Here is a 72,089-nt window from a genome sequence, read left to right on the forward strand (position 1 = left end):
CATTTGGGCAGTAGAACTGGACCCGTATGCAGAATATCATTTAGACTTAAACCACTTGACGAAGGAGAGGAGGCATTGAAAACCACTCGAACCTTTGTGGATGTGCGATCTTGCTTGACAACCGCGTGGTGAGGTAGATAATAAGTAGGACGGGAGGAAGTATTTAAAGAAGATACCAAGTGCATATGACCCAACTCACTGTATTCCCGAACAACTCGATCATACTCTCCCTTCAACTCGGGAGTTCGCATGAGTCGAGCTTCGTTTCTAAGGAGCCATAGCACTGGACCTGGAATGTCCCAAGCCTACACCATCAGAATTTGACTCCTTGAAGGGCAACCGAACAACATATCTACCCTCACCTGTTCTGGTAGTAGTGGACTTGAAAAGATCTTCACACAGTTGATCGGAAGGGGATAAGAAATTCTTCATTGGAAGATTATCCACCTCCCAAACACGTGAAATCTCTTTACGTAAAGAGATTTCACAGAAATTTTAAATAATTTTGACTGCCCCGGAAGAATTACTGGCAACAGGACCGGTCAAGATCCATCCGAAGATGAAGAAGAGAGCCACAAATCCCTGCCTTTGAATTAGGAAGCAGTAAAGAAGGTAGAACGTCGCTACCAAAAAGCAAGTCGATTTATGCACTCTTAAAGAAGTTAGGGTCAGCCAAAGAAATATCTGGAAGATCTTTGAAAAATGATGCCGGAATAGAATGACTTGGAAGATTACCCGAAAGTCTTGGAATTACAAAAGCGTTAACTGTCAACTCGAAATTGCGGTCGACTTTAGAGGAGAAAATGAAAGTGCACTGTTTGCGTACACTGGCAGAATTGGAATTGTTCAGACCGGAAATTTGTGAATTTGCTCGCTTAAACGGTTACTTAATTTGGTTGAACAAGCGCTCCGTAATAAATATGCCCTGTGAACCTGAATCAAATAGAGCACGAGCTGAATAAGTTACACCATTGTGCACAATTTGTACCATAGCTGTACCCAACAAAACTCCCTGAGTATTAGTCGCAAAATAATTTTGCACATTCCCAACCCCGTTGCTAGTGGACTGTATATCTGAACGAGAGAAGGAAGCAGAGTTGGGATTGAGATTTGAACTTGGAGTTGTGTTAGATACAGTTGATGGTACGGAGAAAGCAGAATTCAATGGAACCTTATGAAGCAACGTATTGTGCCGCTTATTGCAAGTGTAACAGTTATGCTTGCATTGACAGTTCTTGACGGAATGAGTTTTGGAAAAACAGTTGAGACATAAACCTTGTCGTTTAATCTCGGAACTGCGAACATCAGGATTCATCCTCAGAAATTTAGGACACTTTCGAATAATGTGTGCCTCATTTGGACATAGGGGACACTTTGGATCAGAGACCTTGGTCTGGAAAAAACTTAACTTTTTGGATGGTTTAGACTTGCCTTCGGACGAACTTTCCTTGCGACTGCAACCAGGAACATCTCTTCGCATTTGGAAGACAGACTCTAACGAAAGGTACCTGTTAGTCAGAAATTTGTCCAATTCCGCCCACCGTGGACTACTGGACTTGTCAGATAGGGTTTGTTCCCACAGCGTGGAATCAGGCAGTCTGTTGGAACATAAGAAGACGAAGAACGGATCCCAGCTTTTCACATCAATATCTTAGGTCTTCAGGACGGAAATACAAGAATTTGTATCGCGCTGAAGGCGTTTTAGACCCTTAGAGGACTCGGAATGAACAGTGGTAAATTGAAGAGGACCTTAAGCTGGCCATTGACGAGAACTCGCTTGTTTTCATAGCGATCGCTAAGATTGGACCAAGCTTGGGAGAAACCCCTATTGGTAAGAGGACTCTTTTGAACGATCTCTTTCGCTTCACCTTTGGTCTTCTGGACTAAGTGAAACAGTTTTTCAACAGAACTGAGACGGGGGTTATCTATGTACATAGCCGTGAACATGTCACGGAATGTGGGCCATGCCATAGAATCCCCTGAAAAAACTTCAAGATCGCAAGGTGGCAAATTGAAAGAATATCCTGAAGGAATGTTGGAGGAATGGGATTGGGGAACTGGACTGACTGGGTTGGAGATTGCTTAGGAGCGGCATCTGCCTGCAGCTCGTCTGAAATTTCGGACAATTTGGCAATACACTTACAATAAGTAAGGTAAATGGTTTTGAACTTAGCGCGAATTGTGTCCAGTTCAGAAGCTTGATCTTCGTCGCCTGATTCTTCTTCCTCGTGGGCTTCTGAAACATAGTCTTCGACGAAAGTGTCATACTCTGATTTAATTTTAGTCCATAAGGACTTTATTTCATCGGTATGAAGCCGAATTAAGTGAACAGAGTTGACTGGAAGAATATTATTAGCTAGATCAGGGTCAAATTCCACGAGGGTGTCGGCTAGACGAATGAATCGAGCGACATCTTCAAAAGGACTTTGAATATAAAAAGGAATGAACAAAAAACCCAGGAATATATGTCGAATGAACAAAATTTAGAAAATCCGATTAAAAGCTGAAAATTCTGGTTAGAATGGAAATTCCTGTATAAATACCAAAAAGTCACTTTTCGCTTCAACAGAATTCGAGAAAAAAACCTCCATTTTGTAGCATATTTATAGTTTGTAAGTTAGTGTAATATTAAATCCATGATCTCTGACGGATAGGCAAAACCACTCGTTTGTAACTACACTCTCTTGAGCGTAGGTAAAGATGAATGCATGTGTGTGTTTGCAGTGTGCGTGGCTAACTACCCTAGAACAAGAAGCGGGAGAACAAAGGCAGTTTTGATTCTAACTACCAACCACGCATATTCATCTTTACGCGCGCTCAGTTGAGAAAGAAAATAATAAATAAAAGAAATAAGCAAATAAATATCAAATTGACTACTAAAGTGTTTATTTTAACTACCTGTCGGTTATCCTATAATCAGAAGTGGTCCTTAACCCATAGTCAAATACATAGTTTGCTAAACTAATTATGGCCGACAAAGTGGAAGATAGTCAACCGGGCGATAGTTTAAACTCCTTAGACGTCATAAACCAAAAAAATTATCGTGCCGTTGATAGTGGACAGTGAGGAAGAACAAACCGTGGCCCTGGACACTGATGGAAAACTACAGCACACAGAAAAGCAAAGTGGAGATTTGAAATTTACCGAACAGGAGGAAGTTAAAAAAATTACAGACTGCGATATTCAAAAAGAAACAGAAGTGCAGACAAAATCAAAAATTATGGATGGCACATTTGGCAACGTGAACTTACAGTCGCCCAACAAACAAATTGCAGAGAAACGTTCAGCAATGGACATCAAGGCTACAGACATAAATTTACAGTTACCTAAACAACAAAATACAGCATCAGATTTGAAAGAAAAAGAAATACAGTTACTGCGTAAGGAGAATGAGTTGCTTAAAAAAGAAAAGGAGATAATTGAACGCGAAAACAATTTTATGAAATTAATGTCTGCCAACAAAAACAACGTGCAGTCGCCAGACAATGGTACTCCGCTGACGCTCATAGGCAATTTCTTGCCTGAGTTTGACGGCAGCGTCGATGCAGCATTTTGGGTCTCTCAGTTGAAAGATGTACAGCAGTCATACAAATTATCAGATGACATGTTGCGTGCGCTGTTCACGACGAAACTAGTGGGCAAACCTTTACAGTGGTTGCATACACGCCGCAACATAGTGACAGAAAATCTTGATCAAATTTTTGGACAATTTTGTTTGGTGTTTGGCTCAAACGAGAGCAAACTTGAAATGCGGAAAAAGTTTGAACGCCGGGTATGGAGAGCGAGGAGAATTTTGCAGATTACTGCAGCGAAAAAGTGAAGTTAGCAGAGAGGTTAAAACTTGAAGACGACGAGCTCTTAGAATACATAATTGAGGGCATTCCTAATATGCAGTTGCGGCGACAGACGGTAATGCAACAGTACAAGAACGTTAACGAGCTATGCAAATCCCTTGCAGCAATAAAGCTGCCAAAAACGACAGTTGTGAATCGTGCTGCGCCAACAACCAAATTAGATGTTCGATGTTACAACTGTAACAGTGTGGGGCATTATGCGGCCGATTGCGGCAAACCAAGGCGGCAGCCAGGTACCTGCTATGCCTGCGGTGGCAGCGACCACACGGTTTCTGCCTGCGAACAGAACAAGAAGAAAAGTGTGACAAAGATGGAGAATCCCTATGTAAGATATTTTAAGTATACTTTTAACTACAGAGATAATTTTAATCTTTATTTAGAAAGCCTCGGGTAGCTCAGTAAATTTGGTTAGAGAAGACGCGTTGCCTGATGGAACTGAAGTTTTTCCCCTATATGATACATCATTTTACGGTCTGAATTTTTCGATGTTGAAAACTATTGGATTTTGTTTTTTGATACTACCAAATAAATATTTTAAACTCAAAATGATTGTGGTTGATAAAGATTCCATGAGATATTCGGTGTTGTTAGGTAGAGATTTTCTGGAAGAAACGGATAGTAAAATATTGTTGTTTGGGTGTGATTCAAATATAGAGCCAACGGAAAATATTATGAACAAAATGCAGTTAAGTAACAAATCAATAGCTACTGAATCAAATCAAGATCTAGAGTGTGCCAAATGTGAGTCTGATATATTAGCGATAGATGTATCCTCAGATTCAACAGATTTCAACTTGAAGGTTGGGGATGTTGTAAATCATCATATTGTGAAAGAGTTAAACGACATGAAACGCCCTGAGTTGCCAGAAATACATTACGAAATGCAGTTAACATTAGACAATTACAAACCTTTTAATTGCCCTACAGAAGACTCTCTTATACCGAAAAACAAGAATTACAGAAAATTTTAGACGATTACTTGAAAAAAGGCACAATAAGACCTAGCGAATCTGAATATGCCTCTCCCATAGTGTTAGTAAAAAAGAAAACTGGAGACTTACGGATGTGTGTAGATTTTAGAAAATTAAACAAAGTTACAGTTAAACATAACTACCCAATTCCGTTGATCGACGATCTGTTAGAAAGCCTGGCAAACAAAAAATATTTTACTAAATTAGACCTCAAAAATGGTTTCCATCACGTATTTATGAGTCAAGATTCCGTAAAATATACAGCGTTTACTACGCCACTAGGACAGTACGAATTTCTGCGTATGCCTTTCGGTCTGAAAAATGCTCCGTCAGTTTTCCAAATGTTTATAAATAGTGTTTTCAAAGACCTAATTAGAACAGGAGACGTTGTGATATATTTAGATGATATTATGGTCGCCACTTGTGACATCAAACAACATTTAGAGACTTTGAGAAAAGTTATGTTAAGACTGGTACAAAACAAATTAGAGTTGCGCTTAGATAAGTGTGAATTTTTCCAAGACAAAGTCAAATAGTTAGGTTACACGATCGATCGCTTAGGTATAAGAGCTGATGATAAGGGTTTAGAAGCCATAAAAAATTTTCCAGTGCCTGATAAAGTACGGTCTGTACAAAGTTTCCTTGGCCTTTGCTCATATTTTAGACGCTTCATTAAAGATTTTTCAATTATCGCCAAACCACTTTATGACCTCACCAGAAAAGACAAAAAGTTTACTTTTGGGAAGCTCGAGCTCGAAACTTTTGAATTACTTAAGGGAACACTTCTGGAATCGCCGGTTTTATCACTGTATGACCCTTCAGCAGATACAGAACTGCATTGCGATGCAAGCGCGTTAGGTTTCGGCGCTATCCTTATGCAGAAACGAGAGGACAAGAAATGGCACCCTGTATTTTATTTTTCCAAGAGAGCTTCCGACGCTGAGTCCAAGTTTCACAGCTACGAGCTGGAAACTTTAGCTATCATTTATGCACTTCGTAGATTTCGAGTCTATTTATTTGGGAAGACGTTTAAAATAATTACCGATTGTAATTCGTTAACTATGACCCTTAATAAGAAGAAATTGAACCCTAGGATTGCAAGGTGGGCCTTAGAACTGCAAAATTGCGATTATGATGTACAGCACAGAGAAGGGAAACGAATGCAACATGTAGATGCGTTAAGTAGATCGTTAGATATAATGATTGTGGATACCAATACTTTTGAAGAAAACTTAATCATCGCTCAAAACAAAGATACTGACATCGTAAAAACTAAAGAAAAGTTACAGACAACTGATCATAAATATTATGAAATGAGAAATGGTGCACTGTACAGAAAACTTAAGACGGGCCGATTGCTCTTTGTTGTCCCTGCTCAAATGGAGTCTCATGTTTTGTTTAGGTACCACGACGAAATGGGACATGTTGGCATTAACAAAGTTACAGAATTAATAAACCAAACTTACTGGTTCCCCCACGTCAACAACAAAGTTAAAGCGCACATTCAAAATTGCTTAAAATGTATAGTTTTTTCCCCTAAAAGCGGTCCTGTTGAGGGATTTTTACACAATATTCCGAAACCAACAAAACCTTTTGAAATGATACACATAGATCATTATGGACCTGTAGATAGAGACAGTTGTTCCAAATTTGTTAAGTTATATCCTACAAAAACTACCGCCACCAAAGAGGTGATAGACGCCTTATGTGAATACTTCAGATATTACAGCCGACTGCGGTACATTGTTTCGGACAGAGGGTCTTGTTTTACTTCGAACGATTTCACAAAATTTATTGAAGACAACGATATCCAACATATTAAAATAGCTACATTCTCACCAGAAGCAAATGGACAGGTAGAGAGGGTGAACAGAAATTTAGGTCCGATGATCGCAAAACTTATTGATACAGATACAAATACCACTTGGGTAAAAACATTAGAAACAGTCGAATTTGCGTTAAACAATACCTGCCACAGAATGATTAATGAACATCCTAGTGTAATGTTGTTTGGTGTAAATCAGCGAGAGAAAATTCCAGATCAGATTAGAGAAAATATGATGAGCGAAGAAGTTAGAAATTTGAATTCAATAAGACAAAATGCAGATGATAGACAACATGCCGCACAACAATAAAATAAAAGTTATACAGACCCCAAAAGAAAACAACCAATACTGTACAAAGAAGGTGATTATGTTGTAATAAAAAATATCGACGCTACTATTGGTACGTCTAAAAAATTTGTGCCAAAATTTAATGGCCCGTTTGTGATAATAAAAGTACTGGAGAATGATCGTTATGTTTTACAAGATGTAGAAGGTTTCCAACAAAGCAGAATACCTTATAAGGGAGTGTGGGCAGCACACAATATGAAGCATTGGCATAGGGGCCCTACTCAGCTAATTCAACATAATTTAGAAGGTTCAAAGCAAACAGAATTAACACCTAACCAAGTTACAGAACAACATTCAGAACCGCCAATTAATGATGATGTTCCATAAGGCAATTGTGTCGAAAAGATTCAGGAGATCTTTATAGTCAGGATTGGCCGAAAATTTAGCATATATATAGTTTGTAAGTTAGTGTAATATTAAATCCATGATCTCTGACGGATAGGCAAAACCACTCGTTTGTAACTACACTCTCTTGAGCGTAGGTAAAGATGAATGCATGTGTGTGTTTGCAGTGTGCGTGGCTAACTACCCTAGAACAAGAAGTGGGAGAACAAAGGCAGTTTTGATTCTAACTACCAACCACGCATATTCATCTTTACGCGCGCTCAGTTGAGAAAGAAAATAATAAATAAAAGAAATAAGCAAATAAATATCAAATTGACTACTAAAGTGTTTATTTTAACTACCTGTAGGTTATCCTATAATTTAAATGTCGAAATTACGACTGTTTTTTTTAAGAAATGGACGAAAAATCGGCAAAAATATATGTAAAATAGATATGTGAAATTGAAAGAAATGTTTGAATCGCCCAATTTAGAAATATTTACGACGTTTTATACAAATATATTTATTCAAAATAAATATACCTGTACCAAAAATCGTATTTGTTGTTATGCGAAATAATATTTCAATATCATTATTTCGCATAACAACAAATACGATTTTTGGTATAAATATATTTTCAAAAACCAAAAAATTACCAAAAATGGATATAAAGTTGGAAAAATTTAAATTTTTTGTATTGGAATATATTTTATAATATCGGAAGAAACAACCAATTATTATTTTTCGAAAGATTTTAGCAGGTTTAATGGAAGAAAAAATCAAATTTGAGAACCCTGCCGAAAGTCGAATATGAAACTACCAAAATCGAATTTAGTCGATTTTGAGAACTCTGCATTTAAAAGGAATTCTAAGAGTCAAAAATCAACGTGTAGAACCCTATCAGCATATGATCGAACGAAATAGAATCGAAAACAAGAACATCAACAATTAATATTGAAATATCACCAGCACACAGCGGGAACAAGTGCAATGACAGAATATTGAATGAATAGTGTAAAGGCGCCGAAATTGCGTTTCGATAAAGGGGGAGAAAAATAGAAATAAAACAATATCGTTTTAGTCTTAATATTAAATATGAAGCAGAAGCTTCCTTTATTAGAATAACAACAAAGGTAACGAAATTTTACCTGTACACACGAACGTGTAATGATTACAATGTTAGAGCACGAACACTCAACCCAGAATGAAGTAAACAAAGCGGCAAGTAAATTAACTTTCGCGCCAATTCGTTAAAATCTGTACTTTGACATATCAATGTTGTGCAATTAAGTACTAAACAGATTTCAACGAATATACATACGATCAGTGGTGCAACAAACTGCACCACTGTTCCATTTCAAATAAATGGAGCCAATTCTTACTTAAACATTAGCCGGCCACCTTACAGCATCCTGGGATGGTGTAACAATATAAAATCGACAATTATCTTTCAAGTAGGCGTTACAGTGCAGTATGTGAGCAGTTTCGGAAAAAAGTACAATTACACAAAGTCACCAAGAACCCACAGTTATGGATTCGGAATTGGTTATAAAATACTATTAAGGTATTAACGACACCCACAGTGATGGGCTGGACCTGAGCATAGTGTTATATCACCGATAAACTAGTGCGACAATGAAATCCGCAGTGACGGATTTGAATGCTACGATATCCGCAGTTACGGATGTTAACTTCGCGTAATCCGCAGATACGGATTTTCACCACTTTCATAACGAGTATTTTGAGTGGCCACTTTACACTGCGACATACTAATTTTTGTACGATAAATCATTTACATTTTTCACACGGAAAGGGTTTACGATTATGAATTTTTCCAGTTACAATCCAACCAAACGTGGTATTTTGAGCAAGCAGAGAACCTGACATAAATCGAAAGCTTTGATCTAAAACAATTCTAGGGTACAAGTCTGCTCCTATCAAAATATCAACTGGACGAGTCTCAAACAAATTAGAATCTGCTAATACGACATTAGATATATGCTTCTCTATATTTGAAGGAAAAGTTCCAGAAGGTAACTTTTCTGAAATCGAACCAAGCACGATCGCTGATGATTTCAGGGACAACGATTTGTCTGTCCTACTACCAATCTCAATATTACAAACTTGGCTCGATGTAGTAGCAAATGAACAATTAACACCTGAAATCGTGGATTTAGTTGAACTCACTGGAAGTTTCAACTGTTTTTGAAGTCGCTCTGTAAGAAAAGAGGACTCAGAGGCCGGATCAATCAACGCCCTAGCAGGATAAGAAACGCCTTGATGAATGACATTTACCATTGCTGTTCCCAAAAGAACCGATTTATTCTGCGCAGCGTGAAATGCCTGTCGAACTACCTCTCCAGCCGATGTGGAGGAGTGAGGCGTGGTTGACGAACGATTTCTGTTAACTATATTCGAATTCGATGGGTAAAATATTGGAGCGGAAATTGACATACGAGAACTAGGAGGTGTTGTTGTTGGACTTGGACTAATTGTTGAACCATCTCTATGCAACAAAGTGTGATGATTCCGATTACAATTCAAACATCGGCGACGACTTCTGCAATGTTTGACCTCATGTCCCTTGCGCAAACAATTAATGCATAAGCGACGACGCTTTACCGTTGAAAACCTTGCCGAAAGGGTCATATTTTTAAAATGAGGGCATTCGAAAAGGAAATGGCTTCTTGATGGACAGAAGAAGCAACAAGATCTAGAAGACTGTCGAGGGGATAGCAAACAAGACCGATCGACCGACTTATGCGATGGTTCAACTTTCCTCATGTCGTGAAGACAGGTGAGAGTACAAGAAAACTATCCAAGTCTTTCCACAAAGAAATCGCGGTTTTACTTTTAACGTTTTGCTCCCATAATGTCAACGTGAGTTTGGGCAAACGTTGAAGACAAACGAAAACGATAATCGGATCCCAATGATCCGTGGGAATATCAAATAAAGACATTGCAGAAAGACATCCATTAATAACGCGTTGAATTTCTTTCAAACCGGAACTAGTTTCGCGGTCAAGGTAAGGGAGCGTGAAAAGAGTTTTTAAATGATTATGAACAAGTAAACGAGGATTATCATATTCATTCTTCAAGGCATTCCAAGCTAGGTCAAAACTGCGGTGGGTCAAGGGAAATTTCGAGACGATTTCTCGAGCTTCCCCGCTGGTTTTTCGCACTAAATAACAAAGGCGCTCAATATCGCTCAACTGCGAACTATTTACATATACCGCGGTAAATAAATCTCTAAACGTGGGCCAAGTTTGAAAATTACCATCGAAAACGTCGACGTCAAGGGGTGGTAAAACTAAGGAGTGAACAGTATCTAAATGAGGCGGATCAATAAAACTCGTAACAACACTAGAATTCCCAATACTAAATATTGGGGAGCTAGCAGCCTGGGTACCCATTTCAAGAGAAGTTTGGGTAGAAGAGCTCGTTTTTGTTAAATTAACATCGCTCGACTGTGTTTTCCGAGGAATATCACAGGGATGTTTCGATAACGAAGCCACCGAACTGCAACGGGAAGAAGCGTTCAAGAAGGGTTTCTTCGACCGACTAACCTCAGACATTTTAGTTTTCAAATTGCTTAAACAATCGATATACTGTTCTCTAACTTCCTCATATCTATCATAGGCGGAATTAATATCCGTATTTGTTATCACATCAGACGTTTCGAAAAAATGCTGACACGATTTGAAACTATTTTCAATTTCCTTCCAACTTTCTTGTATATTAGCGCTACGAGCCTCTAAACTGAAGATATCGAAATCTTCTAGTTTTGCTTTTCGAATTAGCTCCATGACTTTAACTAGACGGTTCGATTTTGCAGCGAAGGTCTTAAGGATTTGCGACATGATTATTACTAAAAATTGAAGAAAATGTGATTTCCCAACTATTCGATAAATACTCTTAGCTACGCCAGGCGAATTCCTAAGCAAATTGAAATATTTTCAATTGTTTCCGCCAAATTGTATGCAGAAACCGATAATTTTTTCCAAAAATTCTACGAAAATTAAAGAAAATATTCGAAATACCACAATATCAGATTATATTTTCCCCACAAATTAACCAAAAAATTAAAAAAAAATCGAAAAAGTTCATAAATTATCTCAAAATTTTAATTAAAACGATATTTAATTAATCTACGCAAATGTCGCATATACCCACTAAGCAACGAAAATCAGTAGGGACGTAAATAAGTGGCTAGCATAAATATGTGCATATAATTATGTATTATTGAACCAACAAGCAACGAAAACGAACAGGGATGTAAATATGTCACTAGCATAAATATGTATGTGAATATAATTATGTATTATTGAACACTGAACAATGCAATTTGCATTGAGAGAATTTGTGCGTATATTTGTTGGTAGATTTTATTTTATTTTTCTCAAACAAACATGAGATCACAACACAAGTGTGAGAATAATAATTAGGATATTATTTTAAATTATTTTTAATAGATTATAAAAGGATATTTTATTAAGTTTTTTAGATTATAATTTTGCAAATTTATCACAATTTAACAATAAAGAATGACACCAAATTCACTCAATGTTTTAGATTTTTTCAAATTTATTCTTTATTGACACTTGCACTTTTCAATGTTGCTGTCTGTCCACGACGGTTGGACTTTGACCACAAACGAAAATAGGGAATTCCTTGACGCATTGTAAAGTGGCCGTTGTTGGTGTAATGTACGAAAATTATTTTGTTTCGCGAGCTCACAACAATAAAACTGCACTGTACGTACCTTTTATTTAATAATAGTTATGTTGATAATGATGTTGATGCTGGTTACTTCTTCTACACGACCGTAGGAGGAAAACAAACCAAAAGACATCAATTGAAGTGGACTGTATATTTGCTTTTGGAATTGGCGCGCGACTATGACAACAACGAAAGCCAAATAGAAAAGGGCATCCAAAATGCAAATTACGGGCAACAACAAATCCAACTGGAACAGATCCGGCTCGAATGGATCAAATGTAAAGGCGCCGAAATTGCGTTTCGATAAAGGGGGAGAAAAATAGAAATAAAACACGATCGTTTTAGTCTTAATATTAAATATGAAGCAGAAGCTTCCTTTATTAGAATAACAACAAAGGTAACGAAATTTTACCTGTACACACGAACGTGTAATGATTACAATGTTAGAGCACGAACACTCAACCCAGAATGAAGTAAACAAAGCGGCAAGTAAATTAACTTTCGCGCCAATTCGTTAAAATCTGTACTTTGACATATCAATGTTGTGCAATTAAGTACTAAACAGATTTCAACGAATATACATACGATCAGTGGTGCAACAAACTGCACCACTGTTCCATTTCAAATAAATGGAGCCAATTCTTACTTAAACAAATAGAATTGTTGTTGTCATTTGTTGGTAAATAACACACACGAATAAATGCAGCGCGAAACTTCGAATTTATGCGGGAATAAAGCACAAACGAAGGAGAAATAATGCAATTATGTTTTTTTGGAATGAAAAAAAGAGTAGAAAAGTCCTCTTATTTTTATTTTTTGTTTGTAAATGCAACAACAAATGCAATGGAATTTAACGAAATAAAGAGAAACTATTAACGTATTGAACGGAATGAAATGACGTTTTGCCGACGGCAAATGCACTTTTGTTTCTAGAAAAATTTGCACTTTTGTGAAAGAACGAAATCACAAATTTGCCTTAGACTAGATGGATGAAATGATGAAATAACCAATTCTGAAGCGTTTGATGCTTTCCTGTAGAAGAGGATAAGCTTAGCACCCGAATCAAAGAAATATTGTTTGAAATACAATATTTCTCCCAGATGGATTGCGTGAAAAGAATAAAAGGAAAATGAAAACACAGGCGGAATCAATTTGTGATTTTGAACAGAATATTGCTCTTTTTATTAAAAGAAGGTAGAAAAGAATCAGTTGAAAAGCGATGCTTACCGAATGTTACAAAGGTTGAATAGCATGTGACTTATAATTGAACAAAAGGAAAGTATGAAAGACCGAGAAAGCACAGACGACACGCATACATATATAAATAGGTGAGAGATATGTGCGAAGGAAAATTAATAAGCAGAGTACGAAAAAAGCCTGTGTTGCCAGAAGTCAACAAGGACCTCTATGACCCAGGATTTTGACGCTAACAGTGGATTTGGATGTTTTTGTGGAAATACCTTATTTCCTTTGAGCTATAGCAATTTGTGCTTCAACTGAATTTCCTTTTTTCAACATTCGTTGCAAATTCAATTTTAGATTTTCGGAGATTTATGCGCACTTAAACTTCAAAATGTCAGTCATCCCACTCACTTGTTTTATTAGAGCTTCAGGCATATTTTTGAAATGTGTAGCATCCTTTGAACGGATTAATGAATCCGCATATAATGTCTACAATCTCGAAATTCGCAGTTCAGAATTTCAAAAATTGTGGCACTAAGTCAATTGCGCTTATGACGAGTGCAAAAACTACCTCACGACATCCGAGGCTGCACAGGATGATGTTATTGATGTTATGGTACATCCTACATAGCCTACATCCGGTGTATGTCCACAATTAACCACCATCTTGAACGCCTTAAATCTTCAGGCACTGTCCCTAATTCATCTGTCCATAATTCATCTGCTTTGAAAACTATCCAGCGTGGAATTAGTAGTTGTCTTGCTGCAATGGCCGTCTATGACGTCAACACGGATCATTGGGATCCAAGAGTTGTTTATATTTGTTTGCAGCGTTTGCCAAAATTGACTTTGACTCTGTGGGAGCAAAGCATCAAAAACAAGTCTTATTTGTCTTCATGGAAGGACTTAGATGCTTTCCTCACAGAGAGAATACAAACGTTAATGTGTATTCAAAATATTTGCAGCAATCAAGCGTCCAAACCCCCTAAAAATCTGATCCAACACACCCAATAATTTGTTCTCGGTACAAATATCTAAAACTATATCACCTCCTTGGTCTACTAATTCATTGTTCAATACTTCATGTGTAATTTGTCCTGATCAGAGTCATGTTCTGCGTCTCTGCCCACGGTTTAATAAATTGTCATTTTAGGACAAATTCTTTATTGTTAAAAAGTATAAATGCTGCCATAATTGCTTATCTCGTGGCCATATAGTTAAATCTTGCCAGAGCAAACATTGTTGCAACTGGTGTAAACAACGGCATCATAGCCTTATCCACCGGCCACAAGTTAGAAGAGATATTGCTCCGGCCACATCAAAACTGTCTCTGTCTTTTACTGATGTCAAAAGTGGAGATCCCAGTTATGGTTTGTCGCAGCCCAGATACCCTCCAGGCAGTTCTACTTTGCCATGCACTTCTCCGACTTTTACAAATGTCAAATGTCGAGAGTCTAAGTGGACTATGTCGACCCGCTCTTCTAACAAACGCCAAAGCAATCAGATACTGATAGATTTAAAAATAGTAAAGTCCTCCTAGGAACCGCTAAAGTGAATATTATTCATAACGGAAAAACAAATTGTGCTCGAGCAATTATAGACCCAACTTCAGAATTTTCAGTTGTCACTGGGAAGTTTAAAAAGAAAATTGACCTTCCTACCCACCCTGCCAGATCTAAATCATTGTGTTCGTGTACAACTAAATCTGGCACACCAACAGAAACTTGTTCTCTTAAGTTGTCCTCTCCTAAAAACTCCTCCAAGCTAGTTGAAACATCGGCATTAGTCCTGTCTAAAGTCAAGCGGAAATTGCTCTCATCTTCACGTATGTCGGAATTGAAGACCCGGATTCCTGATCTCGAGTTAGCAGATTCCCTTGATGACAACTCAATAGACTTACTACTTGGTGCTGATATATACCCCAAAATTCTTGAAGCTGAACCGCCAAAAATCGTTTTGGATTCGTTGCTTGCCCAAAAATCTATTTTCGGGTACCTACTTACAGGTTCGGTTCCTTTAGAAGTCACCACTTAGTGAATAATTGTTAACCTTAATAAGTTTAATCTAAAAAAGGGTGACGGCTTTTGCAGATGCGGCAGGAATAGGATGACGCTGCCTCTCCACGCTGGAACGGATGACGGGCCTCGCACTGGAAGTTGATCTCGGCATATTGTTCTACCAGACGTAGAAAACACGAATATAACGGATTGTTACAGGTTAGACATCGGTACGAATATAACGGATTGTTATAGTTTGAACATCGGAACGAATATAACGGAATTTTATAGATTGGACATCAGAACGAATAATGGTATCTGCAGAAAGTATTAGTTTTGGGCGGTTATTACGACGAGTTTCGTGATGGGCCGGGTTATAGTTCCCCGTTGGGTAACTACATCCGCGACTCGTCCACGTCCGTCTGAACCCATGTATACTTTGGAAATGCGGCCGAGACACAACGCGTTCGGTGGAAGATTGTCTTCGATAAGGGCAACTAAGGAATCGACGGTAACGTTGGGCTCGGAAGTTTGCCACTTATTGCGCTTCTGAAGCTCGCGCAAGTATTCATTCTTCCATCGGGAGCAGAATGTCTGATGGATAGCCTTAAGCTTTTCCCAACGATTTAAAATTGAAATGGAGAAAATATCGGCATGTGGATCAACGGAAATCAGAATAGGAGACCCAATAAGGAAATGACCTGGAGTCAAGGCAATCAAGTCGGAAGGATCTTGGGGCATCGGAGAGAGGGCGCGAATTTAAGCATGCCTCTATGCGACAAAGCAATGTGGAAAATTCCTCGAACGTGAATTTCATAGTACCTGCTTCCCACAAACCACCCATGTGAGGAGCCCCTGGAGGAATAAAGTGCCACGACAACTGCTGAAGACCATAATGGGACGTGACACTGTCCCGAGTGGTTTGTAGGAAGTTCCGAGCTAAGAGTTTTGAAGCACCTACAAATGTTGTGCCATTGTCTGAATATAAATCCAGAGGACAACCTCTTCGTGAAACAAAACGATAAAACGCTGAAAGAAATGTGGATGTCGAAAGATGCGATGTGGCCTCCAAATGAATAGCATTCGTGGAGAAGCACACTAAAACACAAACATATCCTTTGGTGATACGACAAGAACGACCATTGTAGGTTTTAATATCGAATGGCCCAGCGAAATCTAAACCAGTTCGAGTGAACGGACGGGAGAACTCAGCTCTTTCTGGTGGAAGGGCTGCCATTAGCTGTTGCTGACAACGAAGCTTGTACAGAATGCAAGCTTTACACTTATTAATGGTAACCTTGATGAGATTCTTGGCCTTTGGAATCCAATATTGAGATTGAATTATTCTCAGAACTAGTTGGTTACCACCATGAAGAGTTACTGTATGAATGAATGAGACCAGCAACTTTGAATAATGACAATTGTACTTATTGGATGTTTCGCATTGTATGTTAATCCAGGTGCGGACGAAAGACGGCCACTTGAACGAATTAATCCTTCCGGATCAAGGAAGGGATTAAGATTGCGAATAGAGCTCGAAGCAGGAATGGAACGATTAGCGGATAATGCATTGTATTCGTTCGCATAGAATGCTTTCTGACACACTTGAATCCAGCGGTTGCGTGCCAGGTTTAGCTCCTCACTGGTCAAAGGACCAGATTTATGGACGGAATTGGAACGATGCCTCGGATGCGTTCGAAAGATGAATCGATTTACTAGAGCGAGAGAACGAAGGACCCTGCCGAAGCAAGAGAACCTTTCTAGATCGTCTTCGAATTCGGAAAAGTAGGCAAAATTTACATGAATGGACTTCCTCTCAAGAGAGGTGTCCGGAAATGGAACATTATGTGCGCACCATGTTGCCGATAAATCGTGCAACCAGTGAGGGCCCTTCCACCATAAAGCGTTACCGACTAGGTCTGACGGAAAAACGCCTCTGCTTGTCAGATCGGCAGGATTCGTTTCGGAAGAAACATGGCGCCATTTGGAGGAATCGACCACTTGAATAATGTTCGAAACTCTGTTCGCCACAAAAGTTTTCCAGAAACAAGGTGGCTTAGCTAACCACGAAAGAACAATTGTGGAGTCTGTCCAACAGAATATGAATATGACGGAACGTCCAACAATGGAAGAAGGCTATCTATCATATCTGAAAGAAGTGCAGCTCCGCATAACTCAAGACTCGGAATGGACAAGGTTTTTAACGGAGCTACTTTAGTCTTCGAATAGACTAGGTGCGTTGAAATAGAAGCACCGGAAGAAATACAAACATAGCTGGAGCGAAATCTATCCAGCGTGGAATCCGAATTGTATTGATGGAGGGAAAATCCGTCTGGAACCACAACCAATCTGAAACGATGTCGTGGGATAAAGTCTCATCCCAATCGGAGCCAGAAGCCCAAATTCTCTGCATCAGAATTTTGGCCAAAACCACACATGGTGAGAGCCAACCGGCTGGATCGATCAATTTTGCTATTTGCGAAAGAAGCAACCTTTTGGTATACGTGATTGAATCAGAAAATGATTTGGCCATGGAAAAGAAAGAATCTTATTGAGCATCCCATCGTATGCCTAGCATTTTGGCAGTAGAACTGGACCCGTATGTAGAATATCATTTAGACTTAAACCACTCGACGAAGGAGAGTAGGCATTGAAAACCACTCGAACCTTTGTGGATGTGCGATCTGGCTTGACAACCGCGTGGTGAGGTAGATAATAAGTAGGACGGGAGGAAGTATTTAAAGTAGATACCAAGTGCATATGACCCAACTCACTGTAATCCCGAACAACTCGATCATACTCTCCCTTCAACTCGGGAGTTCGCATGAGTCGAGCTTCGTTCCTAAGGAATTGAGCCATAGCACTGGACCTGGAATGTCCCAAGCCTACACCATCAGCATTTGCCTCCTTGAAGGGCAACCGAACAACATATCTACCCTCACCTGTTCTGGTAGTAGTGGACTTGAAAAGATCTTCACACAGTTGATCGGAAGGGGATAAGAAATTCTTCCTTGGAAGATTCCCCACCTCCCAAAAGCGTGAAATCTCTTTACGTAAAGAGATTTCACAGAAATTTTAAATAATTTTGACTGTCGCGGAATAATTACTGGCAACAGGACCGGTCAAGATCCATCCGAAGATGGTCTCTTGACCAAGAAGAGAGCCACAAATCCCTGCCTTTGAATTAGGAAGCAGTAAAGAAGGTAGAAAGTCGCTACCAAAAAGCAAGTCGATTTATGCACTCTTAAAGAAGTTAGGGTCAGCCAACGAAATATCTGGAAGATATTTGAAGAATGATGCCGGAATAGAATGACTTGGAAGATTACCCGAAAGTCTTGGAATTACAAAAGCGTTAACTGTCAACTCGAAATTGCGGTAGACTTTAGAGGAGAAAATGAAAGTGCACTGTTTGCGTACACTGGCAGAATTGGAATTGTTCAGACCGGAAATTTGTGCATTTGCACGCTTAAACGGTAACTTAATTTGGTTGAACAAGCGCTCCGTAATAAATGTGCCCTCTGAACCTGAATCAAATAGAGCACGAGCTGAATAAGTTACACCATTGTGCACAATTTGTACCATAGCTGTACCCAACAAAACTCCCTGAGTATTAGTCGCAAAATAATTTTGCACATTCCCAACCCCGTTGCTAGTGGACTGTATATCTGAACGAGAGAAGGAAGCAGAGTTGGGATTGAGATTTGAACTTGGAGTTGTGTTAGATACAGTTGATGGTACGGAGAAAGCAGAATTCAATGGAACCTTATGAAGCAACGTATTGTGCCGCTTATTGCAAGTGTAACAGTTATGCTTGCTTTGACAGTTCTTGACGGAATGAGTTTTGGAAAAACAGTTGAGAAATAAACCTTGTCCTTTAATCTCGGAACTGCGAACATCAGGATTCATCCTCAGAAATTTAGGACACTTTCGAATAATGTGTGCCTCATTAGGACGTAGGGGACACTTTGGATCAGAGACCTTGCTCTGGAAAGAACTGAACTTTTTGGATGGTTTAGACTTGCCTTCGGACGAACTTTCCTTGCGACTGCAACCAGGAACATCTCTTCGCATTTCGAAAACAGACTCTAACGTAAGGTACCTGTTAGTCAGAAATTTGTCGAATTCCGCCCACTGGAATACTGGACTTGTCAGATAGAGTTTGTTCCCAAAGCGTGAGTGTGGAATCAGGCAGTCTGTTGGAACATAAGAAGACGAAGATCGGATCCCAGCTTTTCACATCAATATCATAGGTCTTCAGGACGGAAATACAAGAATTTGTATCGCGCTGAAGGCGTTTTAGACCCTGAGAGGACTCGGAATGAACAGTGGTAAATTGAAGAGGACCTTAGGCTGGCCATTGACGAGAACTCGCTTGTTTTCATAGCGATCGCTAAGATTAGACCAAGCTTGGGAGAAACCCCTATTGGTAAGAGGAATCTTTTGAACGATCTCTTTCGATTAACCTTTGGTCTTCTGGACTAAGTGAAACAGTTTTTCAACAGAACTGAGACGGGGGTTATCTATGTACATAGCCGTGAACATGTCACGGAATGTGGGCCATGCCATAGAATCCCCTGACAAAACTTCAAGATCGCAAGGTGGCAAATTGAAAGAATATCTTGAAGGAATGTTGGAGGATTAGGATTGGGGATCTGTACTGACTGGGCTGGAGATTGCTTAGGAGCGGCTTCTGCCTGCAGTTCGTCTGAAATTTCGGACAATTTGGCAATACACTTACAATAAGTAAGGTCCATTGTGTCCAGTTCAGAAGCTTGATCTTCGTCGCCTGATTCTTCTTCCTCGTAGGCTTCTGAAATATAGTCTTTGACGAAAGTGTCATACTCTGATTTAATTCTAGTCCATAAGGACTTTATTTCCTCGGTATGAAGCCGAATTAAGTGAACAGAGTTGACTGGAAGAATATTATTAGCGGCTAGACGAATGAATGAATCGCGCGACATCTTCAAAAGGACTTTGAATATAAAATGGAATGAACAAAAAACCAAGGAATATATGTCGAATGAACAAAATTTAGAATTTCCGATTAAAAGCTGAAAATTGTGGTTAGAATGGAAATTCCTGTATAAATACCAAAAAGTCACTTTTCGCTTCAACAGAATTCGAGAAAGAAAACCTCCATTTAAATGTCGAAATTACTACTGTTTTTTTTTTTTTAAGAAATGGACGAAAAATCGGCAAAAATATATGTAAAATAGATATGTGATATTGAAAGAAATGTTTGAATCGCCCAATTTAGAAATATTTACGACGTTTTTTACAAATATATTTATTTCATTATCCACTGTTAAACATTTTGTTTCTTCAAATTTTGAAGCAACAAAATATGGACTATAGCTGAAATAAATACACAAACAAGTATTATTTTGCAGTCCAACAATACAAAGCCAACAACAATAACAGGCAATCAGCACGGCCTTACTTGTTGACTACGCATAAAGCAAAAACAACATTTTGTTGTGATCTCTGCTTACTGCAAACAACACTACTTATGCTTGTCTTCTTTGCGATGCAAAGACAGCATAAAAAACAGTAGTGGGTATATGATTTTGATTATTCTGACTCAATTGTGCGGTCAACAGATTTAGGAGGATACAGAAAATTTCTCGTTCTGTTTAATTTTCTGGTCACTCTTATTGACCTGTTTATCGACACCGAGTCAGCGGTTAAGAGAACTGATGAGGAAGTTTGGCTGCTTCCGAAACTATAGTATTCTCTGCCTCCGCTCGTAGTAATCAATTTCATTATCCACTGTTAAACATTTTGTTTCTTCAAATTTTGAAGCAACAAAATATGGACTATAGCTGAAATAAATACACAAACAAGTATTATTTTGCAGTCCAACAATACAAAGCCAACAACTATATTTATTCAAAATAAATATACCTGTACCAAAAACCGTATTTGTTGTTATGCGAAATAATGATATTGAAAGAAAAATAAATATATTTTCAAAAACCAAAAAATTACCAAAAATGAATATAAAGTTGGATAAATTTAAATTTTTTGTATTGGAATATATTTTATAATATCGGAAGAAACAACCAATTATTATTTTTCGAAAGATTTTTGCAGGTTTAATGGAAGAAAAAATCAAATTTGAGAACCCTGCACGAAAGTCGAATATGAAACTACCAAAATCGAATTTAGTCGATTTGAGAACTCTGCATTTAAAAGGAATTTTAAGAGTCAAAAATCAACGTGTAGAACCCTATCAGCATATGATCGAACGAAATAGAATCGAAAACAAGAACATCAACAATAAATATTGAAATATCACCAGCACACAGCGGGAACAAGTGCAATGACAGAATAATGAAAGAATGGAATTGTTGTTGTCATTTGTTGGTAAATAACACACACGAATTAATGCAGCGCGAAACTTCGAATTTATGCGGGAATAAAGCACAAAAGAAGAAGAAATGATGCAATTATGTTTTTTTTTGGAATGAAAAAAAGCGTAGAAAACTTCTCTTATTTTTATTTTTTGTTTGTAAATGCAACAACAAATGCAATGGAATTTAACGAATTAAAGAGAAATTATTATCTTCTTATTAAAATAACCACACAATTGCACTTTTCTCTTAGAATATAGAATAAAAAACTGACTCTCTTCCACCGAAACCGCGTATTGGACGGAATGAAACGACGTTTTGCCGACGGCAAATGCACTTTTGTTTCTAGAAAAATTTGACTTTTGTAAAAGAACGAAATCATAAATTTGACTTAGACTTGATGGATGGAATAAAATATGTATATAGTAGTAGGTAAATCCAAATTACAACAGAAAACTTCGAGTAGGCTTTATATCCGGATCGTCAGGACCAAATGAAAACACCAATTCTGAAGCGTTTGATGCTTTCCTGTAGAAGAGGATAAGCTTAGCACCCGAATCAAAGAAATATTGTTTGAAATACAATATTTCTTCAGATGGATTGCGTGAAAAGAATAAAAGGAAAAAGAAAACACAGGCGGAATCAATTTGTGATTTTGAACAGAATATTGCTCTTTTTATTAAAAGAAGGTAGAAAAGAATCAGTTGAAAAGCGATGCTTACCGAATGTTACAAAGGTTGAATAGCAAGTGACTTATAATTGAAGAAAAGGAAAGTATGAAAGACCGAGAAAGCACAGACGACACTCATACATATATAAATAGGTGAGGGATATGTGCGAAGGAAAATTAACCCATATCGTACCGAGAAAAATTTTTTATTTATTTTTTTTTAAAACAAAGCATTTTTAGGGTAATTAGGACCCACTGATGTCAAAAATCAACTCAAAAAAATTTTCCTATTTTTCGTTTTCACGGAAAGTGGTGTTCGAAATTTCGAACACTGGCACTTAAGCTATATGTTTAGAAGTAAAATAAAAATGATTTATTTGCCGTTTTATTGATTTATTTCACAATTTTTGTATGAAAATATGGTTGAAGATTGGTATTGAGACTTCTTTGGACCTACAAAACTTTTCCCCGAAATGTGTCAGCACTGGTCCACTTTTTGGATTGCCCCCAATAGAACGGTACCGCCCGATTTTCGGGAGATCTCACGGATTTAGCTGCATTATCCTACAGAAATGACTGTAAATTTATACATATTTAATCTTTTTTGAGGTTACTTAACTTTCCTCCAGAAATTTGTCAGCATAGGTCCACATTTTATATAGCCTCCGTTGAATTGTACCTAACGATTTTAGGGTATTTCAGGCTTTTAGCCGCACTATCCTTTAGAAATGGCTGAAATTTAGTATTTAGTCTTATATGGTACTATAATAACTTTTCCCCGCAATTTGTCAGTAAATTTTCACGTTTTGATATACCCATCGATATGTAGGTTAAGTACCAGCGTTCGAAATTTCGAACAGTCAACTTTGCACATCTGTTAAGTCCGCTTGCGCATGTAAATCAAGTTCACTATATTTTGTGAAACGGCTACATATATTGGCAATAAGTCCCCATGATTACTTTTTTAATTTCATTTTTTTATAATTTTTAAAAATTAATTTAAAAAAGATCCAAAAGCATAGGTTTTAAAAGTCTACCCTTTACATCGAGGGGGAGGTGGGGTTTTCAAGGGAACAATTTTTTTTATTTGCTGACAGATTAGACTTTATACATATACCAAAACTTGTTTAAAATTTAAACTTTTTCATCCATAATTATTTTTTTGAAAAAATGTGATTTTACTGTTCAAAAAATCGAACACCAAGTACGAAATGGGTTAATAAGCAGAGTACCAAAAAAGCCTGTGTTGCCAGAAGTCAACAAGGACCTCTATGACCCAGGATTTTGACGTTAACAGTGGTATTCGTAGAAATTTGGATGTTTTTGTGGAAATACCTTATTTCCTTTGAGCTATAGCAATTTGTGCTTCAATTGAATTTCCTTTTTTCAACATTCGTTGCAAATTCAATTGTAGATTTTCGGAGATTTTTGCGCTTAAACTTCAAAATATTAGTCACGCCACTCACTCGTTTTATTAGAGCTTCAGACATATTTTTGAAATGTGTAGCATCCTTTGAACGGGTTAATGAATCCGCATATAATGTCTATAATCTCGAAATTCGCAGTTCAGAATTTCAAAAATTGTGGCACTAAGTCAATTGCGCTTATGACGAGTGCAAAAACTACCTCACGACATCCGAGGCTGCACAGGATGATGTTATTGATGTTATGGTACATCCTACATAGCCTACATCCGGTGTATGTCCACAATTAACCACCATCTTGAACGCCTTAAATCTTCAGGCACTGTCCCTAATTCATCTGCTTTGAAAACTATCCAGCGTGGGATTAGTAGTTGTCTTGCTGCTATGGCCGTCTATGACGTCATCACGGATCATTGGGATCTAAGAGTTGTTTATATTTGTTTGCAGCGTTTGCCAAAAAATTGACTTTGACTCTGTGGGAGCAAAGCATCAAAAACAAGTCTTATTTGTCTTCATGGAAGGACTTAGATGCTTTCCTCACAGAGAGAATACAATCGTTAATGTTTATTCAAAATATTTGCAGCAATCAAGCGTCCAAACCCCCTAAAAATCTGATTCAACACTCCCAATAATTTGTTCTCGGTACAAATATCTAAAACTATATTACCTCCTCGATCTACTAATTCATTGTCCAATACTTCATGTTTAATTTGTCCTGATCAGAGTCATGTTCTGCGTCTCTGCCCACGGTTTAATAAATTGTCATTTTAGGACAAATTCTTTATTGTTAAAAAGTATAAATGCTGCCCTAATTGCTTATCTCGTGGTCATATAGTTAAATCTTGCCAGAGCAAACATTGTTGCAACTGGTGTAAATAACGGCATCATAGCCTTATCCACCGGCCACAAGTTAGAAGAGATATTGCGCCGGCCACATCAAAACTGTCTCCGTCTTTTATGGTTTGTCGCAGCCCAGATACCCTCCATGCAGTTCTTTGCCAGGCACTTCTCCGACTTTTACAAATGTCAAATGTCAAGAGTCTAAGTGTACTATGTCGACCCGCTCTTCTAACAAACGCCAAAGCAATCAGCCAGATACTGATAGATTTAAAAATAGTAAAGTCCTCCTAGGAACCGCTAAAGTAAATATTATTCATAACGGCAAAACAAATTGTGCTCGAGCAATTATAGACCCAACTTCAGAATTTTCAGTTGTCACTAGGAAGTTTAAAAAGAAAATTGACCTTCCTACCCACCCTGCCAGATCTAAATCATTGTGTTCGTGTACAACTAAATCTGGCACACCAACAGAAACTTGTTGTCTTAAGTTGTCCTCTCCTAAAAACTCCTCCAAGCTAGTTGAAACATCGGCATTAGTTCTGTCTAAAGTCAAGCGGAAATTGCTCTCATCTTCACGTATGTCGGAATTGAAGACCCGGATTCCTGATCTCGACTTAGCAGATTCCTTTGATGACAGCCCAATAGACTTGCTACTTGGTGCTGACATATACCCCAAAAATTCTTGAAGCTGAACCGCCAAAAATCGTTTTGGATTCGTTGCTTGCCCAAAAATCTATTTTCGGGTACATACTTACAGGTTCGGTTCCTCCCAAATCTAGTATAAAATATCAAAGCATCAAAAACAAGTCTTCTTTATCTTCATGGAAGGACTTAGATGCTTTCCTCACGGAGAGAATACAAACGTTAATGTGTATTCAAAATATTTGCAGCAATCAAGCGTCCAAACCCCCTAAAAATCTGATCCCATCCAACACTCCCAATAATTTGTTCTCGGTACAAATATCTAAAACTATGTCACCTCCTCGGTCTACTAATTCATTGTCCAATACTTCGTGTGTAATTTGTCCTGATCCGAGCCATGTTCTGCGTCTCTGCCCACGGTTTAATAAATTGTTATTTGAGGACAGATTATTTATTGTTAAAAAGTATAAGTGCTGCCTTAATTGCTTATCTCGTGGTCATATAGTTAAATCTTGCCAGAGCAAACATTGTTGCAACTGGTGTACAAAACGGCATCATAGCCTTATCCACCGGCCACAAGTTAGAAGAGATATTGCTCCGGCCACATCAAAAATGTCTCCGTCTTTTACTGATGTCAAAAGTGGAGATCCCAGTTATGGTTTGTCGCAGCCCAGATACCATCCAGGCAGTTCTACTTTGCCATGCACTTCTCCGACTTTTACAAATGTCAAATGTCGAGAGTCTAAGTTTACTATGTCGACCCTCTCTTCTAACAAACGCCAAAGCAATCAGCCAGATACTGATAGATTTAAAAATAGTAAAGTCATACTAGGAACCGCTTAAGTGAATATTATTCATAACGGCAAAACAAATTGTGCTCGAGCAATTATAGACCCAACTTCAGAATTTTCAGTTGTCACTTGGAAGTTTAAAAAGAAAATTGACCTTCCTACCCACCCTGCCAGATCTAAATCATTGTGTTCGTGTACAACTAAATCTGGCACACCAACTGACACTTGTTCTCCTAAGTTGTCCTCCCCTAAAAACTCCTCCAAGCTAGTTGAAACATCGGCATTAGTTCTGTCTAAAGTCAAGCGGAAATTGCTCTCATCTTCACGAATGCCGGAATTGAGCTGAACCGCCAAAAATAGTTTGGATTCGTTGCTTCCCCAAAGTATATAGTATTAAATATCGCGCACGAAATTGAAATCTACCACTTTAGAAGTCTCCACTTAGTGAATAATTGTTAACCTTAATAAGTTAAATCGCTCGCAACCTATACTGAAAATTAATATCGGTATTATACATAGCTCACTTAGGAATCTGAATTTATGTTCTTTGCTAACATTTGAATCTAAACTATTCTAACTTGTATTAAATTGCTAGACACTTGGTCTATCAAGGGAGGCGGAATGTATAAGTTTGATACGTTCCAACTCAACTTCCCGAGCTCAGTCGATCACGGATGCTGATTGACGACATCAGGCATCTCCTCTGCACGTTCCCTCTGCGGACACCGTAGAGCGCAGATGCCAACGAGCGGTGGTTGTTGAGTTTTCTCTCATTGGAATGTGTAATTGTACTAGTATAATCGACTAAGATCCTCTACGATCACTGCAATCCTCTGCGATTGCAAGAACCTCTGCGTTCACTTGTCGATCAACCGTTGAATAGTTAACTTCGCGTATTAACCAACCGTCTCGCGTTAATACTAACCGGCCTCTGTCGCCACCCCAGATTACACTTGGTAATCTTTGTTGTTTACTAACCGGCCTCTATCGCACCCCAGATTACAAGGTAATCTTTGTTGTTGAATAGAAAAGAAATACGTCAATAAACCATATTATTTAATATTAAAAACTTATACTGCTTTGTTTTTATTTTCTTTGGTTTCTTTTCTCTCTCCACTGCTCATCAAACGGTATCCTGAGCTATCGTTGAATTATTGAAAATACCTATGGATTTCCCCTCCCTCACCTAAACAATACCTAACTATTAGATATTAGAAACAAAATGCAAAAAATAAAAAAAAAGTTAAAAAAATTTTATATAAATAGATAAATGTAAACAAATCCAAAACATGCATAATTAGATATACACATTTTCTACGGACAAGTCCAAAAGGGCTTCGTAGAACTAAGATATACAATAATGTAAATATTGAAATGGTTAATTAATAAATAAAATTAAGTTAAAAAAGTAAAAGATTTAGATAGTTTTGAAGTTGCCGGAGAAATAACTCTTCTAAATTGTGGCCGGTGGAAAAGGCTATGATGCCGTTGTTTACACCAGTTGCAACTATGTTTGCTCTGGCAAGATTTAACTACATGACCACGAGATAAGCAATTAAAGCAGCACTTATACTTATTAACAATAAAGAATTTGTCCTCAAATGAGAATTTATTAAACCGTGGGCAGAGACGCAGAACATGACCCTGATCAGGACAAATTACACATAAAGTATTGGACAATGAATTAGTAGACCGAGGAGGTGATGCATTTTTATATATTTGTACCGACAGCAAATTATTGGGAGTGTTGGATGGGATCAGATTTTTAGGGGGTTTGGACGCTTCATTGCCGCAAATATTTTGAATACACATTAACGTTTGTATACTCTCTGTGAGGAAAGCATCTAAGTCCTTCCATGAAGACAAAGACTTGTGTTTGATGCTTTGCTCCCACAGAGTCAAAGTCAATTTTGGCAAACGCTGCAAACAAATATAAACAACGATTGGATCGCAATGTTCCGTGATGACGTCTTAGACGGCCATTGCAGCAAGACAACTACTAATCCCACGCTGGATAGTTTTCAAACCCGAAACTGTTTCTTTATCGAAAGAGGAGAAATTAAACAAATGATTTAAGTGGCTATTCACCAGAATGCGCTTATTGTCGTACGTATTTCACAAGGCTTTCCACGCTAAGGGGTAACTACAATTGGTGAGTGCAAATCTCGAAACTATTTCTCGAGCCTCACCGGTGGTCTTCTGCAACAAATAGCAGAGACGTTGAATGTCTGAACGAAGCGAATTTTTAACCTCAACCTCTTTGTTGAAAATATCCCGAACGGTTGGCCAAGATATAAAATCGCCAGCAAAAACTTCAATGTCGATAGGTGGCAATGGTAAGCTGTAGGTATCAACAGGTGATGAGAAGTTATCAACAGAAGCGTTAGAGCAAGCACGTTGGGAAGAGTAGACTGCTCAGAAACCGAAGTTAAAGATTTACCCGAGAGCAAACCTGCAGAGTTCGTTTCTTTAGAAAAGTTCAACAATTCATTTGGTGGCGGTGGTGAGATTGGAGGAACTATAGCAGGTGAAGGAGTTTCAGTGCCTGAAGATTTAAGGCGCCCAAGACGTCTGTCAATGGTAGACAAACACCGGATATAAGACATGTAGGATGTACCATATTTTCCTCAAAGACATCTCGGATGTCGTGAGGTAGTTTTTGCATACTTCATAAGCGCACTTGACTTTGTTCCACAGTTTTTGAGGGAATAACAACGCCAAATATTTTGTGGTTGGAGAGGATCGTAATAACAAATTAAACCAAATGACGAATTGGTGAAGGGTAAAATGTATGTATGTTGTTATAAAAAATTTGCCAAGCAAATTCTCAACGAAAAGGTCCTATTAGAAAAACCTTGGGAAATATCAACAACAGTAAAAAATTATCTACAAATAAAGAGATCGGTGCAATGAGAGTTATTATTTAGCAAAGCGAGAGTTCAATAACCGATGCTAACCCGAATGGAAATTTTATGTGTTTTGTTTTTGTAAATATCACATCGAATTCTCACTAAAGGTATCGGCCTTTCAAATGAGATCAACAAATAAACGAGTTGAGTGATATTATGAAGAAATAGGAATACGTTGATCAACGCGGCGTAGCGTGATCAGTACTACGATATAGAACTAGCAAGTTTAGCAACAACTAAGGTGTTTTCACTGGAAGAACGAAATAATTAACACAAGTAATGGTGTTAATAGTCGACCAAATTGTATTTTAGCTACAATCAGGAATTGCAATGAGAAAAGGCAATTTAATTACTTTGTGTTGGTTGTTATGGTGAGACCAAATGATCTGGAGCTAATCTAACAAGAATGACAACACGGATAATGATTTGTATGATCACGGATAATGATTTGTATGATCACCGCTGAGGATGATCAGTACAACAACGAGTTTCAACAATATTTATGTGGACTATATGGTGGGGAAATGAAGGCAACGAATTTAATTCACACGCGTAGGGTAATTGAAATTCGACCAAAAATGTTTATTTTACTACTCAAATTTGTAACCGAAAAACTGAAAAATACTGGCACTCGCGGGCAGCTCACTTTATATGGAAATCTGAGTTTAAGTCCCTGGTGTTAGTATGGTGATTTGTTAGGATGATGATGCAAAATCCATTCAAGGCAACAACAAAGGATGTCTTCAAATCTCGTTGTATCACAATACAAGAGAGGCGCAACGCACAAATAAGTCAGCACTGTTTAGTAACAACAAAAAGCTGGAGTAATCCAGTTCTATTAAACCAACTGTTTAGGTGAGGGAGGGGAAATCCATAGGTTTCTTTGATAGCTAAGTTACCGTTTGAGGAGCAATGGGGGTGAAAAGGACAAGAAAATAAAATACAAGCAGTATCAGTTTAAATATTAAATAATATGCTGATTTATTGGTGATGTTTATTTCTTTTCTCATACAACAAAGATTACCTTATAATCTGGGGTGGCGACAGAGGCCCTTTAGTATTAGCGCGATTGGTTAATACGCGACAAGTTAACTCTTCAAAGGTTGGTCGATAAGTGAACGCAGAGGTTCTTGCAATCGCAGAGGATTGCAGTGAACGCAGAGGAGAGAAAACTCAAAAACCACCGCTAGTTGGCATCTGCGCTTCATGGTGTCCTCAGAGGGAACGTGCAGAGGAGATGCCTGATGACGTCAATCAGGATCCGTGATCGACTGAGCTCGGGAAGTTGAGCTGGAACGTATCAAACTTGTACAGGTACTGTAAACGGAATATTTTTGTATGTTCCATATGCCGTTTGCCTGATTCGAGAAAAACTCAGGTTAATGTTTGAGACTTACGGATTAAATGTGGTACAAAAATCGAAAACTTTAAGAGCTCAGTTCTACTTAACTAAACTCAAAGAATATATCAGTAGTTTATTTTAGTAAGATATCTCTGCTAGTCTAGAAGTTACGACCGATTTTTATAATTGCAAAAGGTTGCTGAATTGTTCCATGGGTTCTTGTTTTTGGGCTGTTTGTGTCACATGGAACACATTCTGTCACATTTCAACAGAACCACTTTTTGTCAATTGTGTTCCACCTCCCTTATGTAAAGTGCTACTGTGAGGTTGAAAATTCACGGCTTCAAATGAAACATTTATATGAGCAAATAAATACATTAAGGACTACTACACAGTACAACAAAATTTAACTTTTTTTAAAATTACAAGAAACCCAGCACAGATTATGAAAGAGGGCCGAAAAAAGGAAGACACGTGTATCGGCGTTTTGAAAGTTTACGTCGGGAAGTAACCTAAATAGGCGTGGCAAGTTCCGCCTATTTCTACAGGTTTTGAAATATTCGACATCATATTCCTTGGAATCCTTGCATTTTAGGTATAAAGTGTCTTTGGCAATGTTACTGATAACAATGCGGGGTATCTTTTTAAGAAAAAAATTAACCATCATGCGAGTCACTTCAAAAACGTTTCAAAACTCCTTTAAAATGTTATCGTATCGGATCAAAATATTCTACAAAATTATTTGTCATAATATTTTACTGCAGGTCCCCGAATACACCAAAACTCTAAATCGTACCTAAACGCCAGGAATCTTCCAAAAGTAAAATCACGTTTTAGGGTTAATATTGTACTTTATCTGAGTTTATTACGTTTTGTCCCATAAAATTTATTCTAGATAGAAGACGTCAAACACAAAAATATTCTCCATAAAATTTCAATATAAGAAGCTTTCGCTTTTTATATATGATGTAGAACTATATTCTACCGTTTTTATTCGCATTTTCGTTATCTGCGGTCACAAATATATTTTATTGGTGTTTTTCATAATAAATTCTTTCAGAAGATTATGAGTGCTCGATCCAAACTGTATTGTGAAAATATATAGGGAAAATATTGATAACCCTGATTGAACTTTGAAAAATTACGTATATTGGTAATATTAATTAAAATAACGTCATCAGGAGAAGTCATAGGTTCCTGGTATTGTATGTGAAAATGCGGTGATAGTCTACGGCTGTTGTCCAGTGAATATACCTAACATACGAACCCTGTTGAAACAGCTGGATGAGCCGGGAGTGGAGTATCTCACTAAAGTTCTCAACCTGTCGCTAGCCGCCCATATTGTTCCCGAAGTCTGGAAAATGGGCAGGGTGTTCCCGCTACTGAAGCCAGGCAAGAATGCCAGCAAAGGTGAATCGTACAGGCCGATATCGCTTTTGTAACCTGTAGCGAAGACCCTTGAGGCCTTAGTCCTCCCCAGTATTAGAAATAGCTATCAAGTTGCCGAACATCAGCATGGATTCCTTAAGCAGCACTGCACGACAACAGCGCTGCACGCCATCGCCACACATATTTGCCGAGGACTCAACCAGGAGCGGCCGTGTGATAGAACAGTGATGGTGGCGTTTGACTTATCAAAAGCATTTGATACTGTCAAGCACTCCACGCTGTTCGAGGACATCGAGCAGACAAACCTCCGGCCAAGTCTGAAACGTTGGATAATCAACTATATACGTGGTCGCCAGTCGTATGTGGAATTCAGGAACAAGAAATCCAAGCCCCGTAGAGTGAAACAGGGAGTTCCCCAAGGAGGGGTGATATCTCCGGAACGGTTTAACCTCTACCTTTCCTGTATTCCGTCCCCTCCAGACGGCATTGAGATCGTAACGTATGCGGATGATTGTACGATCCTGGCGTCAGGTGCCTACCCTGATAACATCTGTGAGAGACTGAACTCCTATTTAACCTTTTTCCACGCGAGGAATATGCAGATATCCGCCACGACCACTCTGTTCACCACATGGACGGCGCAGTATAGAAGAGAGTTGGATATCATGGTCGATGGTAACAGAATTCCGACCACAAACTGCCCCAAAATTCTAGGGGTCACATTCGACACCACTTTCACGTCGTCCGCGCATTCCACAGCTATCTGCGATAAACTGAAATGTAGGAACAAGGTCCTCAAGTCATTAGCCGGCAGCACTTGGGGTGCAGATAAAGAAACCTTGTTGACCACGTATAAAGCGATGGGTCGGTCTGTGGTAAGCTATGCGGCGCCAGTTTGGTCCCCGAATTTATGTGACACGCAGTGGGACAATATTCAAATTTGTCAGAACGCCGCCCTGAGAACAGCAACAGGGTGCCTCCTCAAATCTACAGTGGACCATTTACATGAGGAGGCAAAGATTCTTCCAGTACGTCAACATAATGAGATCCTATCGTTGCAGTACCAATCACCATCTGCTGGCCACCGATACACCCAGGCATATCAAGACACGACGTTCCAACAATATAGGAGAGAACCTCTAGATCAACAGGCATATCAGGCAGGTTTGAAAGCATTCACACGGACACAGTTGCTAAGACCATAAGTGTGTGTGAATGTGTGTGAATGCAGTCATCGGAGCACATCCCCCATCTATCGCAGCTGAAGAGCGTCAGCTGCCACGACAAACCAGAGTAGTTTTGGCTCAATTACGCTCAGGATATTGCAGTCGCCTAAATTCCTATTGGGCGGGAATCGATCGCACCGTGCAAGACATCTGCCCAGTATGCGGCATGGGCCCGCACGATGCTAAGCACCTATTAAACTGCCCCGCCAAGCCTACTCATCTGACTGCAGTGGATCTGTGGTTACATCCCATCGAAGTAGCCAACTTCCTGGAACTGGAGATAGACCAAGAGCCAGATTGAACAGGAGAACGAACATACAAACATAATAATAAAACACTGTTACAACAACAACTACAGCGCAACACTCAAAGTGCAATTACGAATGAGAATCAAAACGGAACTCACGTTTTTGAACAAACATTGTTCGCTTGTGTAAAAACCGGCGTAGAGCGTTTTCAGACGATAGTTTTTGACTGCTCAAAAACGCGTTGTCCGTTTTGATTGTCATTCGTAATTTTCATATCCAGTGTTGCGTTTTTGAAGTCGTTTTATACAAGGGTACTTTTTGTACAAAAAGAAATAAGCTTTACATAAAGGTACCTAATTTCATGTGCGTATTGTATTTAAACATTATAAAATAGAGTAATTCTTGTGAATCCCATAAAAGCAGGTGCAACGAATGGGTTAAAATTGTTAATAGAGAATACCGTAATATTTTTTTTAAAAATATGATACCTGTGTTGCCGGCTTAAATTTTTCAAGAAAGATATTTATGAGATAAGGAATTTCTTTCTCATTTTATACCAACAATTCTGTTCATAACATTTTTGAAAGGAAACGTACAAAAGGAACTTTTGAACGAATTCATGAAATATTTTTTATTTATTTTGTATTATACAAAAATTGCTTCATGTACATGTTACGATTTTATAAGAAATTTCTTTTATAGTTTTCGTAATTGAGATTATTTTAAATGTTTTGAAATAAAACAATTAAGGCAAAAAAAATGCATACAATACCATACAAACAACAGTAGCATGTAACATACTATCTACCTGTTCAACACTTTTTTTACAAATAAAGGTGTTCTTCAAAACAATATGACTTCTATGTACTAACAAAGGGCTTAAAGGTACTTCTCTATTTCATAAAAATCTGTCTTTTACAAATTTACGCTGGTAACGCAGGTATCATCTTACCTTCAGGTGCTAAGAATTATTACGTCATTTCTGCATGACATATGTTTGTTAACAAGTTTAACAACCCATACATTTTACCCAATTTTATGGTATTCACAACAATTACTTTTTACAAATGTTCGAATACAATACACACATAATTATTTTTGGTACCTTTATGTAAAACCGTACTTCTGTTTGTCCAAAAAGTACGCTTGCATAAAATGACTTCAAAAACGCAGCACTGGATATGAAAATTACGAATGACAATCAAAGAGGACAACGCGTTTTTGAGCAGTCAAACCCTACCGTCTGAAAACGCTCAAACTCTTGCTAACAGCAAGCAAAAGCAGTGTAAGAGAAATTTTGACTATTTTTCTTTTATAAATTCGTCAAAAAATTCAAAAATAGTAGTTGTTGCAAGTTCTGAAAGAGAGCAGCAAATACTAAAGATGTATGTTTTGTTTTGCAAGTAAGCGAATTTAAAATTTTTGCATTGTTTGCACAAGATTTATTAATGTGCATGTAAGCAAAAATACTGTAGTTGCCTAATTAGTCGAAGGTCACACTAGAGTGGTTTCATTGAAACTTTTAGGGATTCTTAAATCGATTTCCCCATTACAGCAACTTCATAATTTTACTCTAGTATGGAAATGGACCTAGGAACCCTGGATTTCATGAAATTGTTTCAATGAAACCATCTAGTGTGACCAAAGACTTACTACCTGGGAAAAGTATACATACAGTTTGACAGCAAATGTATTGCAAAGGCCAAAATTGTAAAAAATTTCATATTAATTGTTCGCTTATGGCAACAAATTATGTAAAAACTATACGGGTTTTTGTTCACAACTCTTGCTGTTGGTCCTCAAAACAATATTCCGTCGAAATATACAAAGTTTATTTGCAATTTATAACAAATACGGACTAAAATAAGAATTATCTACTACTTTGAGGTGACAATAAATGTATTTGCAGTCATTATGCATTTTTATGACTTTTGCGGCTAATAATGGACTAACAATATTGAGTGTGATAAAGTAAAAAAACGTATGAGACCATATTGACAATAAAAAATGACGAATCGGCCCCAGACAAGTATGCAAAGAATGAATATTTGACTCAATATGTATTGTCGGATATTGGACCAATGCAAAACTGTCCGATTTTGAAAACATCGAAATACATCTGCAGTGGGATTCTCTAGGGCATTTTTTGGTTACCGACAAAAATCGGTCAAATTAAAACGCAAAATTATGAATGAAAAGTTCAAATAAAAGTTGACGTCACTATTGCTATCGGTAGAATTTTCCGACTACTTTTTATTGGTCACTAACTTACCGAATAATATCGTTAATTACCGAAATTATACGCATTTTAATTTTAACGATTTTTGTCGATAACCAAAAAATACGTTAGAGAATCCCACTACTGTAGTGGGATTCTGTAAAGTGGGGTTCAGACGATCAGTTTTTACTGACAGCTTTGCTCAAATAATCGGTTGCTTGCCAGTGTGGTCGTTCATTTTTGTCAGTCATCAGGCAACCACAAAATTTTTTGTGGATGTTGGACAGTCAGCTGTTGGTTGTTTGTTTGTTTGACCGTGTGAACGAAACAACGTCAGTCAAGGAATAAATTAGCAGAGTAAATATCAAATAAAAGTTAAAAAAGTCGTGTGTTTTTATTAATTTGATTGATTATTATTGCAAATAAGAGATAAAAATAGCAGACAAAAATCTTTTCCTTCATTTTAATATCGGCCAAGCAAAAAATTGCAAACAAAACGACAAACATGGACAACGAAAATGAATTTTTATGTTGCTACGAAATGCAAAGATGCCTCTGGGACATGACCAGTCCAGAATATATGATGCGCGACATTAAAACAAAAGCATATGGAGAACTACTAAATGTTATGAAGAAATACAAGAAGGATTGACGACGTCAAGAAGAAAATAAACGTAATCCGCTCATCGTACAGAAGGGAATTGAAAAAAAATAAAGCAATCTGAATTTTCTGGAGCTGGAGTGGACAGCGTTTGGCTCAGAATCTCGAATTTCTTTTAAAATATTCACATGTGAATATTGTTTTCGGGAGCCTATCCATTTTTTACCCATTTCCTTCTTCTTGTCACTTTATTTTCTTCCTCTAAAAGCAAAATGATCAAAAATGCACATCCAATCTTTTTGTCATCCATATTTATTAATAAAAGTTGTTATTTATATGATTTTATAGATATGTGAACACAGTAATTTTTCAACTTGACTGTTGGTTTGTCATCCAACTTGAATGACTGTTTGGCCGCTACGAACACCACAACAAAACTGAAGCAATCGATATTTGACCAAAAGCTGTCAGTCAAAACTGATCGTCTGAACCCCACTTAACTCATTTTTGCTGTTATCGATAATTGTCGGTAAAATTAAAATGCTTCTACCGGCACAAACAGTGATGCCAACTTCTCTTTATGTTTTTGGTCATAATTTTGCGATTTAATTTTACCGATTTTTTCGGTAACAGCAAAAATGAGTTAGAGAATCACACTACTGGACATTATAGGGAAAAAATATACCCCCAGTGTATTATTTTGAAAGACCTACAACAGAGCTCTATTTCCTCTCTCAATAGTTCTGGCATTCACCTCTGCACCTCACATGTATCGAACATACCTAAAGCTGTTCTGCAACACACTTTACACCTAGTTGGGGTGTATTCCTCACACTGTAATTTTGATGGCGAGAGCTGAGCGAATCCTTACTTTTTAAAAAACTAATTGAAATTTCTACAAAAAACTGCATAGGACTAAAATATAATGTGTTCTCTATGAGCATTTAAAAAATATTTAGGGGTCGATTATGCATTGCCACTAAACTTGAGTTGCTTGTCAACTGTCAGCACAACTGAGATGAAATGTTGTATTATTGGTGTCAACCCAACTGGGTTGTCGATAAACGTGTTATCGATCAGTGTTTTTTCAAACTTGTGAACTCTACTAAATCCAAAAGGCACAAAAAAACTAATGATAAGTTCAGTGGAATTATTTTTTGATGAATAAGAAATGTACAGGACATGACATCTATTAGAAGAAATTTGAGGGACAAGTCGAATCCATTGAATTGCTATCTGTGCTGTAAGTTGAAGCTCATGTTGGAAAGATCTGTGTAATCAGTAAATTATTTTAGGTTTAAGGCTATTTTCGATTGCAAAAGGATGCCGTAGTTAACATTGTGGAAACGTTAAAGGATGACTTCAAAGTAAGTTTGTGGTGTGCGCCTCTTAAGGGGTTAAACAACACAATAAGAAGAAGAGTAAAACGACTCCAATTGCAAAATAGCTGTTTTGTAGATAACTCGCGAAACGTCTACGGGGGGAAATAAAAGAGGCTGGCAAAGTGACTGACAACATGGAAATTTCCTATGCGGAAAATTTATGAAAATCTGTCCTTTTTTGCTGATACCTACGAGAAGATTGGATGTATGGCTCCGACTACTGGCAATAAGAAGACACATCGAATTTGTTGAACTGCGAAGCTCTTTATTGAAATCTAAAAGAATGCACCTCTTATAAAAGGATTAAATACATACAAACTTAAACTAAATATTACATATATAAAAAAGGAAGAGACAATCTCCTGAAAAGAAACAATAGAAAAAGGATATGAAACGAATCATAATAAAGTGGTACATTAAATACAAATTCATGCATTAAAATCTTACCAACTTAACTTTAGTTAAATAAACGAACATTGAGAATAAAAGTAAAAAAATACCCAACATAAACAAAACAGTATGCTATCAAAATAAAACCCACACAATCGCCAATCCGAATTCCGCCTTGGAGCCATACGCATCACCACTCCAATCCACCGAGAGAGGCGCAGTATTTATGGCATGACAATCCAGGCTTGCCAATGGTTTTCTCTCCCAGCCAACTTTATAGACATCATATAATTAAATTCCCGCATATAATTGAATTCCCGGTAGAAAACATGGAAATATAAAAAAAAGAAAAAGCATTAGTACAGAAGGGTTAACAAGTGTGTATATAGAAAGTCGTGTACTTACCGTGTTCATCTTGAAGAGAGTTTAGGACCTGTGGTTGAGGTCAAGCTAGGGTCAGTTTTGTTTTTTTTTTTCCATCGCGATCCGCCGTGCAGTACATGCGTTTTTCCCCTTCCATTTGTTATCCATTCTGAGCCTGAAAAGCAGATTACAAAAATTAACTTACAATTTAAGAATTTTTAAATTACATGTTCAAGACCATTCTGTAACTTTTTAACAACTTTACTCATTGTTTATTTTACAACAATTTCATTTGTTTGTTTTGTAGTTGTTATAAAAACAAAATAAATTTTAACAACTTTTCATTCGATAAAAGTTAGAGAATAGGCCTACTGGAATATAATTAAACACTTCTACTTACCTCACAAATACATACTTACCTCCCAAATACATCCTTACCTTACTAATACCGAATTTGGGAAGAGCCATTGGTTGCTAGCAAGGGCGTCCGATATCATCCTCAGTCGGCTGTTGTGGTTTCATCCTGTCATTGATCGCAAGAATTTCAGTTATAGTTTTTTTGAGGGGGTTTTCAGACTTAAACCACTATAACTTAGCCATTTGTTAACCGATTTAAACAAATAATATCTTGTTCTAAAGATATTATCCACCCCTCTAAAAGGAAGAAGGATCACTAGATTCACTACTTTTACCGTTATAAAAAAATAAAACGAAGTGACCCCAACGAACTAAAGGCATTGTCGTTGTCCATGGATCCCAACACGATATAATTTTGCATCAGAACACTTGAATATTTTTCTGGTCAACTTTTGTAGCACAGTGTCATTTATCGGCATTTTTCAAAAAGGTTGTACCTTCTCAAAGCCAAAACTGCCTGAAGGAGAGTTCCAATGATTTCGCGATGTATTGGAGAGTTCTTAAGTTTGGCTGTTATATGCCAAAATATCCAAAAAACGTCAATAAAAAACATAAAGTCAAAATCGGGAGGCTCGATTTTCACGGTAGATATATGATCCAGTCGACTTTTTTGCTTAGTTCAATCCCAGGAATCAGAAACGCGAAGGGCTCATTAAGGCTTTCAAATCGCCCCGGCCTACTATATATAGTAAAACAAGTTCTTGTTTTTTGGAAAGTAGGAGTGTACAAGGAAATAGTGAAGTTCCGCGTATTTCCTTTCAGGCACCAAACCGTTCCAACATGGCTACAATACAGCGGCGGTGTTGGGAATCCACCCAACCCCCGCGATGACGACATCGATATGGACCTCATCAACCTCGATAAGTCATTGTAATCGATGAGGTCCCATCACCAATAAATAAAATTAAACACTCTTCTTCTTGAAGTTTGAAAGTGCGGATCGTCAGATCGAAATATTTTGTGGAAAACCTAATTTGAATTGTTTTTGAATAAAGTGACCGACTGCGTCAACAAAGTTGAATTTAAAAATCAATTTAAAGTGTTTTTCTTTAGTTTGCAATCAACAAAACGTAAGTTTCGTCTGAATACTTGTTGTGTTTGTTGTAGTTTGCAAATGGTCATATTGTTGTTCGTCTTTGTGCAACAATAATTTCGGTTCAAAATCTACTCTGTGGAATTTGAGCCTCTACAAGTCCTTTCGACAGTATTGGAACTTGTACATGGTCCTTCGAGTCCTAAAATAAAGAATCGGCTGATTTGCCAAAAAATTTTCCAAAAAAAAAAACATAAAAATTGCTTAGAAATTGTTGAGAAAAAAGTAGAATTTGTGTTTACTTGTCTGTGTTCGTATTTGGCGGCTTTTGTTATTTGTTGTTGTGATTGAGACACAACAAAAGAAAAGTGTCATTTCCAAAAAAGAAAAAAATAATTTGTTTATTTTTGAACACTGAGAAGTTGTGTGTATTTTAATAAGTAAAAAAAAAATAACACATACATAAACACCATTAAAAGCATCACTCTCACTTTTTTCATTTTTTTCCATCATTTTATTTGCATTTTGCACATTTGTTTTCATTTGTTGTTTTCATTTATTTCCATTTGTCATTCACGACATAAACGAGTATTGCCATCTCTTTATTGTTGTGTTTGATCGATCTGTCAGTAGTCAATTGTTGCCATATCGACTACTGCTCATAAAGTGTGAATTGAAAATTTGTGTAGTTAGCGTAACGTAACGTGAGGTTGTATAACGTAACGTATAGAACGTACCACAAATTATAAAATTCGTAATAATAATAATAAAAAATAATAAATTGAATACAAAATAAATTTTAATTCAATAAAATATAATAAATTAATTAAAAAACAAAATAAAAAAAAAAAATACAAATAATAAAAAATATTGAATTTATTCTCATAAAAGTTTATAATTTAAACTATTTATTGAGAAAACGCATAAATTACCTTGCAAACACCTAAAACCATTACGAAATAATTACACTTTATTTATTTAAAAATAAATAAAGCGATAATTATAGTTTGACAAGCGTAATATAAATAATAACACTAATAAATAACATAATAAAATAAATAAATAAGTGCATAATTAATAATAAATATAATAAACACATTTCATAATAAATAAAATAATACAAAAATAAATTAATATTACTAAACATGGATTCTATAGTTTGTGCTAGGTTCGAATACGAAACTGATAGCCTTATGAAAACGTGTGAGAAGGTGGGAAAGACTCCTGAAAATGATTTTTCGGTTTCTTTAATAGAAACCAAGTTAGATTCCCTAGATGAAGATTGGCACAAAGTACGCAGTGCATTTGAAAGTGTCTATTTGGTAGAAGCAGAAGATGAAGAAGAAGAAAAGTATAAAAGGAAAGCTAGAAAACTGTTTGAGACAGTTAAAGATAAATATGAAATAACAAAAGCTAATTTAATGGAAATTATGAAGAAAAGAAAACTTGAAAGTCAAGGTAACACCGCTAGAGGCGATGCTACAAATCCATCATTGTTTCACAGCTCAGCTGTCTATCCTCCGAATACAACATTTGATATGTCGGAGATCTGCATTAAAGTGCCACCTTGTGACACTCAAGACTTCTACGGAAGTTATGAAGAATGGCCAACATTTAGAGATATGTTTACGGCCATATATGGTAATCATCCCAGACTTACGCCAGCGCAAAAACTTTACCATTTGCGGAACAAAACAAAGGGTGAAGCTGGGAGAATTGTTGATCGGTATCCATTATCTGATCAGAATTTTTCTTTGGCATGGGAGGCATTGTCTGTGCGATATGAGAATGTGAGAGTTCTCGTAGACAATCAATTAAAGATTTTATTCAATCTTTCGGCAGCAAAGGTTGAATCGAGTAGTGACATTAAAAGAATACAATCGACAGTTAGCGACTGTTTATCTATTTTGAAAGCCCACAATATTAAAGTAGATCAGTGGGACCCAATTTTGATATACTTATGTTCAACTAAGCTTCCAATTGAAACATTGACCCTTTGGGAACAATCGCTCGAATCACATTCAGAGCTACCCAAATGGTCACAAATGGAAGAATTTCTAAAAAACAGACATCGAGTTCTAGAGCGAATAGATTGTCTTAGGAATGAAGCAGCTTCCACTTCCTTCAATAGTGGTTATCCAGCGCATCAAAATGCGCAATCGACATCATCCAATAGATGTGTCATGTGTAGTAGAAATCACATTTTAAAGAATTGTTCAAGATTTAATAGTTTGAATGTGGATCAGAGAATTGATTTTGTCAGAGAAAAGAGATTGTGTAATAATTGTTTGACAGGCGGACATATCTCTCAAGAATGTGTTAGTGTACATAGGTGTATGTTTTGTAAGAAGAAGCACCATACCAAATTGCATTTAGCAAATAATGTGCAAGAGAGATTTACACAGCCAAGAACAGTAGCAAGAGATAATCAAACATCTTTCCGTTCGACAAATGGACGCCAAACAAATACCCTTGTTACTACAGATAGTGTTATTGAAGAAATGCCATGTTCGTCTAGTTCGGCAGCTCCACCTTCGAATGTGGAAACACATGTGTCAGTGAGCCATGATGACATTATGTTGCCAACAGCTCTAGTAAAAGTAAAATATTCTGGGGAAATATTTACAATTAGAGCACTTATTGACTCTGCGTCGAAGAGAACATTTATTACTCAGAAGATAGTTAAAAGAATTGGCATTAGAACTGAGAATGCAAGTTTCAAGATTAGCGGGCTGAGTGGAACAGTCGTAGCTAATACAAATAAAAAGTGTATTCTGACTTTGTGTTCAGAAATAAATGAGTCAGAATTCGAAACCGAAGCACTAATAGTAAAGAATTTAACTAGTCTACTTCCATCTCAGACAATTCAAATAACTAACCTTGAAAGTATTAAAGATTTGAAGTTAGCAGACCCAGGTTTCATGATTTCAGCACAAATAGATATGCTAATCGGGAGCGATGTTATCCCATATATAATCTTAGAGGGAGTTAAAAAGAATATTTTGGGCAATATGATAGCTCAAAATTCTATATATGGGTGGTATATCTATGGACCAATACCGTCAAATGAAATTTGTTTAGCGTCCGTACAAGTAGAAAATAATACTGAGGATGACATAAGTTCATTATTAAAAAAGTTTTGGGAACAAGAAGAAATAAGTCAGGTTCCTATTTCAACAGAATCAGACGATTATTGTGAGGAATTTTACGCCAATACGACTTACCGTCGAGCAGACGGAAGATTCGTTGTAAAATTACCATTCAAAGATCAATTTCCACAAGAATTACATTTAGATTCGTCCAGATTTAAAGCAAAGAAGCAATATGAACATATGGAAGTTAAGTTGCGAAAAAATGTTGACCTTGAGAAATCTTATAATGATGTGTTGAATGAGTATTTGTCATTGGGACATATGAAACCCACAAGCTCCAAAGAAATTTGTAATGATGGAAAATATTTTTCGTATTACTTACCGCATCATGCTGTCTTTCGGCCAGAAAGTACTAGCACAAAAGTGAGAGTGGTGTTTAATGGATCGAGTAAGACAAAAAGCTCGAATTCATTAAATGATGTTTTGCATACAGGGCCAATATTACAAAATGATTTAGTTGCTGTAATACTTAATTGGCGCTTGTATAAGTATGTGTTTAACGGTGACATTGAGAAAATGTACCGACAAATATTTGTTCATCCTTCTGATCGGCAATACCAGAGAATATTGTTTAGAAAAGATTGTCAAAGTGAAATTAAAGATTATGAATTGAGTACAGTAACATTTGGTATTAACTGTGCACCTTATTTGGCAATTCGCACATTGTTGCAATTGGCAGAAGAGTCTAAACAAAAATATCCAATTGCAGCTAAAATAATAAATAAAGAGATATATGTTGATGATGTATTGACTGGAGGTCATACACTTGCCTCGGCTTTAGAGGCACAAAAACAATTAATGAGTACGTTGAGTTCGGCTGGATTTCCGTTGAAAAAGATTACGGCAAATCATCCGAGTCTGCTTTTAAATGTCCGATCAGAAGATTTATTGAATGAAGAATTTTTAAGAATTGAAGAAATGAGTTCAACAAAAACTTTAGGTATTCGTTGGAATGCCATTACGGACTCATTTTCGTATAGTATGCAGTCACTAGAGGTGACTAGCCCAATAACCAAAAGGAAAATCTTGTCAACAGTTTCAAAACTATTTGACCCAGCAGGGTGGTTAACGCCTATAATTATACAGGCAAAAATTTTGTTGCAAGACCTTTGGTTAGAAGGCATTAATTGGGATGACAAAGTTTCATCATCCACGTATATAAAATGGAAGAATTTTGTGGATCAATTTTCAAGTATTGATTCTATTCAAATCCCAAGATGGATTAATTATTGCCTAGAGGGCTCTGTACAATTACATGGATTTTGTGATGCTTCTGAGAAAGCATATTGTGCCGCATTATACATTCGTACGAACACAGAAACAAATTCTTCAGTAAGATTGTTAATAGCGAAAAGTAAAGTTGCTCCGTTGAAGAAAGTAAGTTTACCAAGATTAGAGCTTTGTGGTGCCGTATTGCTCTCATCATTGGTAAAATATGTTGTCTCCAAATTGAATGTTGATAATTATTCTGTTAATTTGTGGACAGATTCTACAATTGTATTGGCATGGTTGAAAAAACATCCATCCACTTGGAATACGTATGTTGCGAATAGAACCGCTATGATATTTCAAAATGTTGAAAATGCAACATGGAGACATGTTTCTACCAAATGCAATCCTGCAGATCTTGGAACTAGAGGTTCTAATACTGCAGATTTATCAAACTGTTCATTATGGTGGAATGGCCCAATGTGGCTACTAAGTCCTGGCAATAATTGGCCAGAAACTAATGTTGTTTTAAAAGATCCACCAGAAAAGAGAAACATTGAAGTACATTGTGCACCAATTGTAGAGGAAAATGGTTATAAAGAAATGATGACAAAATTTTCTTCTTACAATAAGACATTGTGGATAGTTGGATATATATATAGAATGAAAAATAAGCGAAGAAAAGATGAGAATTCAAATATTGTTAATGCAAAGCTTCTATCTCAAGATGAATTGAACCATGCAAAGATAGTTCTAGTCCGATTGGCACAAAGATTTCATTATCCGCAGGAATATATTGATTTAGAAAATTCAAAACCAATATCACGACAGAGTCCTTTGCGTACATTGAATCCATTTTTGGATAAGAATGGGGTAATTAGAGTAAATGGACGTCTAGCTAATGCTAATATTGCATATGATGAACGATTTCCCATGATAATGCCCAATGCTTCTCATTTATGTCAGATATTTTTGGATTTCATACATAAAACATTGGTGCATGCAGATGTAGCACTTATGATGTCCACAGTGCAAAGAGAATTTTATATTCCGAGAGTGAGAAGAACGGTTAAGAAGTTTATACATAATTGTGTGATTTGTACGAGATACAAGCAAAAAGTAAAATCGCAGATAATGGCAGCACTGCCATTGGAGAGAACTTCTCTTTCGCTTCCATTTACATATGTTGGAGCAGATTTTGCGGGACCTTTCCAGATAAAATCTGGTACTTTGAGGAATTCACCTTATCAGAAAGCGTATGTATGTATATTCGTGTGTTTTGCAACTAAAGCAATCCACCTTGAAGCGTGCTCAGCACTATCTACCGAAGCGTTTCTTGGGACATTTGCTAGATTTATTGGTAGAAGAGGGTTGCCAAAATGTCTAATGACGGATAATGGAACCAATTTTGTAGGTGCCAATCGAGCTCTTATGAGGGAGTACCAAGAATTTCTCAAAAAGTCATGCAAAGAAATTTCGGAGAAGTATATTGTTAATGGGTTTGAATGGAAGTTTATTCCGCCTAGCGCTCCACATATGGGAGGATTATGGGAAGCAGGTGTAAAAAGTTTTAAGTTGCATTTCAAAAAGGTGATGAAGGATAGAAAATTCACTTTTGAAGAGTTTTGTACAATATTGGTTAGGATAGAGAGTGTTTTAAACTCTAGACCCCTAACACCATTGTCAGAAGACCCAGAGGATTTGGAGGCGTTAACTCCAGCGCACTTTCTAAGGGGAGGACCACTTATATTTGCTCCGGAAATGCCATTAGAAGATTTATCTTTGATAAATCGGTGGGAAAAAGTAAAAGCTCTCCATCATACGTTTTGTAAGAGATGGAAAACTGAGTATATCCATCAACTGCACAAAAGGTACAAATGGCAACATCCCAAACGGAATATGGAAGAAAATGACTTGGTATTGATCAAAGATGAACTACTGCCTCCAAGTGACTGGAAAATGGGACGGGTGGTAAAAGTGCACGAAGGGCACGATGAGCAAGTAAGAGTAGTGGATGTAAAAACCGCAGCAGGTATAATTTCCCGTCCGATAGTAAAATTATGTGTACTTCCAGTCAGTGGTTGTCTGTAGAAGAGTTATGTGTGTAGTTGTGGAAAATAATATGGCTATTACTAACTTTTCATGCCTTGAGGGCATGCTCTCGAATGTTTTCTTGTTTTTTCTTTACATCCTTTTCAGTTTTTTCATAATGAACATGGTCCAAAATGAAATGTGCCTGGTATGCTTTGGCACTCACCACTTAAGGTTTTGTGCCGCCTTCAAGACCATGACAGTAGAGCAGAGGGAAGTTGTAGTTCTTACCCACAGGTACTGCATAAACTGCCTGGGTAAAAATCATTTTGTACGCAACTGTCCTTGGAGAGGAAGTTGCAGAATGTGCGGAGTTCGTCACAACACCATGCTCCATCGATCAATGGGGGCAGCAGCGGGACGACAAGGTGGAAACATGTCCGAGGGAAGATTCCACCCATACGTACAACAGAGGGACTCTCAGATGCAGCAGCAACAACAAATTCTCAACGGTCTCCAAGGGAAAAAGACAAATATGCAATTAGCCAGGCAGCATCAGGATGAAGCGAAAAGATTGGAGGAGGAGGCTAAACACCACATAGAAAAGGCTAAACATTATGAAGAAAAGGCCAAGAAACAACAGCAACAACGTGAGAAAACCAAAGCGACCAAGCAAAAAAAGAACCAGGAAAAAGAGCAGCAACAACCACAAATTGCGGAACAACAGCAGCAACAATCTATAGAAAAGGCTGACAACACACAACAGACACCAGTTAAAGCCGATCAAAGTCAGTCTGACAGAATGGATAGGCTTTTTAACGTATTGGAGCGAATTGCCAATGCCTTAATGGTTGCACCAGTGCAAGGGGCCCGCCATGTTGGGAATCCACCCAACCCCCTCGATGACGACATCGATATTGACCTCATCAACCTCGATAAGTCATTGTAATCGATGAGGTCCCATCACCAATAAATAAAATTAAACACTCTTCTTCTTGAAGTTTGAAAGTGCGGATCGTCAGATCGAAATATTTTGTGGAAAACCTAATTTGAATTGTTTTTGAATAAAGTGACCGACTGCGTCAACAAAGTTGAATTTAAAAATCAATTTAAAGTGTTTTTCTTTAGTTTGCAATCAACAAAACGTAAGTTTCGTCTGAATACTTGTTGTGTTTGTTGTAGTTTGCAAATGGTCATATTGTTGTTCGTCTTTGTGCAACAATAATTTCGGTTCAAAATCTACTCTGTGGAATTTGAGCCTCTACAAGTCCTTTCGACAGTATTGGAACTTGTACAGGCGGCGATCAGTTCCGAAACGGCGATCAGGTCAACGACGGCAAGCACCACAGCGACCACGACAACTATTACAACAGGAAGCATAAGTACCAGATTGGCGGAAGGAGGGGGGAATTTGTCAAATGCGTCCAGCTCAGCACAGTCCGTAGATGGGTCGGGCTTGGATATGGAGGGGGCCACCCCGGATACGCCAGATTTTAGCAGTATAACAGCGCGGAATATACGTATGGAGAAGCGAGACCAGAGAGTTCAGCTGGAGACACCCAATTGCGCGAGATGATAAATTCGGCCATTGAATTTGGGCAAATGGAGTTAATAAGATTGCTCATCGATAAATTAGCATTGTTAGTACCGCAATTAGTGCAGAGAACATTGTCCGAAATGGGAGCTGTGTGTAATACGAATATCCCTGCACGGAATCAAAACAATGCCGGCAGGAATGAAGGCCTTCCGTCTGATGCCGGGTTGCTCGACGCATGAAAACCTTCAACAGCTACCAGAGTAATCCGACACTACAAGGAAACCGTCAGCAACAGTCCCATCAGAGCAACCTAACCCAACCACAATGCATTCAGCAGCAGCCTCATCAGAGCAATTTGACACAACCACAATGCAACATTCAGCAGCAGCATCCTCTTCAGAGTAATCCGACACAATCTCGGGGCCCCAGCATCCACAAGAGAATCGGCATCAGCAGCCTCCTTGTCCAGAACAGCCGACAGTACAAACCGGCTCCAGTGGCCAGATACAGAATGGCATTCAGCATTAATCGAAGTATGGTTGTTCAATACAGTGTACCGGAAATCCAACGCACCAGCCTCAGATGACCTGGCCGCAATATCCGAATAATTGGCAACATGGAACGCTTACATGTAATTCCCGACGAAGCGAAATGGACCGCTGGAAGCTGAAGTTCGACGGCTCCTCAAAGTCTATGACGGCGGAAGATTTCATTTTCCGGCTAGAGCGGTTGAAAGAAGATTATGGTTGTCGGGATGTAGAAGTTGCGATTAAATTTCCACAGCTGTTGGAAGGCCCCGATGATGATTGGTTTTGGAGGCAGCGGCGCTTGGGCAGATTGAATAGATTCCAAGACATCAAACAGGCTTTCCTCTCGCAGTTTAGGAAATTCGAAAGTGACTTTGACGTGCAGCGACGTATGATGAGTCGTCGTCAAGGTCCTAATGAGCCGTTTGAGGATTTCTACAATGCCTTGTTACACCTACATCTACAACAGCGAGTGCCGATGAATGAGAACCTGCTGGTGGACATGATGAAAAGTAACCTGAAGCCCGCCATGGCGAACCTGGTGTTCCCAATTCGAATTTATGGCCTACAGCATTTCCGGGAGGAGTGTCGAAAAGCCGAGCAGTTATTGCTGAACCAAAAGCAATCCGAACAACCTTACAGACAGCAGGGTACGAGTCGTGTACTTGCCATCGAGTGTGAGGATCCTGCAGATGAGTGGGAGGTGATCTCCAGGCAGTCGAATTATGTGTGCTGGAACTGCAAGGAGAAAGGCCATGGTTTCATGGATTGTCCTTCAACCACAAGGAATCTTTTCTGCTTCGGCTGCGGATTGGAGAAGGTGACCAAACCCAGCTGCCCGAAGTGTAAGGGAAACCTGAAGACCGGTGCAGGAAAGGGGATATCGGCAATTTGAAGAGAATAAACTTAGCACAGATAAAAACGATGAAATGGATTTTAGACTTAAGGAGATAAAACCCTGGCACGTCCGTCTCCGTGAATATGAGGCGGCACGGGAAAGGATTTTTAATGAAAGTATTAGTGAAGTTATAGATAGTAAGAATCATGAAGTTTTAGAAAATAGGTTAGATAGTAAGAACACTGAAGTAGCAACATTGAATTCTGATCGAGTAGTTTATAACATTAAGGAACATGAGTTGGTAGAATTAAGGAGAACGAGGAAGTTATATAGTCTAGGTAGGATTAAGAGAATTCAAAACGCCAGGAAGAGGTTTAGGGCTCGAAAGGAGTTACGACACCAGATTTCGGAAGCAATACTTTTGGAGGGAGGAGATATTCGTTTATACGCCCGCATAAAGATAGGATGTGAGGAAGTCGAAGGGTTGTTACATAGTGGAGCCACCGTCACCTGCCTAGGCAAAGGAGGGGTTGAACTAGCGGAGCGGGGGAACATCCTAATATACCCGTTTAGATCGATAATAAGGACTTCCGACGGTACCCCTCACCCTGTGGTGGGTCGTATCCAGACCCTCGTCAAATTGAATAGGCTCGAGCGAGAAGTAGAATTCTTCTTAGTTCCAACTATGGGTAGGGTACTATATCTCGGGGTAGAATTCATGCGGTCTTTCAAATTGCTGGCTGCCATACAGTGCTTATCGGCTGAGGAAGAAACCGAGGAGAAAATCGCTGATCCGACGTTGCATATCTTGTCCAAGGAAAACAGAAGACGGTTAGATGAGGTGATTGCACAATTCCCATCGTTCGCAGTTTTAGGCTTGGGTAAAACTAATCTTGAGACACATTTCATAGACACAGTCAAAGCAGAGCCGGTGAAGCAGAGGCATTACCCTGTATCACCAGCTGTTCAGATCCTTATTTTTGCTGAGTTAGATAGGATGCTTGGCATGAAGGTCATTGAGCCAAGCCAGAGTCCTATAACTTTGGTGCGCAAAGGCACAAATAACAGAGTATACCTGGACGCCAGGAAGCTCAATGCCCTGACTGTCAAGGATGCCTATCCACTACCAAACATCGAGGGACTGCTCAGCAGGTGGGGGGATACACACTTCATCTCAAGTGTGGATTTGAAGGATGCCTTCTGGCAAATCCCACTTGAGATGAAGAGTAGAGAGAAGACGGCGTTCACTGTCTCTGGAAGGCCCTTAAATCATTATACAATCATGCCGTTTAGGCTGTGTAATGCAGCCCAAAGGTTATGTCGGTTGATAGATAAGGTCATTCCAGGGCACCTACGTGAACGAGTGTTCGTCTATTTAGATGACTTGCTAATACTGGCGCCGGACTTTGGGACTCACCTTAGGCTTTTGCGTGAAGTTGCCGTTCTTTTAAAAGGGGTCAATTTTACAATTACGCTATCTGGGATATGTTGTGGGTGGAGGCCAACTTAAAGTGGACCCAGAAAAGGTGTCAGCCATCATTAATTGCGACTACCCTAGGAATGCACGACAAGTACGACGATTCACAGGCATGACCGGCTGGTATCGCCGCTTCATCGCGGACTACGCCACTCTGGCAGCACCTATTTTTGCTACTCTAAAAAAGGAGCTAAGCGGACGATTGGCTCGGTGGAGCCTCCTTCTACAAAGTCATGCCTTTGAAATAGAGCAGAGAGCCAAAATGTGGTACCGAATGCTCTGTCCTCCTATAATTTTTAAGAGCTTGCCGAACAGATAGAGAACTTACATGGCGAAAATTCAAACCATAGAACAGAACAAGGACTGCCTACCAGACTTGATAATTAAAGACGGATACATTTATAAAAAACGCTACCGGGTACAATGGAGACACCACACGAAGACTTCATATGGAAGCTCTGGGTTCCAGCAGCATTGACATCGAAAGCTATTAAGCAAGCAAATGATTCCCCCACAGCTGCCCATGGTGGCTATCATAAGACCCTAAAGCGTTAAAACAATTATATTATTGGCCCAACATGCACCTGCAGGTGAGGGAATTTGTCAAAAATTGCACCGTCTGTAAGGAATCGACGACGAATTGTCAAAATATGCGACAACCTTTGAACGGCAATGTACCCTTTGTGAGACCATTCCAAAAAGTATATGTGGACTTCTTAGGTCCATATGTACCGTCGAAAGCAAACAACTCGTACATCTTCTTAGTATTAGATCATGTAACGAAATTTGTCTTGCTAAAACCATTATCCAAAGCCACATCAAAGAACGTTATAAATTTTCTAATGGACGAAGTATTCCACAAGTTTGGAGTTCCGGAAGTTTTGATGTCGGACAACGGGCAACAGTTTGTTGGTAAAGACATCACATCGTTTTTTGGGGCGTACGGCGTTAGACATTTTAAGACTGGATTATATTCCCCACAAGCGGGTAAACCAATCTATTCTAGCGGCTATTAGGTCCTAATTGAAGGAGGTTCAACGGGATTGGGACCAAAATCTGTCGGCCATAGAGTTTGCTCTCCGTTCTGCGGTCCACTCGTCCATCGGTATGACCCCATACTTCGCACTCTTTGGCACCAACATGGTGACCCATGGAAGTGTCTATCGTTTAGCAAAGGAGCTTAAAATTTTGAACGACCCCGAATTTAGTGCTCTGATGAAATCCTAAAAGTTGGAACTAATCAGAAACGAGGTCACAAAGAATTTAGAAAGAAGCCACAAGGACAGAGCTAGGAAGTATAATGTGCGTTCCCGAAAAGTCAGGTTTGTTCCTGGACAGGAAATGTACCATAGAAACCACATGCTAAGTGATGTTAGCAAAAATATAAACGCTAAATTAAATAAGAAATTTGTCAAGTGCAGGGTAGTTCGAGCGGTTGGGAACTGCTTCTACGAAATAGTGGATTTGAGAGGGAAACCCATAGGAGCATACCATGCCCGCAACTTGAAACAGTGATGTCTTGGAAGGCAACGTTTTTTCTCCTTTTTGGGAAATAAGAGAAGACATCGGAAAAAAATTCATTGGCCCCTCTCTAATATTGAATCATAAGATTGCTACACGATCTACAACCACGCTCAATCACCCTAAGATATCCATATTTTGATCTATTATTTTTATTTATTGTTGTTCACTATAGCGGGCGAATGGTATGATTGGAATGAGGTGTACGTTATGTTTTAACATACCATTTCATGTTAGTACTCCGGAACTAATCCTTAGTCTCCTGATCTTCTTGGCCAAAAAGTAGGCATCCTCGGGATTTATACATCAATTTTGTTTCTCAGCAAAAGTAGCCAGTCGTCTAAAAACCAGCAGCAGACGACAGGATTGTGAAGTCAGAATCCCAGGTTAGACGACTTTAGACTTTTTGATTACGATTCATGGGCAGTCACGTTGTGACAGTCGCACAGTGGTAGATTTGAAATATTTAGGCGGCCAAAAATATTTTTGGACGATAATGGCTTTGAAAGACAATATTTTAAAAAGATATGTTTTTATTTAACCAAATAAATAAGAAAAACATATATTTTATAATAAAAACACAGTTTTATTTTCATAAATCATAAATAAATAAAAATTATAAATAAATTAAATTGTCTTATTAAATGATGTTTCTATCTCGACTTCTTCGTGCTCAATACATGATTGTGTGTGGAGTTCGGCAGGTTCTAATAGTTCTATAACTTCACTGGAAAACATCTTGTGTGCAGTTTTCTTTAACGATCTTTCACTACTTATGAGTGGATCTGATGTAAGAAGCAATCTTTGATAAATATCACGGTTGTATTCTTCCCTTGAAAATTTTCTGGAAAAATTCTGTCTGTATGACCGAAAATGTTTATTTCGAGCTTCTGCAGCCTCCTCCGACAATTGGCCGATTGGCAGCAGTGCATTATCTATGATGGTTGCCCCATGTAATGGTAATTTATGCATTGTTGGAGTCATGGGATGCCAGTCGTATAATTCCACGTACATTTGCGCGGTGTCGAAGGCATATTCTTCGAATTTTGTTGTATTTATTTTGTGTCCACTTGAAATCGCCTCTAATAAGATTTTAAATCTATGTATTAATTCGTGGCTAATGCCTGTTATGACCGCCGCTAATTCTGTGTTTTCAAAAAATCTCCTACTCGTATTGCCATCATTGGTATTACCAAAATTGGCTTTAGGCATGTCCACCAACAGCCCAGTTTCTAAGCGGAGTCTTTCTTGGATTTCTTTTCTTCTTCTTAAGCTTTCTCTTCCTGGCTCCTTTTCTTTCCATATTTCTTCACGGGCAATTTATATGCCAAATGCAGAATGCTTTCAAAAATACGTATTTGCGTGCAATACCGAAATTCCAAACTCAAGAACATCGGGACTTATCTCATTCTTTTTGCTTAAATTATTGAAATCTTTGGAAGTGGCGCCACATATATAGCATCGGCTAGTTGAGATCGTGTTGGTTACAGCATTGCAAACTTTGCCATCAACCATGGTCATTTTTAAAATGTGATTATAAGCAAATTCTTTTCCATCTATATTTACTTTTGTAGGAATGAGGTTCTTAATTTCATTTTGCACATAACTTATTTCCTCTTTTGTTACATCTGTAGTTTCTTTCACATACCGAAATCTGATGGTGCGGCAAAATCGTGGTGATGATGGTGTTTGGTTTTGCCACAACACTTTATTGTTTTCTTTACCACAAATAATTTGAAGGGGGACAAAAGAACTCAAAAATATACTAGCATCGGATTCGGCGTCTTCCGAGAATTTTTGTTTGCACCGTGCGTGTTGTGACCCGTCACACCCCCATTTATAAATTATCGTTAATGAATTTCTTTCTATTTCGTTAAGGGTTGATACTTCTTCCAGATAGATTGATAACCGTTGAATAGTATGGTCCATTAGGCATTGTAAATTAATTTCTGCGCAGGTAGCTGTTACTCGCAATGCCGTCTTTGGTGGGTAGCATTCTTGTTTTGCTTTCAACAAAAGGTCGTAACAAGGCTAATGCTTTGGTTTAGTTGCCCTTATTATTTCATATTGTCGTCTTGTTAGATCAGCTTCTACGAACATTTTGAGTGCTTGGAACGGGGTCAAAGGAGCAATTGTTTCGTTGGTCTTGGAATAAGCTTTTCTATATGTACAAGCCTTTGTTGGTTATTTTTCTATTTCTTTGAGGAATTTTGAGGCAGTTCTTTTTCCATTCGTTTGCAATACGACTTGTGCGGCATGTATAATCATTTCATCATCAACATTTGATCGAATTTCCTCAGTTTTTCTTCTCTTGCTTCGTTCACTCGAATCCGAAAATGATTTACTCGGACGACCTGGTTGATTAAGCGAATGCACTGGTATTTCAAAAGTGCGTTCCAGCCACTTCTGGTTGTTTTTCATAAAAACTTCTTAAAATTTATGAGCTTTTAGCCATCTTCGTTTAAATTCGTGTTGATGAAGGAAAATTTATGCTTATGGTTCTCTTTTCTTTTCACAGTATCTCCGCAAGACAATAGCAAGTGGTTTTCTAAAAACTCCAATTTTTCATCCAAACTTGGTAAATTTTGTAGTTGCATTTGCTCAAACAGACATTTACGGGTCACTAGTTTCACCCCCGAAGAACTAGGTATCTCCATAGTTAAAAAAAAAAAAAACATAAAATAAAAAAAATGTTTTTTTTAAATTTTTTAGCTAACTTTGAACTGCTGTGTTTAAGGAATAGGCGGGATTCGGCGGCTATTGTTTTTTTTATAGAAAAGCTGAATGTCTAACGTATTTAATAAACAAAAAAATATTACACGGACGAATCCTGATCCATAACAAAATTGCTTTTGAAATTAAAAAAATTAAATTTTTTCTGTGAAAAAGAGGTTATGTTCAACTACCGAAAAATATAACGAAAGTTAAAAATAAAACATAAAACTATTATTTATTTAATAGAAGCTTACTTGAGCTATAGGAATCACTATCACTTTCACTTCACTACACAACTTAAAATAAAAATATATGCGTATTGCGAAATTTGATATAATTTGGGCGCCCAAATAGAAATACTTATCAAGTCAACGATCAAATTGCGTCTAACTGCACGGAAGCGGTGACGTATGGTTTAGAAAAAAAGGTGGGGGGTAATTCGCGGAAGTGTTTACTATACCTAGAATTCAATATTTTGCGCCTAGCTAGTATTTAGAATTTTGGACTAATTACTCAATATCTACCTATGTGAGTCGTTGACCATAAGTGCATCTCCCCTCTCGCTATAGACATATATAACATATAAACATATATATTATATATTATATAATATATGAAATACCAGTACCCATTTGAAACCATGACACAGGGCAGGGAATTGTTTTACACAAGGTCTCGGAGCTGCCAATCATCGATTTATAATAGTTAAAGTCTATAAACCAGGAAGACACGATCAAATCTATCTGGATGAGTTGGAAATACCAACGTATCCGACATCCTGTTGAATGCTGGAGGCAGAGAGGCGAAGCGACCATCTTTAATTTTTTTCCACGGGCTTCTGTTTAGACTTCATCTATCTCGTCGGTATATTTCTATGAGGTCCTTTTGTCATCATGGCGTGAGAGCACAGGAGCACTAACATCAAGTGGTAATTTAAGGGTTAACAGAAATGTATGCGTGCTTAGATACTATTATCCTAAAACGTAGCAGATGAAGCGCGAACGTTGTATTCTTTTACTAAATCAGCCCCATATCAGCAGGTGATGTTATCCTGTAGGTGCTATAGCGCTAAAGTTATTCTAGAACTTGCAGATAAAACCCCTGTTTATTCATAGAGTAATGAAAATCGGGAGAAGCTGAAATTGGAGTAAGGCGTTGTTTTGTTATCCATTTTGTTATCACGCTATTCCGGACGTGTTATCCGTTTAATTGCTAAATGCGATACGAATCACCAATAACATGTTAATGAGGAAAGAACAGTAACAAATTCTGTTTTATCTATCTCAAGTGATTAATGTGGTCATGCATGCAGAATAACTTTGGGTACCTAGGTGTTCCTTTTGTAAGCGGAGCTTTTTCCCAATGAACAGTACCAAGGTTGTAGTCATGTACCAAGTATACACATGTAGTTCACCTAGAATTGTGCCAACTCGTGGTTGGTTTCAACCACTTCCAACAAGTCAAACTGTTCTCCGGATTATAATATATTCAAGTCAATTTTAAATCCCTGAGAGTTCCATCAGAACCTATTAGTTAACCAGTCCATAACCATATTCCTTTGGGTTTGAAACATTGATGCTCAAAATAAAAAAGAGAGTAAAGTAGTGAGAGAATCACAAGAAAGTTTGTATCAGCATTCAGTGGTAGCTAGACCTGTGACCAGTAAACATGTGGCGGGTGTGTGCGGTTTTGTTCAGTGTCCGCACTAAAATTATGCGTATATCCATGCACATGTTTACTTGTCGGCTGCTCAACGACGACTGATTGTTATTCTCACATACGTTAACGTATATGGATGATCTTGGCTGGTTTGAACCTCTGTCTTGTAAGCTTTGTAAAAACTGTGCCTAAACACCTCGTATTCGTATGTACTAAAGCGAGCACAGTTCATAAGAAATCGTTTTAGGTAATATTGGTGACGTTGGATTATTCATAGGGGAATATCGCAGAATCCTGGATAGTGCCAAATCCCCAAGACAGAGCTTTTCTGTTATAGCATGTTCTATCGGTTCAATCAAACACAAATCAGTAGGACTAACGAGCGGTTTTAAATATTTTATTTCACTTATTTGTTCCTAATGATATATCAATAGATCGTTAGGAAACCACTATACATCTATTTGCCGTTGTTTAGAGGAGGAAAGGACGTCATATCAAAGAGGAGTACACAAATGTCTGTATGATACAGTAGAACTTCGATAATTCGTACCTCGATAATTCGTAATCTTCGATATTTCGTAACAAACTGCCGGTCCCTTGAAAAAATCGCGATATTTCGTAAAAATTACACGCATTTTGGTCCCCTCGATAATTCGTAAATTTTTCAACTCAAAACATTTTCTAATTTCATAAAAATTTTATAATTTTGTTGTTAACATCTTTTTATTACAAATGTTTACGCCCCAAATGCACAGCATCAATAATTCTCGCGAAATTACAGAATCACTAAGCGCTGTCAGTGGCTTTTAACGTTAGTTTTTTTATGATGTTTTGTCATGAATATCCCGATGTAGAAAAGGCTATAGTTTTATGGTTTGGACAATGCCGAGAGTCTAATATGCCAGTTTCAGGTCCATTATTAATGGAAAAGGCCCAATTTTTCGCCAAAAAGTTAAATGTGAATAATTTTAAACCAAGTAACGGCTGGCTTGATAACGTAAAAAAAACGAAACAACATCACGTATAAAAAAAATGTGGAGAAAGTGCTGCCGTCGACGAAAATTTTAGCTCAGAAAGGAAATAAAAACTTAAGGATCTCATAAAAGATTATGATGCCAAGGACATTTTTAACACACATGAGACTGGACTATTTTAAAAATGCTTACCAGATCGCACTTTTTGCTTCAAGAATGAAAAGTGTCATGGTGGAAAACACAGTAAAGAAAGAGTGACTTTACTATTTGCTGCAAACATGGATGACACGAAAAAACTAAAGCCTCTATTGATTGGAAAGTCAGCAAAGCCCAGATGCTTAAAGAACATAAGAACTTTCCCAGTAGAATACCGGTACAATAAAAAAGCTGGGATGAAAACTGAAATATTTAACGAATGGCTTCAAATGTTGGCTGTTATTAAAACCTCATATCACATACTTTTTTCATGTTTAATTTCATTTATTTTAGTTTTTAAATCAAGTGTACTTAATTAAGCTATGAATTTTTATATAAGTTTTTTAATAAATGAAAAAACCTCGATAATTCGTTTTTTTATTTTAACCTCGTTAATTCGTAATCTCGATAAATCGTAATACTCGATAATTCGTAAAAATGGGCTGGTCCCTTGAATTACGAATTATCGAAGTTCTACTGTATATCGATGTTGGTCAAAAGTGGAACAGCAAAATCATTTTGCATTCATATAATAAATATACAAGTTTGCCAAGAATCACCGCCAAAAGACGGTTTATTACGGCATTTCCTTTAATGATAAAAAAATCACTTCCAGATATTGCAAGTTACTTCCAGTCGTAACTGCAAAACTCAAACTTATAATAACCATTTGCACCACTTGTTGTTAGGTTTTCACCGAGACATGTAAACACCAACTTATAATAGACACAATATAATCTCTTTAGGTAGAAGGAGCTTTTCACTTACAACTTTTTATCCAATGATATTGATGATTCGATTAAATATTATCTGCATGAATCCGGCCTAACTTCCCAGAAACAAACAGCTGGAGGCCGTCGAGTTACCACGTTGTAGAGAAAATTCGTTATAGAGAAACATATGCAATATTTTTCAATTGAAGACAAACGCGTGTATAGTAATGATCAGAAAAGGGATTTAATGGGGAATAAGATAGATATTTAATCCCTTAGTTGTCCCTCATTACCAGCAAAGGCAACCTTCACGAGGTCTTCACAATGAACAATGGAAGAAAAACGAATGACCAGAGAGATTAATTCATGACTTCAAAGTTCCAGACCATATTTCGGTCAACGTAATACTAGCTTCTTAATATCAGTATTACCTACAACGCACAGTGGATCCACTTGTATGGAGCAAGATCTATTTACCAGGTCACGTAAGTAGCACAACAACAACTCATTTTTGGCGGAAAATTCTTCAATATGTCAAAATGTTTGTTTACGTTTTCATACAATTTATTCACAATAACAAAAAAATTGACAGATTGAAACCAATCAGCTGGACGTTTTACGCCACCTTATTATTTCATCATGGTATGGAGAAAGTGGCCAAAAATATTTAGAGTGTAAAAATCAAGCCAATGCGCCGCTTACAGCTTTGTGCTGCTGTGAAGAGTGTTTTAAGAAACCACGAGCGTAACATTCTTCCCCCTTTCCCCTCTGGAGGGGGTATGCGGTAAGAATTGTTTTATGCTGTTAATACAAATTGTCACGAACAAAGGTCCCGATTATCTTATGATGCAAAAATAGGCTTGGGGAAACAAAAAAATCTCCAAAACAACATAAAATCTAACCAATTTAGCGGATTTAAAAAAAAAACAAAATTTTTGTCTGAAAAGTGGTAAAATTTTTAATATAGATCTTATAGCGTTCTTCCTGGAAGGCACGTACCGCCAACGTAAGACAAATTTGAAAGAAGATTTTTTCATCTTGCCACGGATGCCAATTATGTTAATGTACGTGGTCAAATAACAGAGTTATACGCTAATATATCCATAGAAACCCTATTTTAGGGCAGCTTTAGTCAGCGACGCACCATTTATAGTCTGGCACTAGATGGCAGCTGATTTTAATACTGAATAATCTTAGACCCATGACCTACTTTGGAAAATTATTCCCGAGGTGGGCACTGGTGGGCATCATGACTAAAACCTTAGGTCAAATTTAAGTACATGATCGAATTGGCATTACAAAATACACTAAGAAAATATGCAGCTAACTAGAATTCCACAACACGCTAAAACACTATTTTTTAATGAAAATTAAGCTATTACCTCCTCCTTCAAAATCCACTATATTATTTTGCTAAACGCATTAGTTTCGCGATATTTTGAATATATTTACTTGCACTTAAAATATAGGTTGTACTCACAACAAAAAATATTAGTCAAATGTTCCGATTTTGAAGTTATTCTTAAGAAGATCGCGTTTGAATGAAACAAAAACTAATATATTTTTAAAAAGGTCCATGTCATAGCTGTCAGAGTTGTCCACTGTGCAACGGTACGAAGAAATGAAACTTGTGAAGACGATGTACACTTGTTTCCTTTTGGTGGCTGATTTCCGATGAATTCGTGATGGTAGTTATTGACAATTTTACCGTATTCAAGATAGCGTTGTTGAGCAGGTGTTTCTAATGTATTGTATTGTATGGCTCCCATGAAAATAAAAGTTCGACGGCAAAATCGTTAGAAAGAGTTTATATTGTGTAAGAATTTCCACTGGTTCATTAAAAACACCTAGTTATAGCGAGGGATTTGTTATAGAGATGTTCGTATGCATATTAGAAAGACATTAAAGACATACCTGTTGTTTCATATTCCATATTCCAAATATTTATTATTATCACAAACACAAAAGACAATGGCCATACTTTTATTTGGAACAACTTTAGTTTAGTAAAAACTCTCCAATTTTTTTGAAATATTTTCCAGAGGTAGATATTGTTGCGCTGATTATGGAATGTATAATTTTCTCGGGGGACGGATCCGGTTACCCGGTTATTGGACCCGAAAGTCCGGGTACAAAACCCGGGTTAGACCCGGCACTACTGAACCGATCGCTATCATTGGAAAGCTTATGGAAATACCTATCTAACAAATGGCCAAATGATGGGGTTAGTTTTAAGTGGTCAGGTGATATAACCCAAAAACTGATTTTTCCATTAAACCCTCAAAAAGTCGAAAATGGGCCCAATATAGGTGCGCGCTTAATATGTGTGTGAAGTTATATTGGAATTTATATTGGAAAAAATTATTTTTAGCAAATACAAAATACACTACCGAAATAGGACTAAAGAAAATGTTGTAGACGATTTTCATTGCAACAACATTTTCTTAAGTCCCATTGCGAAACGACTTGCTGCTTCCAAGCAAAATCCTAAAAACCAAAAATAAACCTAAAAATATGAATTATGACCGCGATTTATTTAAAAATTCCTCCAGCGATTATTTCTTGTTTTTGGATTTTTCTCATCCATTAACATTGTTGTCTCAGAATCCGCAAAAACTTCCCAGATGTAAGCGGTTGTCATTTGAAGTTAGTTGAGGTGCACCCTTCATGACATTGTTTTATAAGGAGACGATACAGCCAGTGCATTGTCCCGATTTGAACTTCTATATCTCAAAAATGGTAAAATGTACGAAAATAACATTAAGGCCAATCTTGTAGAGAATTTTCACTGCTATAAGATTTGCTCTAATCCGATAGGGCTTGCGGTTTCCGAGCAAAATCGTGAAAACACAATAAAGCCCTAAAAATTTGAACTCTGAACGCGTTTTTTTTTTTTTTTTTGAAAATCCCTCCGGGGATTTTTTTTATTTTTCTCATATATGAACATTGAAGTTTCAGAATCCGCATAAACTTCCCAGGTGTAAGCACCTTTCATTTAAAATTAGTTAAGGCGCACCGTGGGTATAATAGAGATAATTGCATAAATTCAACTGATTGTAGTAATCAAATAGGTCCAGAAAAGAACCCAAATTTTCTGTGTTGGTTTACTTAGACAAAAAAGACAGGAGATCATACAGTAAATAAACCGCGAGCATTGGCTTTTGATCCTAGCAGTATCATCCTTTTTAAAAGTGATATCAAAGACGACTACCAGATTCTACCACAGAGAAGCTCCGGAAATTTTGAGGCTAAAGGCGCTAAAAGCTTCAAAAAAAAATTCAATACCTGCAAGACTTAAAGCGCTTAATTCCAAGTGATTGTCATTAATTTTATGACAACAGTCCTTATGAGAATTATAAGTTACATTTAAATTATTACAGATCACTTAATTTAATGTCCATAAATTGACTTAAATACAACAATAAATATAATATTCCCGATTTAAATATCGTCTTATACAATTGAAATTATAAGTAATTATAGTGATGGTTGACATAGACAGTTCACCTAATTGCAGTCCATTGAAATATCACCGTTAAGACTGGGAATTGAACCCAACACCTTCAGATCGCTAGTTTAAATTTCGCGTAGGCCAATAAGTCAGTTCTAATTTGATCACAATTTTTGGTATGTTCCTTTACTTTAAAATGGTAAAACTGGCAAAAGTAGTAAAAGTTGTAAACTGCTCCCATATGAATTGTATGGTGTCTGAAGTAAAGGAACGCTTTTCGAGTAAAAAGTGGTAAAACTTGAAGATTCTTGCACGTAAAGGAGCAGAGCTTTTCATTTATACTAGTTTCTATAAATCAGGGTCGCCCATCTGTATACTGCGGACGCCCACTGAGTTGTTCTGCATTTGCTATTCTCTCTTATTTACAGTGTACGTGAGCAAAAACGAATGATAAACATCATGTGGTCGTTGCTTTTTCACCTATACATAAACACTTGCTTCAGTTTGATGGTATTCTCTTGGGCGACGCTGCTTTAAATGTATGCTCAATAAACTGTGGGTTACGTCTTTTGTCATTTCAGGAAAATACAATACCAAAAGATGTAACCCACACAGATTCTGAAACTCTAAAATAAATTAAATTTTTTTCCAAAAATATATTTCTTCTCTGTCTTAAAGCACGAGACGCCACCAATGTTCGGTTTTCGATATTGTATACAACTTATCTCTTTGACTGCTACACACGAACTGAATGTGCCGTCTCATTTATTTCACAATCATGTCCAGTGTGACCAGATTTAAAAAAGTGTTGCAGCTAAATCAGCATTAAAATAATGCTAAAATAAATATTTAAATGCTAGAAAATAATGCTAAATTTAAAAACGTTATTTTTTAATAAAATATACCCTCCACCATTGTATAGTGGTTATATCAAGCTTGTTTTTACGTTTGTAGCGCATTGAAATAATTATTTGCGGCCCTATATTCATAATAAGAGTAAAATTCTTTGTCGATCTATGCATGTCCGTCCGTCTGTGGTAATCATTCTGGCATCCACAAAAATTGAGATAGGACACAGAATTTTTGGAAAGATCCGTCTTTTGTTTGCAGGCAGGTCAAGTTCAAAGATGGACTATATCATTCCATATTTTGATACAGACCCTATAAAACGGTACCGGCCGATTTCAGATATAATGCTGTTATTGGCTACATTTTCAGGCTGAACTGGCAATGATTTGGCATTTAAGGTTCCAAAAACCTTCTCCACCAAAAGTTGTGGACACAGAGTCCACGTTTTGGAATATTTTTTTAGCTACATCTTCAGACCGATTTAGTTATAGTTTGGTATTAAAAACATATCTACCAAAAAATGCGGACATAGGTTCATGTTTTTGGAATAGCCCCATATAACGGAACCAACCGATTTCGGGTATCTTTTATGTTTTTAGCTACATTTTCAGACCGAACTAACCGTAATTTAGAATTTAGGGTTGTCAAAAAACGTCTCCATTAAAAATTGGGGACATAGCTCAATGTTTTGGAATAGGCCCCATAAAAAGGTACCGACTGATTTAAATTATTTGTGGGTGTCATTTTGGTTCAAAGTGGTTAAGCAACTTCTTCACATTAATCACAGTCACATGCCCATTTTTGGGCACCATCGGATTTAGTTTGTTTTTTACATTTTCGGGCAAAATTGGATGTCATTTGGTATTTAAAGTTCGCAGTAGGTAATAACTTCCCCAGTACATATTCCCATTTTTTGCTAGAGCCCCCATATAACGGTATCGCCCGATTTCATGTAGTTTCAAGTTTTTAGAAGATTGAATTATTAGTATTTGGGGATGCCAGTGGTCAAAAAACTTTTCCACCTAAAATAGTGACATTGGTACTTTCGTAACAAGAAGAAAAACTAACTATTCCATCATAAAGTACTAAAATATCTCTGATTTCGTGGATAGAATAATGCTAAATTAATATTGAAAAATGCTAAGAAAAATGCTAAATGGAAATTTTACGGCTAAATACAAAAAAATAATGCTAAATTTAGCTGCGAAAATGCTAAAATGGCCACACTGATCATGTCTCTATTGAATAGAGTCTATTCATATGCTTACAAACTAATCGATTACAAATATATGTACATTTATCGTTATCAAAGTGTTATCGATATGTGTTATTATTTACAATAGCTGTGTTCATGTACTATTTTCGACCACAGCTCGGCCAACCTGATAATTGTGACCGCCCCGGTCACACGGGGTTAAGTTTTAATCAATGAAGGTAAAGTATACTTACATATACATATACTTATACTAGGGGACTTCGTACTTATGCTACTTAATCTACTACTATGTACAATTAACTACTACTATATACACTACTAGGCGGAGCAGCCCTGGGTCCCGTTACCGGGGTCACCCGTTTTCCATAATCGCATATTGCAGGCCTCGATCACACCGTCGAAGGGTATTTCAGTGATCTGGCAATTCTCTACATCTCTGACCACATACCGATCATGTGGCAACACCTTATTCACCACGTAGGGTTCCTTGAGCTTCGGGATCAATTTTTATTTACCCCCACTGTGGTGTCCACATTCTTTATCACCACGAAATCACCCACTTTGAAATAATTAACCTTAATGCCCTTTTCTTCCGATCGCTGTTCACTATATTTTTGCGCCCTCGCAATAGCTACCTCCGCTTTGTCTCCAATCTCCTTTTCCTTCATATTCGGAAACCAGTAGTGTTCTCTCATTTTTATACCCTCCACCATAGGATGGGGGTATATTAAGTTTGTCACTACGTTTGTAACTACTCGAAGTAATCATTGTAGACCCCACAAACTCTATATTCTTGATCAGCGTGCAATTCTACATCGATATAGCCATGTCCGTCCGTCTGTCCGTCTGTTGAAATCACTCTAGCGTCCGAACGGATTGACATAGGTTTATGAAATTTTGGGAAAATCTATTATTTGTACGTAGGACTTTTGGTATTGAAAGCGGGCTATGTATGCAGCGTTGCCGACAGTTTTTGATCGGAAATCGTCAAATCGTTAACATGGTCCAAAACTCGGTTTGGCTACCGTTTAATGCAATATTTCGCTGATATTTTTGTGAATGAGACTGACAACATAAGATATACAACACTCAGCAATAAATCTAACCCATGGTTTGTTCCAGTACTACACATTTTTACTCCGATAACCGATTTTTCCTTTATGTTATCGAAAAAAATAGTAAAGATGTGTAGAAATGTGCAGTACTGGAACAGACCACCAATATCACTTAAATACCGCTAAAAGAACAGCTATCAGAAGATGATGGTTTTCCTATGGTTATCGATTTTGCAGTAATGCAGCATGGTAAAGCTGGGTACACATTAGGTCTGTACGATAACCCAAAAGTTTGCACAAATTTGCACAAACTTTTACAAAGTGCTGTTCGATAACAAACTTGTTCAGTAAAAGAGAATTGAGAAGTCTTGCAAGTAGTTGCAAGAACTTGCAAAAACTTTTTACTTGCAAAGTTATCGAACAGGCATATTGTCATTTTGAATGACAGCTTACCTTGCGTTTATACATGACAGGACAGTTGAATTCATGTATTGATTGTCAAAAACCCAAAACTTGCCTGTGTGACGTAGGCGTCCCGACAACTGCAAAAGCAGTTGTAAAATTATGAATGAAAATCATCGATTTATTTTTGTTTTCCGTTCACATATTCTATTATTGTTCATTTCCTTTTGTTTTCAACACATTTCAATTACTATCTCACTTCTTTTTACAAAAAATGTCAAAAATTTGTTGCCCCTACTGTTTGTTGAAAAACGATGGACAGCTGGGAGGCAAGCGACAAATGTATGTATGTGTTAGTAAATCAGGGTTGTATTTGAAGACAATTTGTCTAATGTAAACGCCTAGTTTGTTCAAATATCGCTTGCTTGACAGTGTGACCGTCCATGTTTGTCTGTACACGTACATTTTAGTTGTTGAGCAGTCGTAAATCGGTAAAACATTTTCATTCAAAACTGGCTGACAGCTTAAAGAGGGCATTAGTAGGAAGTAAATAAAGCTGGATTCATATTTTTTACAACAAAATATATATAATTAATATTTTATCACGTAAACTTTTTAAAGATGACTTTCGGCTGATGTAATTTGAATGTGGGGCAAAAGCTATGAAAATACCTGTATTCCAGATATGTGCCTAAATATAGCTAATCCGTCTAGAAATTGCTACAAAACATTAAAACAGCTCAAAAATCGAGTTTGGAACAGTGTTTTCAAAATATTTCGTAAAATTTGTATCAAAATGTAGTCATCGTCTTATATATCATGCATTTCTGGCTTACATGAAAATTCGTCATTTTGGACCATAAAATCGCCAAATCGTAATTTTTCAATTTTGGGCCAAAAAATCGTCAAATTCGGCAACACTGTATGTATGTCCACGCTTTCGTATAGCCCCCATACAAAATGACGCGTCGTCGTTTTTAGGAATTTTTAAGATATTTGTCCCATTTTACCACCGAATTGATTGTAATTTGGTATTTTGTGTCTCCAGAGGCCGAAAAACATTTCCCCCTAAATATTCCAAGCAATCCTCAATTAGGGGTAGGGGGTAATTGTCCCGCACTATGTTTTTGTTTAGGGCCCTGTAATCGACGCACATCCTAGTTTCCCCACTTTTCTTTTTTGTCAATACTATTGGGGACGCATAAGGGGAGTTGCTTGGGCGTATAATTCCTTTTTCCAAAAGGTCTGCTATAATTTTCCCCACCTCTTGCTTTTCTGCAAAGGGTAGCCGTCTTGGAGAACAATGCGTTGTATTCCCCGAATTCACTAAGATAGAAGCCCTAAAGTCCGAGGTTTTTGGTTCTCTTTCCATTTTCTCAAAATAATACTCTTTAATTATCTTCCTCATATTTTCTCTTTCATACCTACCCAATTGTGGGTTAATATCCCAACCCTCTTCTTCCTTCTCAATATCCGCACACATCATTTAAATTTCCCATCTCTACCTGCTTAATATTCGCACATATCCCCTTTAAATCATTCACACTTTTATTTACCTTTCCTTCTTCGCCCATTTCCATACGTACTACCTGCAAATCATTTATGTTTTTGTTCACCTTTCTCTTTTCTTTCGTACTGCACATACCGTACCCCTTCCTTGCACCTCTTCTCGTGAACCCACTTCCCTCTCGGGATTAAATTTCTTTTCACTCACACTCTTTTCTTTACCCCCCTTTACATCAACTCCAGTAAACCACTACCCACTTTTTGCTTTGTTTGGTTTTATTAACCCTTTTTTTAATCATGATTTAGGTTTGTATTTAAGATTAAATTAATAAAATTCATTCCGGATTTACATGATTCATTGGGGTCCGGTCCCCCTTTTACACACAAAACAATTGAAAATGCTCTAATGAAATCTCTCCCCAGTACTAATGCACAAGGGGTCTTATCCTCTAAGATCATAAAAGTAATGTTTCTTATTCTACCACTAAATTCTGCATCTGCCTCTATCTGTCCACACATTCTTAACCTCCGTCCACTTAACCCTCTGAGTTGAGATACTTTTCCTTCCTTCAATTTGTATTCGGGGCACAGGGACCTAATGACCGACCGTTTAATAAAGCTACATGGGCTACCGGTATCGATCAGAGAAGAGATCAAACAAAATTTAGCCCTTATCGGATTTGGACCCAAATCTACTCTTACCTGTACATTACAGTCTAATTCGCCATCCTCTGCTGCCGCTGCTACCGCCCGGAGTGGGCAATTCAGTCTGAAATGGCCCGTCCGATCACACTTAAAACATGCCCGCATCGGCCTCTGGGGTTTCTTGCATACTTTTGAATAATGGCCAATACCTTGGCAATTAAAGCAGCGGACCTCTGGCATCACGTTTTCTACCTCTGTAAACTTGACTTGCTTTTGGGCCCTCTCAGCAACCATTTTCTCGTACTTCGGGATCAGCTTTTTAAAGTCCGTTACTGTTGTTGCATTCCAGAAAACCAAGGCTGCCATCGACTTGTCTTGCATGCCCTCGGTTATAAACTCCACCAGCTCTGCTTGTGTGATTGGCGCACCTTCACTTAACTCCTGCATCGCTAGAGCGTATCTATGTAAACTTTCTTGGACCTTCTTCCACTTACGGTTGCCCTACTGACGTAGAATTTGTTTGATTCCAACCTCCTTGTGGAATTTTACACACAATTTTCAGCCTTTGCACTGCGCAAGAATATTTTTGCACTGCCATCCAACAACCGGCGTGCATATATAAATTTTTCGGCTTCAGCACAGAGAGGCGAGGCATACGGTAACCCTTTGCCTAACACCCTCTCTCACCGACAAACTCACAATTGCCGAAAGGAAAATTGGCTAATGTAAATATGGACTTAACGACAATATTACTAGGTTCTTAAACGCCCACAAATTTATAAAGATCAACCGGCCCATTCGTTTTCGAGCTATCGTTGGCACCGCAAAACGCTTTTACAAATAAGGGGTTTTGCAGGTAGCAGGGGTTTTGCAGAAAAAATTCATGGAAAATAAGTGTTTTGGCCTGTACAACTAGGGATAACACCTTAACAAGGGAATTTCCGCAACTTAAGAGGCCCATATCTCGGGAAGTGTGGACTTCAGCAACAAATGTTATATGTATTTGTGATCAGAACAAAGACCCCTACCTGAGATAAAAATCGGGAGGGCCGCGTGTACTCCCTCTTAAGCCAAACATTAGAAGTTTATGTGTGTGGCCGGCTCCGGTCAGGAACTTAAGACTTTCACCCAGACAGTGTCCAAACCCGATCTAATTACGTAATATTCCCCTTTAAAATAAAAAGTTTTTTAGCAACCGCAATGACTACCCCCAGAGTAGGGCTACAACAAAAAATATCACGCCAGTACCACCATTTGCCTAATATTGCCCTGATAACGAAAACGCGCTTTTAGTTCGATTCGGCGATAAAAGTTCCCACACTGACAAGGATCTTTTCTTTGCAAAAAATGTGATTTTATTTTTTGAACATTTATATGCATAGGTATGATTTATTTGAGTTAAAATAAACGCTTAGTTATCGCGATTTATTTAAAATTCTGTATTGGGCTTACGGTCATCGTAATACTAGCTTCTTAATATCAGTATTACCTACAACGGTACGAAGAAATGAAACTTGTGAAGACGATGTACACTTGTTTCCTTTTGGTGGCTTATTTCCGATGAATTCGTGATGGTAGTTATTGACAATTTTACCGTATTCAAGATAGCGTTGTTGAGCAGGTGTTTCTCATGTATTGTATTGTATGGCTCCCATGAAAATAAAAGTTCGACGGCAAATCGTTAGAAAGAGTTTATATTGTGTAAGAATTTCCACTGGTTCATTAAAAACACCTAGTTATTGCGAGGGATTTTTTATAGAGATGTTCGTATGCATATGCATTAAAGACATACCTGTTGTTTCATATTCCATATTTTTATTTGGAACAACTCAAGTTTAGTAAAAACTCTCCGATTTTTTTGAAATTTTTTCCAGAGGTAGATATTGTTGCTCTGATTATGGGAATGTATAATTTTCTCGGGGGACGGATCTGGTTACCCGGTTATTGGACCCGAAAGTCCGGGTACAATTGCTATCATTGGAAAGCTTATGGAAATACCTATCTAACAAATGGTCATATGAAGGGGTTAATTTTAAGTGGTGAGGTGATACAACCCAAAAACTGATTTTTGGACCCGGATTTTTCCATAAAATCCTCAAAAAGTCGAAAATGGGCCCATTATAGGTGCCCGCTTAATATGTGTGTGAAGTTATATTGGAATTTATATTGGAAAAAATTATTTTTAGCAAATACACAAATACACTATCGAAATAGGACTTAAGAAAATGTTGTAGACGATTTTCACTGCAACAACATTTTCTTTGGTCCCATTGCGAAACGACTTGCTGCTTCCAAGCAAAATCCTAAAAACCTAAAATAAACCTAAAAATATGATTTATTTAAAATTACTCCAGCGATTTTTTCTTGTTTTTGGATTTTTTCTCATCCATTAACATTGTTGTCTCAGAATCCGCAAAAACTTCCCAGATGTAAGCGATTGTCATTTGAAGTTAGTTGAGGTGCACCCTTCATGACATTTGCTCTGTTCCAGAACATGCAAGAAGCTACTATTTTTTACTACGATAACATTTTTTCCTTTATGTTATCGGAAAAAATAGTAAAAATTAGTAGATTCTTGCAGTACTGGAACAAACCAATTGTTTTATAAGGAGACGATACAGCCAGTGCATTGTCCCAATTTGAACTTCTATATCTCAAAAATGGTAAAATGTACGAAAATAACATTAAGGCCAATCTTGTAGAGAATTTTCACTGCTATAAGATTTGCTCTAATCCCATTTCTATAGGACTTGCGGTTTCCGAACAAAATCATGAAAACATAATAAAGCCCTAAAAATTTGAACTTTGAACGCGATTTATTTGAAAATCCCTCCGGCGATTTTTTTTTTCGTTTTTTTTTATTTTTCTCATATATGAACATTGAAGTTTCAGAATCCGCAAAAACTTCCCAGGTGTAAGCACCTTTCATTTAAAATTAGTTAAGGCGCACCGTGGGTATAATAGAGATAATTGGATAAATTCAACTGATTGTAGTAATCAAATAGGTCCAGAAAAGAACGCAAATTTTCTGTATTGGTTTACTTAGACAAAAAAGACAGGATATCATACAGTAAATAAACCGCGAGCATTGGCTTTTGATCCTAGCAGTATCACCCTTTTTAAAAGTGATATCAAAGACGATTACCAGATTCTACTACAGAGAAGCTCCGGAAATTTTGAGGCAGTGGATCCTCCTCAGATGTACAAATAAGCGCTAAAAGCTTCAAAAAAATCAACACCTGCAAGACTTAAAGCGCTTAATTCCAAGTGATTGTCATTAATTTTATGACAACAGTCCTTATGAGAATTAAAAGTTACATCTAAATTGTTACAGATCACATAAATTGACTTAAATACAACAATAAATATAATATTGAAGATTCTTGCACGTAAAGGAACAGAGCTTTTCATTTATACTAGTTTATTTACATCAGGGTCGCCCATCTGTGAGCAAAAACGAATGATAAACATCATGTGGTTGTTGCCTTTTCACCTATACATAAACACTTGCTTCAGTTTGATGGTATTCTCTTGGAAAAACAATACCAAAAGACGTAACCCACACAGATTCTGAAACTCTAAAATAAATTAAATTTTTTTCCCAAAAATATATTTCTTCTCTGTCTTAAAGCACGAGATGCCACCAATGTTCGATTTTCGATATTTTATATCACCGTTTTCATTTTATAAAGTTTTTTCTTCTATCTCTGTCTTAAAGCACGAGACGCCACCAATGTTCGATTTTCGATATTTTATATCACCGTTTTCATTTTATAAAGTTTTTCTTCTCCTGCAAAGTTTAATTTTGTGGGTTACGTCTGCGGACATTTATGATGACGAGATGTTTTGGTGAACTTATAAATATGTACATACAAATCTTGTCTTCATGCGAGATCATTTTTTTAAACCGATTTTTGGACAAATAGGGTCCATTGTTTCGTTAAAAACGAAATTTTGACAGCTCACCATTTTTTAAATGTATAATTCAAAATTCTGTTTCGCTTAGTCCATATTTATATTAGGCAACTTTCCTTGCGGCAATTGTCAGTTTGATGGTGAGAGAGGTGAGGCATACGGTAACCCTTTGCCTAACACCCTCTCACACCGACAAACTCACAATTGCCGAAAGGAAAATTGCCTAATGTAAATATTACTAGGTTCTTAAACGCCCACAAATTTTTAAAAATCGACCGGCCCATTCTTTTTCGATCTATCGTTGGCACCGCAAAACGCTTTTACAAATAAGGGGTTTTGCAGGTAGCAGGGGCTTTGCAGAAAAAAATCATGGAAAATTAGTTTTTTGGCCTGTACAACTAGGGATAACACCTTAACAAGGGAATTTCCGCAACTTAAGTGGCCCATATCTCGGGAAGTGTAGACTTCAGCAACAAATGTTATATGTATTTGTGATCAGAACAAAGGTCCCTACCTGAGATAAAAATCGGGAGGGCCGCGTGCACTCCCGTCTTAAGCCAAACATTAGAAGTTTATGTGTGTGGCCGGCTCCGGTCAGGAACTGAAGACTTTCACCTAGACAATGTCCAAACCCGATCTAATTACGTACTATTCCCCTTTAAAATAAAAAGTTTTTTAGCAACCGCAATGCCTACCCCCAGAGTAGGGCTACAACAAAAAATATCACGCCAGTACCACCATTTGCCTAATATTGTCCTGATAACGAAAACGCGTTTTTAGTTCGATTCGGCGAAAAAGTTCCCACACTGACAAGGATCTCTAAAGGCATAATTTTTTCTTTGTAAAAAATGTGATTTTATTTTTTGAACATTTATATGCATAGGTATGATTTATTTGAGTTAAAATAAACGCTTAGTTATCGCGATTTATTTAAAATTCTGTATTGGGCTTATATAGAATTGTCCGATATTGAAGATTCTATGAGTAGCTATGAAATAATGTAAGGCTAGTCGTTTCAAACAAAAACTATATTATTAAAATTA

General features: G+C 37.5%; 1 protein-coding gene and 1 long non-coding RNA gene across 3 annotated transcripts; both read left to right on the plus strand.

Annotated features, from left to right (window-relative positions):
* Positions 1–36,979: 36,979 nt before the first annotated feature.
* LOC141390837 (uncharacterized) lies at positions 36,980–38,814 on the plus strand. 2 transcript variants are annotated; one of them, XR_012409489.1, is made up of 3 exons: positions 36,980–37,117; positions 37,170–37,241; positions 37,322–38,814. It is a non-coding gene; the product is annotated as an uncharacterized lncRNA (long non-coding RNA). The 2 variants fall into 2 exon arrangements; XR_012409490.1 differs by having other exon boundaries at positions 37,333–38,814.
* Positions 38,815–39,368: 554 nt separating this feature from the next.
* Positions 39,369–46,800, plus strand: LOC141404925 (uncharacterized). Its single transcript, XM_073988805.1, has 2 exons — positions 39,369–39,496; positions 46,020–46,800. Exon 2 carries the CDS (start codon positions 46,030–46,032, stop codon positions 46,798–46,800), a length of 771 nt encoding a protein of 256 aa, XP_073844906.1. The 5' UTR covers positions 39,369–39,496; positions 46,020–46,029.
* Positions 46,801–72,089: the final 25,289 nt, after the last annotated feature.

The sequence above is a fragment of the Musca autumnalis genome, unplaced genomic scaffold, assembly GCF_047663935.1.
Source record: "Musca autumnalis isolate F117 unplaced genomic scaffold, ASM4766393v1 scaffold_1, whole genome shotgun sequence".
NCBI lineage: Eukaryota > Metazoa > Arthropoda > Insecta > Diptera > Muscidae > Musca > Musca autumnalis.

Excerpts from the sequence above, each read along its gene's own strand:
- LOC141404925 (XM_073988805.1), top strand. The coding sequence starts at position 46,030 with ATGAACATGGTCCAAAATGAAATGTGCCTGGTATGCTTTGGCACTCAC.